Source organism: Miscanthus floridulus, chromosome 18 (genome assembly GCF_019320115.1).
Source record: "Miscanthus floridulus cultivar M001 chromosome 18, ASM1932011v1, whole genome shotgun sequence".
Taxonomy (NCBI): Eukaryota; Viridiplantae; Streptophyta; class Magnoliopsida; order Poales; family Poaceae; genus Miscanthus; species Miscanthus floridulus.
In genome coordinates, this window is record NC_089597.1 from 132,837,748 (window position 1) to 132,909,836 (window position 72,089).

General features: G+C 46.2%; 1 protein-coding gene and 2 long non-coding RNA genes across 10 annotated transcripts; 2 read left to right on the forward strand and 1 right to left on the reverse strand.

Annotated features, from left to right (window-relative positions):
• Positions 1-13,653: 13,653 nt before the first annotated feature.
• On the forward strand, positions 13,654-19,525 carry LOC136521468 (uncharacterized). Of its 4 annotated transcripts, none has more exons than XR_010775558.1 (8): positions 13,654-14,481; positions 14,580-14,735; positions 15,190-15,293; positions 15,379-15,475; positions 16,046-17,744; positions 18,249-18,292; positions 18,423-18,555; positions 19,160-19,525. It is a non-coding gene; the product is annotated as an uncharacterized lncRNA (long non-coding RNA). The 4 variants fall into 4 exon arrangements; XR_010775559.1 differs by having other exon boundaries at positions 13,654-14,191; positions 14,429-14,481; positions 16,046-18,292; XR_010775560.1 differs by having other exon boundaries at positions 13,654-14,185; positions 14,429-14,481; positions 16,046-18,292.
• Positions 19,526-20,682: 1,157 nt separating this feature from the next.
• Positions 20,683-23,651, forward strand: LOC136522307 (uncharacterized). Of its 2 annotated transcripts, XR_010775852.1 has the most exons (4): positions 20,683-21,416; positions 21,518-21,803; positions 22,378-22,498; positions 23,519-23,651. It is a non-coding gene; the product is annotated as an uncharacterized lncRNA (long non-coding RNA). The 2 variants fall into 2 exon arrangements; XR_010775851.1 differs by having other exon boundaries at positions 20,689-21,803.
• Positions 22,510-26,206, reverse strand: LOC136522306 (uncharacterized). Of its 4 annotated transcripts, XM_066516140.1 has the most exons (3): positions 25,737-26,206; positions 24,592-25,664; positions 23,850-23,976 (listed from the first exon to the last, which is right to left on the reverse strand). In XM_066516140.1, the coding sequence occupies exons 1-3, from the start codon at positions 25,910-25,912 to the stop codon at positions 23,894-23,896; spliced, it is 1,332 nt and encodes a 443-aa protein (XP_066372237.1). In that variant the 5' UTR covers positions 25,913-26,206; the 3' UTR covers positions 23,850-23,893. The 4 variants fall into 4 exon arrangements, with proteins under 4 accessions (XP_066372236.1, XP_066372235.1, XP_066372237.1 ...); XM_066516139.1 differs by lacking the exon at positions 23,850-23,976 and adding an exon at positions 22,510-23,102 and having other exon boundaries at positions 24,592-26,206; XM_066516138.1 differs by lacking the exon at positions 23,850-23,976 and adding an exon at positions 22,510-23,108 and having other exon boundaries at positions 24,592-26,206.
• Between the last annotated feature and the right edge of the window lie 45,883 nt (positions 26,207-72,089).

The following is a 72,089-nucleotide window of genomic DNA, read 5'->3' on the forward strand; positions in this document are numbered from 1 at the left end:
TGTGTAGCGCCTAGCTAGTTAACCTGGTTTGCAGAAAATAAACAGCAGCGCTAATAATCATTAGCCTCTTCGGTTGGCCGTGGCTTGTCGTAAACGATCGTAAATTTTTAGTCGGAACAATATTTTTCTCTCACACAAACTAGCCAGCAGTACTTCTTCACGAACCAGCAACGAAACAAACCAGCCAACCGAACAGGTTGCATGTCATTAGGTGGTACACCGTACTAGGGCCAGATATCGAGCCAGCTCAGCTCATTATGACTCGGCTCGTTATAGCTTGGCTCGTTATACAAACGAGCCAAAAGACTAACTCGGCTCGGCTCGTTTGGCTCACGAGCCAAAGCACAAAAACACAGTACAAAGAGATGGTAACGGCATGTTAGCAACAAACACATCACATGCATATTTAAAATGGAATAAACAAAATACATATGAATTTTGGACTGAGTCTTGCGTGAACATGATGCCGTGGGATAGGCTGGTGGGGTGACTGGGTGGGGCCATGGGATCTATTGTTCTAGGGTTTAGTGTTTAATCGTATTGGGCCATAGGCAGAGAGAGATATATGGACTGCTTAAAGTTGTATTGGGTTGGGCTGAGGGATATATGGGCCGATTGCAGTTGTTGTCATATGAATTACTTTGGTTTGTTTTGGCTCGCGAGAGGCTCGCGAGTTGGCTCGAGCTGGCTCATTAATTAACCGAGCTGGCTCGTTAATTAAAAATTCAAACGAGCCGAGCTCGAGCCGAGCCACTAACAAGCGAGTTACGAGTTTTCGTTCAGGCCTACACCGTACAGTAGTGAACATAGTACAGCGGTGTAATATCGTCTGTTTGGATTGCGGGATGAAGTGGGATATCCCAGGTTCGACCCAGATGGTGCGCTGTTTGGTTGAGGAGCTAAGTGGGATTGGGTTGGCCCTGGGACCGAATATTCCCTCAGATGCGGGTTCCCTTGGTCCATTCAAATTGGGCGGACCATCTCGACCTAGATGAACGGCGTCGTTCGCCGTCTCCTTCTCCCTCCCTTCGTCGCGAGCGCCGGTGGTTCCGTTTCTCCGGATGTGGGTGAGCAGCGACGTCGGGCTTTGGAAACCGGGGCGCTGGCGCTAGACGAGGCAGGGCCGCCATGGCCGCTGAGGCAGGTGTCGACGGGGCCTACGCGGGGAGGCAGGGCCGCCAGGCCACCGGGGCGGGGCGGGGCTGTGTGGAGAGGAGGGGTCTCCATGGCTACCAGGGCAGGGCCTGTCACACCCAATTTTAAGGATAAAATTGAATGCACTAAACTCGTGTGTGCCCAGGAATCAATCACACACACAAGCTGACAAATTACAATAGTATCATCACAGTGTCTCATACATCAGAGATATAATAGAACTTAGTCTCATACATCACAGCGGAATAATAAAAATAGAATGAACTCTCGTGGCCGTCATCACAGGGAAGGTCAACTGGTTGACCACAAGCCTAATAATCCTCCGGGAAATCCTCATACCCGTTGTCATCTGTTACCCATCCAGGATTTTTATCTAAGTAAAGAAAATAAACAAGTGTAAGTACATTCCGTACTTAGCAAGCTAACATGGGGTTATGAAGCTCAAAAGGATAGACTCTGGTTTACTGCAGTTAGCATTTTTAATAGGTCAAACTTTTATTCTCAAGTATTATCAGGTTATGCTTAAGCTCCCATTTAAACCCATAAGAACATATAACAAGGTCAGGTTTACCATATTACATCATAGAACAACTTAATTGATCATCATCAAGTATCCAGTTATTCTGTGAGTTTTCCGGGCCGCTCGTAACCGTGAGCACGGCTGTTATAACAGTTTGTTACCCTCTGCAGAGGTGGTGCACATTCACCGCGAGTCGTGATCCCCATATGCCCGGGTTAATTACTCCCATGCCACTACCAAGGTGAGCGGGCAGGGTACACTATGAAGCCATTTCATAGGTTTCCCTAACAAGTTAGGGCCGTTAGGTTTCCTTGGCAGGCAGATGTAGGGACCCCCCTTTCCTATGGCACAAATCCATCGCGGCTATACTCATAGGAACAGAGGCAGCCCTATACCCAAAGTGGCAAGCCCCATTTGCGCCAAAAAGGTAACCTCTAACCAGCTAGGAAAGGTCCTATTACTGAGCTAAAGTCAGAGCCATATGACTCTCCCGGTTGCACTGTCAGTCTCAGCTTTTGCCGACAGATAAGTCCTTATGGAGGGCCGGGAGCAACATGAACAAAGGTCATTTGCGCTTTCGCCCTATGGAACAGTTGTTATAATTCATGTTACTCACTTTGTTCCATAGTATCATTCATCTATAAGTATATCAATGTTCAGTTAGAGCACTAGCAATCTACCCATATGCATTTAACCCATAGGAGACAAGGAACAGGATAACAATCACTAGGATGTCCTTACGGGTATCAAAATTAGACACATGCAAATGAGTAATTGCTTAAAGTGAAATAGGACATCAAGGAAGGCCCATGTTATACTTGCCTTGGTTTACAAACCCGTGCTGGTCCTGCTGGTCGTCGAAGAGTTCTTGGTCTCCAACGTTTTCCTCACCGTCTGAACGCGACCAACACGGCAACATACAACATTCCAAAAGCATTCATGCAAAGCAAACATTCCTATCATTAGAACAGTACACCAACAGTATTGAAAACAAGATAAAATGTTTGTAAAACTAATCTACGTTTCTCTACGATCACATCAACGCGAAGTTCACGAAAAACGGAGCTAAAATACGAAAGTTATAATTAAAACGGGTTTTCCAATAGTCCTATATTTAATTAAATCTAATCATGAGATTAAAAAGTTCCAAACTTGACTATCAGTAGCGTCATCATGTAGCTTATGAAATTACGAAGCTAACGCGATTTGAATGGATCAATTCGGAGTTAAAACGACAATTCTATAAGCGAAACAGTTCGAATGGCATTTCTGTAAATACTGAAAGCGTACTTTTGACTTAAGCCGATGAACTTTACGCTTTCAAAACAAGAATGCGTAATAGGGGGAATGCGCTTTGGACTGCGGGTTCTATTACGCGAAAACAGGAGGGCTCTTTAGCAAAACCACCCGCGAAGGGGTATCGGCCAACGGTGGCCGTTAGATTTAAAATGAACGGATCGGATTAGATCAGAGGAGGGAGAGATGAAGGTGGCCGGCCGGAACAGTGTTTCCGGCGGCAAACACCATGGCCGGCGGCCGAGATCACGCCGGCGAGCGCGGTTAGGGGCCCACGGGCTTCGGTTCGAATAACCGAGAGCACCGGGAGAAAGCTGGGAAGAAGGTGAACCCACCCCGGCCATCACGACGGCCGGAGAGCGCGGCTGAGGCGGAGGTCGCCATGGCCGGCGGCGAGAACTTCTCGGGTGCGCACAAAACGGCCACAAGCGGCCATGAAATGAGAAATAGACAGCACGGGGAAGGAGAGGGGAACAAGGCGAAGCTCACAGCAGGGAACTCGAGGTCGGAGACGGCTCGGGGAAGGCGGTTCACGGCGGACGGCGGACGGCGGTCTTCGGTGCTTCGCCGTGTGTCGGTTGTGGCTTCCGAGTCGAGAGCAGGAGAAATTGGAGCGGGGTAGCAGGGGGCGCGCGAGAGGGGGTTCGGCTCCTATTTATCGAGGCCGAGGAGCGGAGGGGGACGCTCCCACGTCGCCAGCCGTGGGCGGCGGTTGCTGCAGCGCCGGGCGCGGACGGTTGCCGAGCCGCGCGGGGAAGGGGGCGGCTCCGACAGGTGGGCCCGGCTGGCAGCGGCTGCGGGCGCCAGGAAGGCTCGGCTGCGGTTGCTGGCGGCTGTGCTGGGCCGAGCGAGGCGGTGATGGGCTGGCGGCTGGCGCTGGGCCGAGCGAGGAAAAAGGGGAGGCGAGCTGGGCTGGGGTGGAAAGGGGAGAGGGGAGCTGGGCCGGCGGTTGCCAGGGAATAGCTCGCGGGCCGAAAACAAGGAAGGGGAGGAGGTGTTCATTTTCCTTTTTATTTTCCAAACAAATTTTCCCAAAGGCATTTTCAAATATTTTTTTGAAATCCTTTGAACTCTAATTCAAGGACAATCATCACATGAGTAAATATTGCAGCAGCATGTATGCATCAAAAGTTTCAAATCTTATAATTGATTTTAATTCCCCAAAAATTATTAATTTCCTACCATTGAATGCACACTTATTAACACAATTAAATCAACTTTACTTATTTGAAAGAATGAAAAATTTTGGGTGTTACAATTCTACCCCCCTTAAGATGAATCTCGTCCTCGAGATTCGGGTGATTGCTTACTCAAACAGTTGGGGATAAGTCTTTCTCAGATCCTCTTCTCTTTCCCAAGTAGCCTCATCCTCTGTATAACGATTCCACTGTACCTTGCACATCTTTACTGTTCGGCTTCTCGTAACTCTTTCGGCGGTTTCCAAGATCTTTATCGGATACTCTTCATAAGTAAGATCTTCCTTGACAACAAGTTCTTCCAAAGGAATTTGTTCTTCTGGTACCCTTAGACATTTTTTTAACTGGGAAACATGAAACACGTCGTGCACACCGGACAAGCTCTCAGGCAATTCCAACTGATAAGCTACTTCTCCACGTCTCTCTAGGATCTTAAAAGGTCCTATATACCTTGGTGCTAACTTTCCCTTCATATTAAATCTTCTCACACTTCTCATTGGTGACACTTTCAGGTACACATAATCACCAATCTCGAAAGTCAGCTCTCTTCTGCGGGTATCAGCGTAACTCTTCTGTCGAGACTGAGCCACTCTCAAATTGTCTCTAATCATTCTTACTTGTTCTTCCGCGTCTCTAAGGACATCGGGACCAAACACTTGGGTCTCTCCAGTCTGATTCCAGAACAAAGGCGTTCTACACTTACGTCCATACAAAGCCTCGAAAGGTGCCATCTTGAGGCTCTTTTGATAACTGTTGTTGTATGAGAACTCTGCGTAAGGCAGACTCTTATCCCAACTATCACCATACTGAAGTGCACAGGCTCTCAACATATCTTTCAAAATCTGGTTGATCCTTTCCGTCTGTCCATCAGTTTGCGGGTGGTAAGCAGAACTGAAATTCAACTTTGTTCCCAAAGATCTATGTACTTTATGCCAGAATTGCGATGTAAATTGGGTGCCTCTATCCGACACAATTTTCTTGGGAACACCATGTAAGCACACTATTCGTTCCATGTATAACTCTGCTAATCTTGCACCATTATAAGTAGTCTTGACTGGTAAAAAGTGAGCGACCTTGGTGAGTCGATCCACTATTACCCATATTGAATCATAACCTCTTTGAGTGCGGGGTAACCCTATAATAAAATCCATGCCAACTTCTTCCCATTTCCATTCAGGGATCTTCATTGGTTGTAGTAACCCTGCAGGTCTTTGATGCTCAGCTTTCACTCTTTGACAAGTGTCACACAAAGCCACATATTCTGCCACATCTCTCTTCAAACCATACCACCAATACTTTTCTTTGAGATCCAAGTACATCTTGGTACTTCCGGGATGTATAGAATAAGCAGACTCATGGGCCTCTTGCAGAATTGCATCACGGATAGCTTTCACTTCCGGTACACATATCCTTTTCCCGAACCAAAGGGTTCCATTCTCATCCATTCTGAATCCGGGTGCCTTTCCAAGCACTAGATTCTCTGCTATCTCTTTAAGTTTTTCATCCTCCAATTGACCTTTGCATATCTCCTGCTCCAGTGTAGGCTCTATCACCAATTCCATTGCATTAGTGACCAGGCTCAAGTTGAGATACTCCATTTCAGCACACAACTCTGCTGACATAGATGTTGTCTGAATTCCATTGGCATAGCTCTTTCTGCTAAGTGCATCAGCTACGATGTTTGCCTTTCCCGGGTGATAATGCACTTCTAAATCATAGTCTTTGATCAATTCCAACCAACGACGTTGTCTTAGATTCAGATCTGATTGGGTGAAGATATACTTCAAACTCTTATGATCAGTATAGATATCACTCTTATGTCCAATCAAATAATGTCTCCAGATCTTTAAGGCATGAACCACAGCTGCCAATTCCAAGTCATGAGTAGGATAATTCAACTCATGCTTCCTTAGTTGTCTGGATGCATATGCAACCACTCTTCCTTCTTGCATAAGCACACATCCCAGACTCAAACGGGATGCATCACAATATATAGAGAAGTTCTTGGTTAAATCGGGCAAAATTAATACTGGAGCTGTAGTCAATCTCTTCTTTAGCTCTTCAAAGTTTGCCTGGCATTTATCCGACCATACATACTTAGCATTCTTTTCCAACAAAGCCGTCATAGGCTTGGCTAGCTTGGAAAAGCCTTCAATGAACCTTCGGTAATAACCAGTCAATCCCAAAAAGCTACGAATCTCACTTACAGTAGTTGGTGGTTTCCAATTTAGTACATCTTGCACTTTGCCTGGATCCACTGCTATCCCACCATTAGAGACAACATGACCCAGAAAAGAGACTTCCTTTAACCAAAACTCACACTTGCTCCGCTTAGCGTACAACTTATGCTCTCTAAGCTTTTGCAAGACCATCCTTATGTGTTCCGCATGATCTTCTTCTGTCTTGGAGAATATTAGTATGTCATCTATGAATACTACCACAAATTTATCCAGAAACTCCATGAACACCTTATTCATCAAATACATGAAGTATGCAGGTGCATTGGTCAATCCAAAAGACATAACGGTGTACTCATATAATCCATACCGTGTAGTGAATGCTGTCTTGGGTATATCCGAGTTCCGAATCTTAAGCTGATGATAACCAGATCGGAGATCAATCTTGGAGAACACATGAGCTCCTCTCAACTGATCAAACAAATCATCTATCCTAGGCAAAGGGTATTTATTCTTGATGGTAACCTCATTAAGTGAGCGGTAATCCACACACATCCGTTGACTACCATCCTTCTTATCCATAAAGATCACAGGCGCCCCCCACGGGGAAGAACTGGGGCGTATGAAACCTTTTTCTTGCAATTCTTTTAGTTGTTTCTTAAGCTCTTCTAATTCATTAACTCCCATTCTATATGGACGTTTAGCTATTGGTGCAGTTTCAGGTAATAATTCAATAATGAATTCAATGTCTCGGTCAGGTGGCATACCTGGCAAGTCATCGGGGAAGACATCCGGAAATTCCTCTACGACACGATCTTGTTCATTGATTTCACCATCTAGCTGATTCACTGTGGCTGTAGGCTGAGCTTGCACTACTACTTCTACACAGATTCTATCCCCATTGAGTGATGTCACAACCACAGATTTCTTCTGACACTGTATCACTGCCCGGTGTTGTTTCATCCAATCCATTCCCAGGATAAGGTCAATTCCCGCTGTTCTCAACACAATAGGCTTCACTTTGAAGTCTACCCCCCTTAAGGAAATGTTAGTTGAGGGGCTCCAATAAGAAGCGGGCATACTACCTCCCGGAGAATTCACTAGTATTGGGTTTTTCATGGCACACAAAGGTATGCTATGCATTCTAACAAAAGCTTGAGAGATAAAAGAATGCGAAGCACCAGAATCAAAAAGTACGGTAGCAGAAATAGAGTTGACACTGAACGTACCCAACATGACCTCAGGCGTCTCCTGAGCTGCATCAGATGACACATAGTTCACCTTCGTTGTGAGAGGTGGTCGGGCGTTGAACTTCTGATTGTTGGCCTGGTTCTGAGGTGCTTGTTGGTTCTGCTTCTTAGGACACTGATGAGCATAGTGACCTACTTCTCCACATCGGTAACAGGCATTGGGATTGTTGGGTGCACCACTCTTCACAGGAGCATTGTTAGGCACTCCCTGGCATGTTGCAGGATTGCCAGTCTGTTGCGGGGGACGCTGATTTCCAAACTGTTGCTGAAACTGAGGGCGTTGCTGGAACTGGTTCCGCTGAGGATACTGACCACGGTTTCCCTGATGAGTTGGTCCTTGATTCCTCTGCTGGAAACCTTGCTGGGGATAAGCACGCGGGCGAGTGTTGCTTCCAGAAGCTTGCCCTTGGAGCCTTCTCTTCTTAGCTTCCATCTCCTTGCGCTTATCATCAATCATGATTGCGCGATTCACCAAAGACTGGAAGTTAGGATAAGTATTAGACATCAGCTGGAGCTGCAGTCCATCATAGAGTCCCTTGAGAAAACGGCGTTGCTTATCCTTGTCATCTGCCACATCATTAGGAGCGTAGCGAGATAGTTGTGCGAACTTGTCCCGATATTCCGCCACAGTCATTGATCCTTGCTTGAGAGATCTGAATTCTTCCTGCTTCAGTTCCACTAGTCCATCAGGAATATGGTATGACCGGAAACTGTCCTTAAATTCATGCCAAGTGATATCAGGATCATTGTTGGGACGTCCAAACTGGAATGATTCCCACCAATCCTGAGCAGCTCCTTGGAGTTGCCCGGAAGCATACAACACTTTCTCCAGGTCGTTGCATTGTGCTATGTTCAATTGTTTCTCCACAGCACGCAACCAATCATCGGCCTCCATAGGGTCTGTGGCATGTGTGAACACCGGTGGTCGACCTTTCATAAACTCTCCACGCTTATCTCTAACCTGGACAGGCGGTGGACCTCTTGCAGGTTCATTGTCCAAGCGCTGCATCATAGCTTGCATCAGCTGCGCTTGCATTCCCAATATCTGCTCCATGGTCACAGGTGGCGGTGGTGGTGGATTTATGAGGGCATCACGTCCACGACCACGACCTCTGCCTCTTCCTCCTCTTGCGGCCATCTGTTTTCCAACAAATGTGCAAAATTTAGGGATTTTTCCAATTATAGAGAGCTTACAAAAGATAAGAAACAATGCTGAAAATTTTCTGGGCAAGATTCAAATTCAGCAGTTCAGTAAAACTGTTATAACTCGAGTTCCAGAGATCCAACAGAGGTGCACCAAGATTCGTTAGAAAGCTTAGGACTTCAGCTACAACTTTCATTTAGACCACTTTTACAGATTCGAACTCGCACATAGTCAAAAATAGAGCTAAACCAAAACTGTTCTGAGTTCCAGACAGCGCAGGAACATCAACTTGTGATAGCTAGATCTCCCAAATATGAACAGCTATTGACGCGATTCCAAAGACACTTGAAAGATACAGAGGTCTAGTTATCTCCACAAAAATTTCAGAATTTTTATCATCCCAGATTTCGAGTTACCAGATAAAGAACACAGGCTGCTTCAGAAATCAGCACAGCAGAGATAAGATAAAATGATACTTCTGCATTAAGATTTCATCCTAAATTTAAAGTTCCAATCTAAGGAAGTTGTGGACATGCCCACAAACTTCCAGCAATCAAGCAAAATACCAACTCAACCAAGTTCACAAATCAAACATCTAATCAACCAAGTTCACAAGACCAACAAGACTAAATAAGGACACAACTAACGACGTGATAATCTAGATCAAGGCACCTAACACCTATGGAGCGGTGTCAATCATGGTGAAGGAACGGCGCTTCTTCTTATAGATGGAAGGCTGTCCCAGCTGTGCACGAAGTTCATCCACTTGTTTCTGAAGACGTCTCTGCGCTCTCTGAGATGCACGCAGTTCTCCTTTGACCTCATCATCCACTCCCTGCATAGCGTGGACATGCTGCACCGTTGCCTCCAGAGTTGGGTCATTCTCCGGTGGAGCCAAAACCTGCCAAACACCCTCATGATCATTTCGAGGAAGGAACCTGAAACGATCCTCCCTCATGACCTCGAAGCGACGACCATGGTAGTGGATGTAGGCATTCTGTGCTGCATCCTCCATGCCATCCAAAGCATGGGCTCTCCTGGCAGGGGCACTGTGGACAGTCTCCACCTCATGTCCATTGATGATATCATTCCATGCGGTGACCACCAGCTCTACCTTCCAGAAGGTAGCCTCCAGTGGGTGCTTGTACTCGGCGCAGTGGTAGCTGATGGAGGCGTGCAAGTCGGGAAAGTAGTCGTCCAGCACGCGGGTGAGGAGAGTGTGGTAGTAGGCTGTCTCTGGAGCTGGCTTGAAGTAGTACTTGCACTTCCAGCCAATCTCCTCGTCCTCCACGGGGGCAGCTGGGGAGGGTGCAGGGGTAGGGGAAGTAGCCGTCGACTCCTCAGGTGTAGCCACCACAGGGTAGACAGGCACGGCGACGGGTGTAGGAGTAGGCGTCGGTGTAGCCATCTCCTCGTCGTCGGAGATGATCACAATCTCCCTCTCCGCCGGTGGGGCACGCGGGGTGAACATGGCACGATAACCGGCGGTGCTGAGTCGAGCAGTCTTCGGATTATGAGACATCTATAGATTTAAAGTGAGATAGAAATTAGAATCAACAATTTTAAATAATAGATTAAGGTATGAAAAACATAAATGTTTTAATAAAATAACAAGAATAAGTCAGTAAGCAAGAAACCAGAGGAGCAAAGCAGCTAAAACGACCATTTTCTAACTAGGCTTGCGTCCTACAGTCAACACGGCTCTGATACCAATTTGTCACACCCAATTTTAAGAATAAAATTGAATGCACTAAACTCGTGTGTGCCCAGGAATCAATCACACACACAAGCTGACAAATTACAATAGTATCATCACAGTGTCTCATACATCAGAGATATAATAGAACTTAGTCTCATACATCACAGCGGAATAATAAAAATAGAATGAACTCTCGTGGCCGTCATCACAGGGAAGGTCAACTGGTTGACTACAAGCCTAATAATCCTCCGAGAAATCCTCATACCCGTTGTCATCTGTTACCCATCCGGGATTTTTATCCAAGTAAAGAAAATAAACAAGTGTAAGTATATTCCGTACTTAGCAAGCTAACATGGGGTTATGAAGCTCAAAAGGATAGACTCTGGTTTACTGCAGTTAGCATTTTTAATAGGTCAAACTTTTATTCTCAAGTATTATCAGGTTATGCTTAAGCTCCCATTTAAACCCATAAGAACATATAACAAGGTCAGGTTTACCATATTACATCATAGAACAACTTAATTGATCATCATCAAGTATCCAGTTATTCTGTGAGTTTTCCGGGCCGCTCGTAACCGTGAGCACGGCTGTTATAACAGTTTGTTACCCTCTGCAGAGGTGGTGCACATTCACCGCGAGTCGTGATCCCCATATGCCCGGGTTAATTACTCCCATGTCACTACCAAGGTGAGCGGGCAGGGTACACTATGAAGCCATTTCATAGGTTTCCCTAACAAGTTAGGGCCGTTAGGTTTAAAATGAACGGATCGGATTAGATCAGAGGAGGGAGAGATGAAGGTGGCCGGCCGGAACAGTGTTTCCGGCGGCAAACACCATGGCCGGCGGCCGAGATCACGCCGGCGAGCGCGGTTAGGGGCCCACGGGCTTCGGTTCGAATAACCGAGAGCACCGGGAGAAAGCTGGGAAGAAGGTGAACCCACCCCGGCCATCACGACGGCCGGAGAGCGCGGCTGAGGCGGAGGTCGCCATGGCCGGCGGCGAGAACTTCTCGGGTGCGCACAAAACGGCCACAAGCGGCCATGAAATGAGAAATAGACAGCACGGGGAGGGAGAGGGGAACAAGGCGAAGCTCACAGCAGGGAACTCGAGGTCGGAGACGGCTCGGGGAAGGCGGTTCACGGCGGACGGCGGACGGCGGTCTTCGGTGCTTCGCCGTGTGTCGGTTGCGGCTTCCGAGTCGAGAGCAGGAGAGAAATTGGAGCGGGGTAGCAGGGGGCGCGCGAGAGGGGGTTCGGCTCCTATTTATCGAGGCCGAGGAGCGGAGGGGGACGCTCCCACGTCGCCAGTCGTGGGCGGCGGTTGCTGCAGCGCCGGGCGCGGACGGTTGCCGAGCCGCGCGGGGAAGGGGGCGGCTCCGACAGGTGGGCCCGGCTGGCAGCGGCTGCGGGCGCCAGGAAGGCTCGGCTGCGGTTGCTGGCGGCTGTGTTGGGCCGAGCGAGGCGGTGATGGGCTGGCGGCTGGCGCTGGGCCGAGCGAGGAAAAAGGGGAGGCGAGCTGGGCTGGGGTGGAAAGGGGAGAGGGGAGCTGGGCCGGCGGTTGCCAGGGAATAGCTCGCGGGCCGAAAACAAGGAAGGGGAGGAGGTGTTCATTTTCCTTTTTATTTTCCAAACAAATTTTCCCAAAGGCATTTTCAAATATTTTTTTGAAATCCTTTGAACTCTAATTCAAGGACAATCATCACATGAGTAAATATTGCAGCAGCATGTATGCATCAAAAGTTTCAAATCTTATAATTGATTTTAATTCCCCAAAAATTATTAATTTCCTACCATTGAATGCACACTTATTAACACAATTAAATCAACTTTACTTATTTGAAAGAATGAAAAATTTTGGGTGTTACAGGGCCTCTATGGCTGCAGGGGCGGGGGCGGGGTTGTGCGGGGAGACGGGGCCTCCATGGCTGTCGAGGCCTACGCGGGGAAGGGTCGGGTCGGGGCGGGGCGGGGCGGGGCGGGGAGGCGGCGACCGAGGGGGTGGGGGCGAGGCTAGGAGGTGACGGCCATGGCGATGTCGGGCTAGGAGGTGATGGGCGAGCAGAAGAAGAAGATGAGGGGAAAAAGAAAATAAGGAGGATGACAGACGGGTCCCACTAATGATACTGTTAACGGTGTCAAAATGGCGTCCATTTTGTCCCTCTTGAACCTTGCAACCAAACACAGAACTGAGTTCATCCTAACCCCTTAACCAAACACGAGATGTGTTCATCCCATCTCATAAAACTAGGTTGGACCCAACCTATTTCACTTAGTCCCTAAACCAAACACACGGTACAAAAATAAGGATTCATTGTTTTTCAGCCTGGCTGGATCAACTCCAGCAGTCCAATTCAATAATAATACTAATAATACTTTCTATACGAAAATTATAGCTCTTGACAGGATCTACAACTTTCTAATTTTGAGTTTTTTATTTGAAGTCGTTAAGATGCTCAAAAAATTTAAACAAATTTTCAACAGCTATTAATAGCATACAAGCTCTTGTCGTCTTAGAAAAAATTATATCTTTTTTGTACGGTACCAAATGAAGATACTTTTTATATAAAAGTTGTAGATGAAAGTTAATATATGACATCAGGTGGTTCGAATAACATAATTTCTATTATGTATATATTACAAAGGAGAGGATGGTGTGAAAATTCCATAGCTCGAATGCTTGGACTAATCTTTGTGTAAGAATGTCAATATGATAGGTAATAATTTTAGAGCTAAAGTTTAGTTCAGCGTACAGTTTAGTCAAGTGCAGAGTGCCAGAGTACCTCTAACACATTTTGTGCTAGTGTCTTAGCTCTGAGTACACGAATTCTTTTGCTGCAATCATTTCGGATCTTGCTATCAAAGACGGCTTCTTTTGTAGCATCTGAAAGTAAACATGTAAAACGAAATCGGGAGTTATTATTTAACTCTATATTCTCCGTATGATTTTTTTATAATAATAATAATTTAACGCCCTGAATAGTTCTGGCCCTCGGATCTTTCATTGGATGGCCATGATTCCTGGAGCGGATTTTGGGCCTGCCTTTTGTTTTCCTCGTGCTTAGCTTCGGTTGTCCGGAGCCGCCCACCAAATATATACGGCGGCTTCTGATTCTCCTTTCCAGCGTCATATTTGTTTAGCTTATAATTTGTATTTTTTTTAATTGATAAATAGTATTTTTCTCGAGCAACAGATAACGGTGCTTTCAGTGCTGGCTTATCAGCTTCCTCTGTCTCTCTCACTCTCTCACCCCGTCGCTCTCTCCCTCTCCCTCTGCATCCCCGCGCTAACAGGGCGGCGACGGCTGCCGCGGGCGGACGCGGCGGCTGCGGCCGGCCTCCTCCTCCTCTTCCCCTCGCGTCGCGGCGTGCCGGCCGGGCCCGCGCCGCTGGCTCACGGTGCGGGGCGCTGGCGGGGCGCGACGACGCCCCCGGGCTCTCTCCTAAACTCTGCTCATTCCTTCCTTTCTCCCGCTCCCTCTCCCTCTCCTCGTTGTGGCACAGGCGCGGCGGCGCGAGGGCGCCCCTCCAGGCCCGGCGCGACGGCGCGGGGTGAGAGCGCCCAGGCGCGGCGGCGCGGCCCGGGCGCCCCCACGCGCGGCGCGCCCCCACACTCGGCTTGCGGGCTGGCGCGCCCCACCCGGCCGTCGGTGCGGGGCGAGCGCGCCCCTCGGCGCAGCGGTGCGGCGGCGTGGGTCGGTGGGCCCCAGGGGCGCCCCCAGCGCGCGGGGTCTTCGGCGCGAGCAGACCAGGTGAAGGTGGCATCTCTCCCTTGCTCCTATCTATTTCCCTCGCCGGTGCCCGGGTCCAGCGTCGATTTGTGCTTGTCGGCCTTGATGGGGTCGATCCAGGGCCTCCACGACCGGATCCGGGGAGCTGACACACCGGTCAGTCGAGTCGGGCTAGGCCATGGCAATGCACTGAAGCTGGACTCGCTTGTATGTCGTCGCCGCTTCTTTTCTTCCTCTCGTCGGCGTCGCATCCTCCCCTCGCAGCATCATGTCCTTGACTTCGATACACCACGGTCGCTCAAACTTTGGACGAATTGGTACGTTTCTTTTTTGTTCTTTCATTTTTATTGGTTGGCCAGTGTCGTTCTCTGTTCTTTTATATGCTGACAGCACTGACTTTTATTCTTGCCTGCAGGTTTGCATCATCTAGATCTGAGGTGTCTCATGCCAGCATGCACACCATTGACTTTGTGCTGGATTGTTGGGTCGGCCTCTTGGCACGCAGCAGTTTCCTGCCCATCCGCGTATGCCTGCTTGCCACCTGCTTGACAAAATGACTGAACCGATGCAGGTCCGTTCAGCTTATACTTGCAAAGCCTTTCGCTTCATGTTCTAACACGGAAAATGGACTAATAGAGATATAAAGACGTCTCCTTAGGCATTGTATAGCGAGTTTATTCAGTCTCCTACTTGACTTTTGTTTTCGTTGTGTTGGCTTCATTTGATTATGAAGTAAAAGGTTTGCCCTTTGTGGCCATGTACTGTGTTGGAACAGTTGTGACATGCAAGCCAATACTTGGTCCATTTCCGGCAAAAAAATAGTTTGGTCAATTCCTAATAGAATTTTTCCTGGCCATTTGTATTAGTAATGGACAAGCATAAAGCAGTATTGCATCTAAGAATGTAAGGCCATATTTTCTGAGCCATATCATACAAAAAGATTACTTTTCAGTTTCCCTTGTTTCCCTATCTTCACTGACTCAATTATCTAGGATTAAATATGGCAAGTATTGAAACAATTGCAGATTGCTGAGGTATTGGCATTTAGGATCTTGATAAGAAGTTGGTGCTATGAAAAATGCCAGCTAAGTGCACATTCAGCATTTTGGCAGGCTTTCGTTTTACATATGTATGTCACAATTCATTAACATTTTTGCTTCATATTTTCATTTGTAGCCAAGAAATCTAACATTCAATTCATGAATTGGTGTCAGCTTTTCAGGTTTGCATGTGAGAACTAAGAACAATTCATGAATTGGCGTCGACTTTACAGAACACTCCCATTTCAATTTGAAGGCTGGCTGCAATAAGGTAATAACCTGAACATTGTCAGTTTCGTGGTTGGATGACTGTAGTTACCTATGAGTTACCTAATTAGTCTGCTGGGTTGATTTTGTGCTCCTATATTTTTTCTGCTCCCACACAAAGGTTGCAAGACTAGGTTGCCTTAAAAAGCTACAATGATATATTTTTTGTTTCTGGTTCAGTAAGCTACTGTAGATTTTTGCACAAAATGTGTACCTTTTTCAGTGCCATATTGAAGCCCCTCGAACAACCCTGATCCCAACCTGTAACACCTAAACTTACAGATTATGAGCATTTCACTATGATTAAAACATTCCTGTTGGTTAACTCTGCTAGATGTCATGCATTCCCAGTTTTGCAAGTATAAGCTGGTCAAAGACTCATGTTTTTCGTATGCGGCTATCATGGCGTATTTAAAATACTAAGCTCTTTGGGTGTTTGTTCGTGGTGTTACCTATAGATCTAACCATAATTCGTTCAGATAACTCTTAATTCGTGTGGTTGGTTTGTCCCTTTGAATTTTCCATTGCTTTACAACAAACAATAAAGTGTGCCTAATCGTTCTATTTTTTTCAGCTCGTTTACCAGATGTGTCCATCCCACCTTGCTGTTGGATCTGTTCGTCCCATGTGAGGCTTTCCTTCCTTCCCCTTGTTGTGGCATGAGTGAGCTCTCTGGCTCAGAAAGACCTTTTCCTCCGGAGCGTGCTCTCCTTGCCAGCGCCAGGCCTGGATATGTGTGTGGATCTGGCTTGCCAGCCTTCATCGCTGGAGGAGCCCCACACAGGCGCATCTGGCCCGTTGCGCATGGCAGTGGTGCGCTCTATCCCCTCCTCCCCCTCCCCTTCCCTCGGCTCCCTCTTCTCACTGCGAGGATCTTGGCCCCCTTCGTCTAGGAGGCCATTGGATTTTGCTAAATCTTTGGATCATGCGCACAACTGATATCCTTCATTATACAATGATGATTAGTTGTTTCATTCTTCATGTTACCTACTGAGGTTTTGGGGTTGTGCAATGATGTATTTTTTTTAAGACTGAGACAATGGAATTGTGCAGTGTTGACTAATTATTTCATCCTTCCATGATTCTTGCTATTTGCATTAGTTCTGTGATGACAATGCCATTATATCTTAGCAATTCTCTTTTGCATGTGTTGTTTTGTTTTCGTTAGTTGCTACAATTTGTGCGTTTGTTACTGAGCATAAGTCCATTGTCAATGATGCCTTTGCTTCACATAATTTGTTGGTTGTATTACTAAGCACACCCCAGTGCCAATGATGTATTTGTTCCTATCCATATCTCTCCTCTTTCTTGCAAATCCACTTAGGTTTCAAACATCTGGAACTAAGGTTCTGGTGTCTGCTCACCCTGAGGCATAATATAAGGCTTGGTCAATGCCTCTATGTTTTCCCTGATAGCATGCAAAATATATGACAAATTCAACTATTCTTATATAGCTTTGAGTCTGATTTTTGCTGTGTAATTAACTAATGCTTAAATCTGGATAAGTTCTTAGTTAAAACATGCCTATCTGCTTTGCAGTAAAGAATTAATCCTTACATCTTACATATTAGCTTATCACCTTGCTGTAAAGGAACTGGACCTCCTTATATTCTGCTACTTTCTTTAGTTGCTGGTGTGTGTAATTTCATTCTAGAAATCTAAAAAAGGAAGACATAACTCTTCCGAGTGCCTGCTAATTCTTTTTCATGGATATGGAAAAATAGAGTTGTTTCCTAATCTAGGCTTTGTGTCTTTTAAGCTTTCCTCTGTCAGCCAGAAACTCAGGTACCACTCCCTCTTTCTTGTTTCTTTCTCATCCTCTCAGCTTGGTTGGTTCCAATTGATCATTTCCATCAGCTTGGATGTCAGTTACTATTTTAGTATTACACTTCCTCTTAAATTACTCCACTCTGGGTCATAATGGACATGTATTCGTTGCTGCTGTGCTAATTCCTGATCCTATTTGTTTGGGAAAAAGATATTTGTCCATTTGCTAGGTTGGACGCAAAATGCAGATTTAGCTTATGTTCTTTGTGCCCACAATTCTGAACTTCGTAGCTACGTCTCCTTGGGAAGATTCATTTGGTTTCAATCCAGTGTTCAAACACTAAAAATGTATGTGTTCCAGATAGATATGACAGCCATCTATATGTTAGTGCAACGACCTATGCTCCTTTTATAGGTGGATGCACAATTCCTGAGAAGGATAGAGTGTAAGCTTCTGGAGTGAATGAGATTACCATGGACATGACCAGTAGGATAGCTTCATCCAGGTTACGCCCTAGCTATTAATATGTCAGTGTCATAGCAAGGCTGCAAATTGCAATTTTGTGTGTCTATGTGGGCCTAATTGGCAGATTATTTTTTCATATACCTCTTTCTACTGTGGAGATTGAAACCATGTGTTCCTTTACAAAATAAAAATATTTAAATCAATTTTTTTTGGACGCACGAGCCTCCTTATGTGTTTACAAAATATTCTACCTTCCAGGCGAAGGGAGATAACAGATAATAGGCTTGTTTGTCTTTGTAACCCTGATGAAAGGTAGATAACCATGTGTTCCTTTGTAAGACTTAACTCTGAAGATGATCATGGCGTGCATAGTCTGTCAGTGTCTTCTCATTTTTTTCCATTCCTGAGTCGTGCCAACAGTTATGGGCTAATCTGTAGCTAATCTATTATCAAATTGTCAGTTATGTGCTACATCTAATCAACGTATATACATACAATGTACACACAGTCCTATTTTCATGATGGCAACAGTCTTGTTTTTTAGATAATGGAACGGGCTTCCAGCCTCCACATCATCGATTCCACCTGGTACGTTTTAGTTCTCTGTTAAGTTGCTTATAGTACCATGACGGCTAGATGTGGCTAATCATTTTATTAGAATAAGCTTTCATCCCGACGCCGTCAATTGTTGGCAATCCACTGTTGTCTACGTCTTCAGGTTGCGATTCCTATCCGTTGCGCTACAATGGTTGAAATTCCATTCATGCTGTTTGTTCCCTATCTACGGCTTTCTGACTTCGGGTTTGCTCATGCTATGTCGGCTAAAACAGCTGTATTACGCTCCATTAAAGGTATCTATGTTTCATCTTCACATGGTACCTAACATTTTAGAAAATAATTCCCATGTCTTGTAGCCTGTAAGTAAAATCTGCAAATGCCAATTTGAATACTTGATTTCATAATCAAACATGGATCTCTGGACCATAGAAAGCCTTCTGTTAGACACATGTTACCTGTTGGTAGATGTACTACATTATGATACTATGATAGCAATTAGCAAATTTTAATGACCATCTGATTAAGCATTTAAGCTGTATACAGTTATATTTGTCATCTTTCTCAAATCTGTATTATTTTGGTACAGACCTCATTTATGAATCTGAACTCTGCCTGTGTTTCCTTAAAATTTTCGAGTTTTTTTTCCTGGCGCAGAGAGTTTATCTCAAACTACGTTTTCTTCGGTGCAGAGAGTTTATCTCAAACTACATTCCAACGCATGTACCTTTACACTGTATTTCATTATATGAAATTGTCCCCTTTGAATTGTGCTGCTCCTTATTGCATATTTGTAGCTCATTGAGGCATATGCTATATTGATATTGCTTGATCTTACAGACATATTGGGATGACCTTTTGCCAACCTTTTGTTTCGTTAACCTTGGTTTTCCTATGCAGGGATGCCTTTATATTTGGCTCCAGAACTGGCGAGGGAACAACCATATAACAGCACAACAAATTTGTAGTCCCTTAAGGTCATCTTGTAGGTACAGCTTCCTTTTGTGTAGTTGTAATCTTAACACCACATCGGACACGGCCGTGATTTCTTTGCCATCTCAGTCCTATGTACATAGGAATCACTCCTGGGAAACATGTATGAGTCTGTTGAGAAACTTCGTCGTGTCACTCCGTGTTTACTTATTATGTCGTTACTTCAACTATGCATAAACCACTATGCCTGTATAATGTTAGTAACTATGTGCCTGTCTACTTGACTGTTAACTTGGTCCTGCATCGAAAGATTCAATATATATTTTGAAATGTGGATGTACCTGTGTCCTGTGTCTACCTGTGTACTTCCGCACAAGGGTGCGCGCCTTCCACTATGTGCAAAGCCACATTGATGTGTAAAAATCCTGTGGCACCACATGTAATGTATGCCTATGCGACATCTTCGATCTTCGATGCCTTACGGTCTTCAGCAATATACATCGTGCCTAACGTGTCGCTTGCATTACAGTCTATATATCCATGACTGTTAATCCATCGTAAAAACCTTTCCTGTAACAACCCTTTCCGCGTAGGTGGCGCGCCCTGTACTAGTATAAGATACATACATGTTGCAGGACTGAAATTATCCATTTCTTTACCAATCCCCCGCTTAAAGAAACAAACGAATACGTTCATATTAATTAGAGTACACATATGGTTTAAAAATTGGAAAGCAAATAAGGATTGGTGACCACAAGCGCCCTGCGTTGCACAGGCCCTAAAGTTGTAGATCTCATCGAAAACTACAACTTTTATATAAAAAGTATCTTCATTTGACACCGTACAAAAAAAAAGATATGATTTTTTTCTAAGGCGACAAGAGCCGGACGTCATTAATATGCTGCTGAAACTTTATATTATTTTTTTCCATTTTAATGGCCTCAAATGAAAAAAAACTAGAAACTATAAAGTTGTAGATCCCATCAAAAACTACAACTTTCGTATAGAAAGTATCTTCATTTGACGCCATATAAGAAAAATATGGTTTTTCCAAGACGACAACATTTGTACGTGATTAATATACTGCTAAAAAATTGTTTAATTTTTTTTAGCATCTTAACGACCTTAAATAAAAAAACTCAAAACTAGAAAGTTATAGATCTCGTCGAGAGTTATAATTTTCATATAAACATCATCTTCATCCAAGATCATACGAAAAAGATATGATTTTTTTAAAGTTGTGCTTACCGCGCCAGTCTAGTTGGCGCGGCGCTATAGTTTCACATGGAAATCGTTATTCGCCGTGGCAGATTTTTTCGCGCCGATGCATGTGGCGCGACAGCGTGTTTTATCTGTGCCCGGGACGAACGGGTTAGATTCGAAAATAAAAAAGTAACGTCATTAATTATATTTTTTGTTTTTAAAAAAGGTTAAAAATAAAAAAAAAATCCCCTGAGCGTGGATGCGACGCCGTCGTACCCATTGACGAGGACGACGACCCAGCAGCAAGCATTCCTCGTCGTCGGGCCGGTATTTCCCCTCTTGCAATCCATCCTCACCTTTGCTAGCTGCCCTAGCACGTGCACGCTGTAGCCGTCATGGCGGACTCCGGCGGTAAGCTACTGCTCGTCGTCGCCGTCGCCGTCGCCGTCGTGGCGTTTCTTGCTGCTGGAGAGGCGTCCGCTGCCATCATCGTCAAGTCCAACACGTACGGCGGGCGGAGCACAGCCGCCTACAAATACAAATCGATTTGCCAACGCCGCGGGAGACGCAGAGCGCGAGCCGGCCGGGGCTCCATCCTGCTCGAGGCGCTGCTCAAGCTGGACCTACATGTCAGAGGGCCTAACTGGATTAGATTAGTCCTCCGAGGAATCGGTTGGTGGATCGATTCCTTTTATGTTCCTTTATACTTTATTTATTAATTAATATAATCCTAGTACTTAGCAGTAGGAGGAGTATACTCCTATCCTACTCTACTACTCCTCTACGGCTCTACCTACTCCAACCGTATACGGAGTACTTTCTTACACGGCAAGAAAGCTTTGACGCCGGTTCATCCTCATCCGATGGGAGCTGGGCTGTGCGCACGGCACGGCGGTTCGATCGACAGATCGCCCAAGTACTACTCCGCGGTCTACCCGACACCCGGGATCTCGTCGCCGGCGCGGCCCGCAGAGGACGGCAGCAACGGCACGTACCACCTCAGCAACCTCTCGGATATCTCGTTCGTCCCGTTAAACTCTATTCTTCTTGATTTACTTCCAATTCGAAGAAGAGAAAGAAGAAAAAAAAAGCAGGCAGCTTCTCCGGCTAACTCATTTGCAGCCCCCTGTACTAGCTACGTCCACGCAGAGGTGCGTTCATGGAATCCACCGCGGTGTCCGTGTGGTGTGAGCGAAGACGGGGTCCGGAACCACCAGGAAAAGGCGATCTCGTTTTGCTTAACTTGGTGAATTATTATTGTTTGATGAGGTGCAGTCGGTCTGCGGCGTCCTCAACCTCAAGATCAACTCCATGCCGGTGGCCGGAATTTTGGGCAGGCAGTCATGAGCACCAGCTTCTCCTCCGCCTTCCTCAATCTCCACGGCTTACGCAGATGTCGGCACCCAATGTGAGTTTCCTTTCAATTGCTGTTTTGACAATTATTACAAGCATGCGTCTGCTATAATGACCCTTCTATTACTACTGCGTATTCGTGAAAAATGAAAGAGAAATAAGATAAGTGCCATGTAGGAGTACTTGTATAATAAAAGTAGTTTTGGGGCTTTCGAGCGCTGCTCAAGCAGGCCAACCACCAATTCAACTCCCCCACATTCGTGACGTAGCCACACAGGTCACAGCTGCAATTTCAGATGCTGTGGGTGTAGCCTCTGCTCATATAGGGGTTGAGGTAAATACTGAGAGACTGCTTGTTGCTTCAATGCGATTCTGTAAATGTTTGGTGTCTATTTTTGTGTAATCATCTCGCTCTAAGCTTCAATTGGATGATTGCACTTACTAGTGACAACCGAGTCCCAATGCCTCGTTATTATTCGCTAGCAAACATTGTATACGTTCGTCGATTTTCAATTATCTAATCTCATGGAACACTTAATCACGCAAACACATGAACCATTAGCGCAAACTTAATTTGATCTTGATGCATTATACACCAATAATATCATTTCATATTGCTGTTGGTGTAGTCCTTGTCAAACTGAGGTGCTCCTTCCCGACAAGAACTAAGCGAGACCTAGGGAGACCACTGTTCCAGGTTACCCTGCGGCCCTCCTCTCATCGCCTTCGCCAACAACAACAGTGGACAAGGTAAGGCACAATCTTACAATCGTTCATTATCACAACATCTCAAAATGCAGCATCGACTTCATCCAAAGCAAACACGACAAAATCAGGGATCATACAAATAGTAACTTTATCCACTCTGATCCAAGACAAAATGGGATGACAACATTGATAAACATGTTCTAGATCTGGCTTATAATAATATAGTAACTTAACAAGGCACAATACTACAGTAGAAATATATCAAACAGCAAACAACACTTTAAATAATCTCCTCAACAAGCACCAAGATACCGATTCAAAACCTTAGTAAATATAACTCGCACAAACACTGACATTCACCCATCTCCTGCAAAATGCTATTACAGTAGAGATGGTGAGACATGGGAACAGACTCCATATCAACCCCAAGTACAAATTCCACACCTGCTCCTTCACCCTCAGCATCATGGTGCTTTTGTTCATCATCCCAGGCTACCAAATCAATCGAAGGGACTCCAAACTAGCATCATAGTGCTTCTGCTATCATCACAGGATAGAAAAATGAATTCAAAGGGATTTCAGATTGCTTCTTGAGAAAGAACCCTGGCATTTGACATCTCTGATCAATTCAGGTTACCCTTTGTACCTGCACCTACCAAAATAGCCAACATTTTAGTCAAGGTGAACGCAGAAAGACAACTTAGTAACAGTATCGCATCCCTCCTACTTCTATCCAAAAACACTACTAAAATTCAGCCTGTTATTGCTATGTTACTATCAAGCAATTTTAATGTTATTTTCACATATTCTATCCACTATGTGGCTATTTTATTGCTCTAGAACACAGACAGGAAACTTTCAATCTCGAAAATCAGTGAAAATTTCTGGATGTACCAGGCTACCAGCACTAAACAAGAAAATTTTGATCTCGGTAGTCAGTGTCAAATTCTCCAACGCAAACTGTAGACACTTCACCTAATTTACTGTCGTACTTGGTTAGTTGGTTATGTACCTTCATGGTTCACTTCCTCACCCTTCCTATTCCAATTCCCAAATTCCCAGTGCAGATCTCAGGGGCCAGAAATGATAGCCCCTGGTGCCCGTGGAAAGCACCTGGTAGGGAGTGATGGCCTGGTCTTGGGGCAAGCTAGCCGCCTGACCCGTGGATCCCAGTGCATCTCCAATCTATCATCCCACAGTCCCACTAGAGAAGAAGCTGAAGCTCACCAACCTCACATGATGGAGCTCTGAATTTGATGTAAAGGGAAGCTAGTTGTATTTTATTTTTCTGTTTGGTTCACGAATGCATTGCAGAGGCTTCATTCATGTTTGGTTTAGATCTAGCTAAATTGCCTTTTCGAGCTACAGATTAATTTACTTGTTACTAATCTCAACTGCCATCAGTTAGTTGTTAGGTCTGTGGGCAGCAGGTTTCCCTCAAGTCCCCGACTCCACAGGATCACGCGAGACTGCTCCGAGCATCGACCACCAGGCGAAGTAGCGACTCCATCCCCAAGCGCCTGGGATCGATAGAATGTTAGAAACTGCCCAGCAGCGCCTGTAAACGTATGTGCGTTGTACAGGCCCTAGTAGAAAGACAACTTATTGTGTCCCTTGCATTTCTATCCAAGATCACTACTAAAGTTCAGCCTGTTCTTACTATGCTAACATCAACCAATTTTAGTTCTAGAATGCCATGACACCCATGTGATGTCCTCTTTCTGTAGAAGCATAACAATTGTATCCATTATGTGGCTATTTTATTGCTCTAGAGCAGAGACAGGAAACTTTTCATCTTGAAAGTCAGTGTCAAATTGTTACTATGCTTTCTTAAAAGCAGAGGCAAAACTCCTTTAAAAAAAAAAAAAATCAGTGTCAAATTCTGGACGCGCCATCACTGTCAGATCCAAGCTTGCCCCTTAATTTTATAATAACACCTTTGTTATACATATTGTTCTTGAACAGTTATTAAGCCCCCCAACAAAGACACAGGACAAGCATCTAAAATGATAGGACAGTAGAATCTAAATAAATTATATGATAGGATGATATAAAGATATGTAAAGAGTATATTGCCAACGGTGTCATGGAGAGGTTCTTACACAACTAAATATGTAATGGTAAAGTAAAATAACCTGAAGCAATACGCAGATGTTTGCCAATCCAACTGCACATATAGGCGAAACTCATGCCAAGGGTTCTCCGCAGAACAAACTTGGCAGCTCCTTGTAGTGTCCTGTTTCTGATGTCAACAGCAAGCACCCACGCTTTGGTGTCCCGGTAGTTGATCTTGGACATGAGGTAAACAACATTGTCATCATGCAAGCTAAGCGTAGGATGGCCTGTGTGGAGTCTCTCCAAAGTTGGCAGAGGTGTCCCCTGATCATCAAAAAACTTAGGCAGCAATTCAAAACCCATTGGGCTGTTTTTGGCAGCGATCTGCGAAGCATGAACCTTGCAGTCCTGCTGCCAATGGTCCTCCTCAAAAGGATCAGTAGTAGCCTTCCTGCTCCATGTAGAGACTGTCCAGCCACTTGCGATGTAGTTCCCGTTAACGACCGAACCCGGTAAAATATGGTGTTGGAACTCAACATACCTGATGAGACCTTTGATGACAGCGATGTCCCGGGCTGTCCTTGGGCAACCCTGCATACTTATGTCAGGATTGAGGGGCGCTGGCAATGAGACGTAGCGGATCACAGGCCCTTTGTCGAGGACATCACAGAAGAGTATACCCTGCCAAAGGTCAACCCAGCCCATGGTGCCCGCTTCTCCTCCAATGACAATGACCTTGCTGTTCACATGGGATGAATGTTCGCCCCTTTCTTGCTGTCCACGCAGCAAGGCCGTCTTGGTGTCCCAAACTTCGGTCCGGGAATCGAAGGTGTGGAGGTCATAACATCCAGGTACCATTGAGTAACCGAGTGCAGCGATAATGTAGAAGTGACCGTCATCGTCACTTCGTTTCCAGCGGTGGCGGGATTTTCCATCACTATCGTCGAGTTTGGGACGGCAACGCAGGAGGCCAACATGATAATCACCAAAGGAGCGGGAGGGGCCAGGGTGTTTGATCAAATGGAGCGACGGCACCCCGCCGGCCTGGTAGATGAAGTATTCAAACCTATCAGGCTCCAAAATGGCGGATCGAGGGCCCAGGACCATGCGGAGGAGGACAAGGTCTTCCTCCGTGGCCACGACGACGGGCTCCCTGGGGAAGGCGGCGGGCTCCAGATCAGGGGAGTAGATAGAGAAACAGGAGACGAGCGGTGGGAGGGCAGACCAGAAGGTGGCCTGTATCCTGTGGCCGTCCCTCGTCCTGGAGTAGGCGGTGGTGTCGTTCCGCCGCTCGTCGATGCAGGTCGTGAAATCGAGGAGGACCGAGCCTGGCATTTGGGCGGCTTCAGAGCCTTCGCCATTGCCGCCGTGGTGGGGCTGATCCCAATCGTAAGAATGCATCCCCTACTCCTCAAATCTCAACTGATGGACGATTGGAGTTCTCAACTGGTGGAGGATTAGAGTTCCGCCGGCCTTTAGGGCTTCGGAGATTGGAACCGGAGACGGCGATGAGGTCGAATTGGAGAATGAGCAGGTATCTATCCCCCAATATCAATACATCATCATCACCAATTTTGTGTGTGTATGTATAGGTGGGGAGCGGCGACAGTTGCGGGGAGAAAGAGGAAACCAACTTGGGAACGCCAGAACACGATGCTTCGAGGATAGCGGCGGCCGCCTCACCTGGAAACCCGATTTTACCCCATGTGTCTCCGTCTAGGGTTTGCCAATTTTTTTTTTTTTTTGAAAAGAAAACAACCATTAAACACTTGGTCCAGTTAAGAGAATATGAGGTGAGATCTGGGCGGACTAAAGGTGCTGAAAAGCCCAACAACTAAAGGTGCTGAAAAGCCCAACAACGCTGCTTATAGTTCACGAAACGAAAAATTTTGGATGTCACATTTCAGGACGTCGGATAGGGTTTTTGATACTAATAAAAAAACTAATTATATAGCTCGCTTGAAAACTGCGAGACGAATTTATTAAGCCTAATTAATCCGTCATTAGCACATGGTGGTTACTGTAGCACTTATGGCTAATTAGGCTTAAAGCATTCTGTCTCGCGATTTTCAACCAAACTATATAATTAGTTTTTTCGTCTACATTTAAGGCCATTCTCAATGGAGTTTCATGAGGTGTGTCAACGCCGTGAAACGGGCACGAAACCCGCACTGAGAGCCTCGATTCGTTTCATCGCGTCTGCGATCTTCTTCCTCCTTCGAACACCACCATCACCGAGCACGGCTCCGCCGCCCGTGGGCGCAGGCATCGCCGGGCGCAGCGCCGCCGGCCGAGGGCGGACGCGAGCACCGCCGAGCGTGGTTCCTGCCGTTGCGGGTTTCGCGGGCGCCGCCGGCCATGGGCGTGAGCTCCGCCACGTGCGACTCCTCCGGTCTTGGGCGCGGGCGCAGCCGACCGCGGGCTCCGCTGCACGCCGCGCGCTCGCGTCCGCGCCGCCGTCTTCCGTGGTCGCCGCTACGCAGCCCGTGCATCTCCTGTTCGCACCGTCGTCTTCCGTGGCTGCTGCTCGCGTCCGCGCCGTCGTCGTCCGTTCCGTGTTCGCAAGCGCGCGACCCTGGTGGGCAGAGTAGAGGGAGAAGCCGGTGGGACCCAAAAAGCTAAAATAACACATGAAACTGTGCGATGAAACTCTGCACTGAGAATGAGACATGTTTCATGCTTTGTTTCATGATCTTGGTAACTGTGAGGTGAAATTGTGCATTGAGACTGGCCTAATGCTCCATGCACGTGTTGTAAGATTTCACAAATTGCTGGCCCACCCTACATGTCTTTATTCTAGGGAAGATTGTCCCCACCTCATTTCATTGATGGTGGCTTTGGCAACCACAAAACACTGACGGTTCACAAGGTTTTACAAAACAGGGGCACATTGCAAAACCTCCTCATCACTTTTTGACAGGATACAGTGGTTGGTTCTACTACTAGGTTCACACTGCCTTCCAACTGAACTTACCACAAATACAGTTGTCATAGATTTTCTGGTTCAAGGGCGAGATTATTGAAGATTTTGATGATCCTTTTGCGGCTACAGTTGGGGAGCTGCTTGCATAAAAAAGAACTTTCCTGCAGCATGGTCACGACTATAGCAAGCTCAAGAACAACAGAGTTTAGAGCAAATTGTGCAAAACTTTTCCCCTGGCGCTCTACCGAACATCCTACGGAGGCTATCGAGGGACTACAGAATGCACGTGGCTGCTCCTTTTCTGTTCCTTGTAAACATTCATGTTTTTTCCTTATACGCATTCGTAATCTTACGGTGCACTGGGAAGCTTATTTCGCCTCAAGAGTTGGCAGTGATGGTAACGCTGAAGGGAGAACTGGCATGCGTATTCTATTTTGTGAAGAGGGTAGGTACAAATCTCTCGCTCATAAGGCCTGTTTGGTATGTTTTCATTCGGCTCTGGCTCCTTCCTGTTAGCATATTGTATATATAGGAGGTCCCTTAATTGTGGATGTAATCATGCGCCTGTACGGTAGGCTTGCATGCCACCCCGGCAGCCCTATATGTACTCTTGTACACGTATGGAATACAATCAATCATTCCCACACTTTCATGGTATCAATCGCGGTTCCGATCCGCTACCCTTCCGCAACCCAAACTAGCGCCGCCGCCGATCCGATCGCCACCCCCGTCGCTGACTACATGTCGCCGGGTGTGTCGCCGGTCTCATCGCCCGCGCTGCCGATCCGATCGCCCGCCCCGTAGCTTCCCTCATCACCGGGTGTGGCCGCCGATCCGATCCTGCCTCTGCTCCTGATCTTCTATTGTACGTGTTGTACGTCTCCCGCCCGCCGCCGTCGTCGTCAACGTGCTGTACGTGCTGTACGTGGCTGTACATCCTGTACGTGCTTGGAGCTGCACACATCGCCGGGTGTGCTGCGTGCTATACGGGCTGTGCACGTGCTGTACGCTTGCCTGCTACACACATCGCCGGGTGTGCTGTTGATCGCGCCACCAGGTGCGGCCGTCGGTCCTGCCCCTCATGGCGGACGACGATGATGCTGCGGCCAAGGCCGCCGAAGAGGCCCGTGCTGAGAAAGCACGCCGCGCCGAGGAAGAGCGCCTCCGTTCCGTCGCGTTGGACGAGTACGAGGCCGCCCACGAAGCTATCTGGGCGCAGGCCACCGCCGTCGTCAACGTCAAGGCCCTCATCCCCGTCATTCTCGACCAGGCCACCAACACCTACACCAAGTGGCGCGGCATGTTCCTCACCGTCCTCGGCAAGTACGCGCTGACTCGCCACGTCCTTGAGGATGAGGCGTTCCCCACGCGCTCGGTGTGGGTGCAGGCCGACTGTGTCGTGTTGACATAGATATACGGCACGGTCTCCGGCGATCTACAACAGTCGCTCATGATGCGGCAGCGACCTGCACGCGAAGCTTGGTGCTACCTCGAGGATGAGTTCCTCGGTCAGCGGGAATCCCGCGCCCTCCTCCTCGAGACGCAATTCCGCAACTTCCGCCAAGACTCCCTGACGATCACAGATTATTGCCGTCGTCTCGAGTCCATGGCTGCGTCACTTGCAGAGTTCGGCGACCCCATCGGTGATCGGCAAATGGTGCTCACCCTCCTCCGTGGCTTGAGCGGCAAGTTCCGCCACATGGTGTCCATTCTCAAGATGCATCGCCCGTTCCCGACCTTCGCGGAGGCTCGGACGCACCTCCTCCCGGAGGAGATGGAGATCAACGCGAGGCCGCCCTCGCCTCCCGCCGCACTCGTCGTCGCGCCACGCCCGACGACAAACACTGGTGGCCCTACCACGCCGCGCTATGGGGCGCCCACTCCTCCTGCGCGCCCCCACGGTGCGCCCTCTGGTGGACAGCAGGGAGCACCCACTGGTGGCCAGCGTTCCAGCCGACGTCGCGGCCACGGCGGACGTGGCGGCCAGCAGCAGCAGCAGCAACCTGCTGCTGGCGCCCCTCCTGGTTTCAGCCATGCATCCCCGGGTGTGCACCCGTCATTTGCACACCCCTGGGCCGACACCCTCCAGATGTGGCCCTACGGGCGTCCTCCACCGGCGCCACTAGCGTTCACCGCCATCCCGCAGTACGGCTACGGCGGCTCCTTCAGCGGCGTCCCGAGCGGTGGCGCCTATGGCTCCGGCTACACCGCTCCGCCTTCACCGTACGTCTACGGGGGAGCAGCGCCAGCGTTCCAGGGGCCCTCGCCGGCATACCAGGTGTCACAGCCGGCACCCTAGAACCCCGTCCATGGTGGCGCTTGGACTCAAGACTCCCTGGCGCAGTCGTTCAACACCATGACGCCCACTCTGCCGGCACCATCCGAGTGGTACGCTGACTCCGGTGCTGGTTCTACATGACCGCGGACGCTGGTAACCTCTCCACCATTTCCCCACCATCATCTTTTACACCTTCATCTATCATTGTGGGCAATGGAGCACTCCTTCCTGTCACTGCCACCGGATCACATATTTTTTCATCTCCACATAGTAATCTTGTTCTTAACAATGTTCTGGTGTCCCCCAACATTATTAAGAATTTGATTTCCATTCGTCGTTTTACCACCGATAATAATTGTTCTATTGAATTTGATCCGTTTGGTCTTTCTGTGAAGGATTTGCAAACCAGGAACGTGATCGCCAGGTGCAATAGCTCTGGCGACCTCTACCCATTCTTTCCACCCGCCACCAGCACCTCCGCACTTATCGCTGCACGCACCTCACTTTGGCATCGTTGTCTCGGGCATCTTGGGCGTGAAGCTCTGTCCAAGCTTATTTGTTCCAGTGTTATCTCATGTAATAAAGATGATCTCCACCATATATGCCATGCGTGCCAACTTGGTCATCACACACGGCTTCCTTTTGGATCATCTAGCTCTAGGGCTAGTCATAATTTTGATTTGATACACTGTGATCTTTGGACATCTCCTATTGTTAGTGTGTCAGGGTACAAATAATATCTTGTTATTCTTGATGATTGCTCACACTACATTTGGACGTTTCCACTTCGCCTAAAATCTAAGACGTTTTCCACTCTCTCAAATTTTTTTGCCTTTATTCACACGCAATTTGGCACCACCATCAAGAGCGTTCAGTGCGACAATGGCCGTGAATTTGATAATTCCACCGCCCGCACGTTCTTTCTCTCCCATGGTGTTGCACTCCGCATGTCGTGTCCATATACTTCTCAGCAAAATGGCAGAGCCGAGCGCTCCCTTCGCACCATTAATAATATTATGTGTTCTCTGCTATTTCAAGCGAGTCTTCCTTCGGTTTACTGAGTTGAGGCCCTCCACACTGCCACCTATCTTGTGAACCGCCTCCCCACCAAAACCCTCGCCTCCTCGACACCTTACACCCACCTTCATTCCACCCAACCCTCCTATGACCATCTCAAAGTTTTTGGGTGTGCTTGTTACCCCAACTTGTCCTCCACAGCACCCCACAAACTTGCACCTCGTTCTTCCCTATGCGTCTTCCTCAGCTACTCCTAGGAACACAAAGGCTATCGGTGTCTCGAGCTCCAGTCGAATCGCATTATTCTCTCCCGACATGTCGTTTTTGATGAATCTTTTTTCCCTTTCGCCGACATGTCGACCATGCCCATGGCTTCCTCCACCTTGGACTTCCTCATTGATGAGCATGATCTCACCGCTCCACTTCCTGGAGTTCGCGTTGTGCATGCAGGTACCCCAGCTCCTCCGACGTCGCCCGCCGTGCATGGCCCTGTGCCTGTGCATGCGCCTGTTGCCGCGTCCCAGTCCACTCCTGCACCGCCGAGCCCTAGAACGCGGTCGCCCAGCTCGCCCCTGACCGGCGCTACTGCCCCTGTGCATCCCGCACAGGCTGCTGCCAGTAGCGCCCCGGTCGCCTTGCCGACTGCACCATCCGGTGCTGCTGCCCCTGTGCCATTAGCACGGGTTGCTGCCAGCAGCACCACGGCGCCAGGTGCTGCTGCCCCTGTGCCATCCGCATGGGCTGCTGCCAGCAGCTCCACGACAACCGGCCGCACCATCACCACTCGCCCAGTCTCCATCACCCCGGTCACCAATGCGCACTTAATGCGCACACGCGGCAAGGCTGGCATCACCCAACCTATGGATCACCTCAACCTCCACACTGTGCCCATGTCGCCTTTGCCGTGCTCTGTTCGGGACACTCTGTCAGACCCCAATTGGCGCTCCGCTATGCAGGCTAAGTATGATGCTCTTCTCGCCAATGACACTTGGAGCCTTGTTCCTCGGTCGCCTGGTGTCAATCTTGTGACTGGCAAATGGATTTATCGTCACAAGTTGCGGGCCGATGGTTCCCTTGATTGCTACAAGGCTCGCTGGGTATTGCGGGGTTTCACACAGCGCCCTGGTGTTGATTATGATGAGACTTTCAGCCCAGTGGTCAAGCCTGCGACTGTCCGGGTGGTTCTATCTCTAGCGTTGTCTCAGCAGTGGCCCATTCATCAACTGGATGTCAAGAATGCATTCTTACACGGCACCCTCACTGAGATAGTATACTGTGTTCAGCCCAGTGGTTTTGTTGACTCCTCACGTTCGGATTATGTCTGCTGCCTCAATAAGTCTCTTTATGGCCTAAAGCAAGCGCCCCATGCCTGGCGCCACAAGTTCGCCTCACACCTTGTGTCCCTCGGCTTTGTTGAGACTCAGTCTGATACTTCATTATTCTCATACCATCGGGGTTCAGACACTGCCTATCTGCTACTGTATGTGGATGATATTGTTCTTACCGCCTCCTCCGCCAGATTTCTCCAGCAGATTATTGCAGCTCTCTAGTGTGAGTTCGCCATGACCGATATGGGACAACTACACCATTTTTTGGGCATCTCTATGACACATTGTGCTGGTGGTCTTTTTCTCTCTCAGCGGCAGTACACTCTGGATATTTTGGAGTGCGCCGGGATGAGTGCTTGCAAACCTTGCAGCACCCCTGTTGACCTTCACTCCAAATTATCTGCAGATGGGGCTCCGGTTGCCGACGCCACATAGTACCACAGTTTGGCTGGTGCTTTACAGTATCTGACTTTCACCCGACCAGATATCGCCTTTGCAGTTCAGCAGATTTGCTTATATATGCATGATCCTCGTGAGCCCCACCTTGCTACACTCAAGAGGATTTTGCGCTACCTGCAGGGTTCTCTCTCACTTGGGCTGACCATGCGTCGGTCACCACCTGCGGAGCTGGTCGTCTACACTGATGCTGACTAGGCCGGCTGTCCCGACACTCGACGTTCCACCTCCGGTTACGCAGTGTTCCTTGGGGACAATCTGGTGTCCTGGTCCTCCAAGCGTCAGCAAACAGTCTCCCGGTCTAGTGCAGAGGCCGAGTATCATGCTGTGGCAAATGGTGTTGCTGAAGCTACTTGGCTCCACCAGCTGCTTACCGAGCTTTGCCACCTGCCTCGCCATGCCACCCTGGTCTATTGTGATAACATCAGTGCTGTTTACCTCTCTAGTAATCCGGTGCAGCATCAGCAGACAAAGCATGTTGAGATTGATCTTCACTTTGTCAGAGAGAAGGTCACCCTCGGTCACATTCGGGTACTTCATGTTCCGACGGCATCACAGTACGCCGACATCTTCACCAAGGGCCTTCCTACCTCGTTGTTTCAGGAGTTTCAATCCAGCCTGAACGTTCGCCATGCTCCTGATCAGACTGCGGGGGAGTGTTAGCATATTGTATATATAGTAGGTCCCTTAATTATGGATGTAATCATGAGCCTGTGTGGTAGGCTTGCATGCCACCCCGGCTTCCCTATATGTACTCTTGTACACGTATGGAATACAATCAATCATTCCCACACTTTCACTTCCTACAATACATGGAGCAACCAGAGGTGATGAAGAAAAAAAAGGGGGCTTGGTCAGTTTTTAGTTTACTTTGAATGAGTGATACTCACAAAACAGTATCATCTGTTACAAAATAGTGCATATCTTATTTATCGAGGAGTCAACAATTTTAAATTCTAGCTAGATTAATTTACATAAATAGTATCAACCAACGTATGTATCTAACTAGGCTTACTATTCAAAAATATATTGCATGATTTATCTAATGACATTTATTCTACATCATAAATATTAGTACCTTTTTATATATTTGATCAAACATAAGATAGTTTGACTCCTTGAAAAACAAAGTGTGTAGCATTTTTGTGGGAGTGAGGGATGTTGTTGCTTTTAGATGTGTACTTTCTGTTCATCAATCAGCTGCTTGAATTTTTTCGCGATTGGACAATATAGCCCGTGTTTTATTAAGAGAAGAAAATTACACATCACAGCTATGAGAGAGTCCTCATAACACAGATTACAAACCACCGAGCTAGTGGTGAGTGACCTGGAACAAACATAAGAAAAGAAAAGAAAAGAGAGAGCGACTGCCCTCACCACCCTAAACCTACCAGCTGAGCCTACAGGAAAAGGATACATCAACGCAATGGTTGCTTACAAAATATACAATGCCGTGGTGGCAAAGTATCCACCCAGAGAAGACAGACGAGCATCCAGCATCAATGATGACAAAGCATCCGCCAGCGAAGACCAAGCAACCACGGCAACCAAGTATCCACCAAGAAGTGGGCCAACACGCTCTCGGCAGCAAAGCATCTACCAAAGAGCCAATGGCGGCAAAGCACCCACCAGGGATTCCACCAAGGGCCAAGCATCCGTCGGGTAAGGATCGAAGACGCCCACTACGGCAAAGTATCCACAGAGGGGAGCGGCCATGACACTCTCGGTAGCAAAGCATCTGCTAGAAAGGTGGCGACAAAGTATCTCCTAGAGAATCCAATGACGGCCAAGCATCCGCCATGGGAGAAAGAGATTTGTGACAAAGCATCTGTTACGAAAACCAAAAGATGACAACAAGGTCAAGTGCTACAGGACAGACCATTGCGAGTAGAACATAAGCACACACAGGCGCATCGAGGAACTCCACCAAGAGCTGACGACACAGTAGAAACCATGGATGACGACGACCACACGGGGGACAAGCGACGAGCCGTAGGTGATTCTTCAACGACGCCATCAGGAAGAGGGTGACGTTCAAGGGTACCACCCTAGACGCCAGCGCCGCTGGCCTTTGAGGCTTCTGAGGCGGGGCTTACGCCTAGAATCTGGCGCAGTCAGCATAGAAGCATGGGGTTCATCAACGATGCCTCCAAGGAAGTATATGGCACCCAAGACGTCACTGTCGTCCGCCTGACCAAAACCGAGCTGAGCTTTCACCCAGAACTCCATGCATCCAACGACGTTCCCTATGGTGGGCCACCGACCCCATGAAGAGGCTAGAGCCGGTGTAGGCACAACCGCCCGCACCCACTCCGGCCACGACGCTACGTAGGACGGCGTGGGGACACAGACCCCGCCGCCTACCAAGACCGCCAGCTAGTGTTCGCCTAAACGGCCTAAACAGTCGATTAAACGGTCGCTAAACAGTAAATGGTGATAAACTATTTTGTTTAGGGGGTAAACGGAAATTAAACGGTTGACCGTTTAAACGGTCAAAAAATAGGAAAAATGGTCTAAACAGCGTAATCGGAACAAAAATAAACGGTATTAAACGGGCTAAGCAGTTGTTTAAACAGCTATTTAGGCGAACACGAGGTAAATCTAGTTGAGTTTTATGTGTATAAATTTATATACTTAAGTTTATTATATTCATAAATATGTACACTTGATTTCTTACATGTATAAATATGTATATTTGATTCTTTTCACATGCATAAATTTATATACATACTAAAAATAATTGATTTTTACTTAGATAAATATGTATAAATGCTAGAATAATTGATTTTACATAAAAATGCATATTTTGGTAATATTGTGTAAATCCGTTTAGACCGTTTTAATCCGTTTAAACACCTCTAAACTGTTTAAACGCTAAATAAATCGTGACCAACTGTTTACCGTTTAGCGTTTAGGATAATATTGCCACCAGCTGCATGGTGAAACGCCCTGGGTCATACGGGAACTCAAACATGATACAAATACTAGTCCCAAGAGGCTAGTAACATATTTATTACATCAGATAGGTCTCAGTGTAGTAGTCTCGATAGGCGCGGGCAATGAAGCCACACTGAAAGGTCCTTGTTTGATTTTGGTAATTGAATGACAATCTAGGTGGACTAATATGTGTTTATGTGAGATACATAGGAAATTAGTCCACAGGTACACTAGTGTGAGCAACCTATGCCATGGAGGTGGAAATGACTTGGATATGTTGTAATGCTCACATATGTGATGAAGGAGCTCATTGCATATGAGACATGACATGGAGTCATGTGGCTAGGTGGAGAAGATCAAGACAAAGCTTGGCGTCGATGGGCCAGTTGCAAGTGTGAAGGGCAAGTCGGAGGCTTTGGAGCGATGCACCACATATGGCGGAGAAGCTTGAGCAAGGACTTGATACCATCGGGGGTTATCACCTCCGCCCAGGAGCAGGAGGCGGGATCGAAACGGCCTCGCTACGATGAGGCAGAGCAAGGGTCAGGGGGGCTGAAAGGTCCTAATGGCTAGAGGGGGGTGAATAGCCTAATAAAAATTTCTACAACAACACTTAGCAAACGGGTTAGATAATTATGAGGTGAAGCAAGTGTTGTGCTAGCCTACTAAAATTGCAAGCCACCTACCACAATTCTAGTTTATATAGTTACTATCCACACAAAAGCTAAGCCACTACACTAAGTTAGTGTGCTCTCAAAGACTAACTAAAGAGCCACACTAACCAAACTAACAAGCTCTCACAACTAGCTACACTAAAGAGCTTGATAACTAGTTTGCGGTAATGTAAATAGAGTGAGCAAGAAGGTTATACCGCCGTGTTAAGGAGTGAACCAATCAATCACAAGAATCAATATCAATGAATACCAATCACCTCAGAATCAAATGATGAACACAATGATTTTTTACCGAGGTTCACTTGCTTGCCGGCAAGCTACTCCTCGTTGTGGTGATTCACTCACTTGGAGGTTCACGCGCTAATTGGCATCACACGCCAAACCCTCAATAGGGTGCCGCACAATCAAAACAAGAAGAGGATCACATAAGCTACGAGCAATCCACTAGAGTACCTTTTGGCTCTCCACCGGGGAAAGGTCAAGAACCCCTCACAATCGCCATGATTAGAGCCGGAGAAAATCACCAACCTCTGCTCGACGATCCTTGCTGCTCCAAGCCGTCTAGGTGGCGGCAACCACCAAGAGTAACAAGCGAATCCCATAGCGAAACACAAACACCAAGTGCCTCTAGATGCAAACACTCAAGCGATGCACTTGGATTCTCTCCCAATCTCACAAAGATGATGAATCAATGATGGAGATGAGTGGGAGGGCTTTGGCTAAGCTCACAAGATTGTTATGTCAATGAAAATGGCCAAGAGAGTGATCTTGAGCCATCCATGGGGCTTAAATAGAAGCCCCCATAAAATAGAGTCGTTGTACCCCTTCACTGGGCACAGCGCGGGGTGACTGGATGCTCCGGTCCGATCGACCGGACGCTGGCCCTCAGCGTCCGGTCACGTGATACACGCCACGTGTCCCCTACTTCAAATACTGTTTGTCAGATTTCAATGGTCATCTATTGATCAGACACAACGCACAAATTGACCGGACACTCAGCCTCCAGCGTTCGATCGTTTCTAGAAATGAATTTCTTCGACCGGACGCGTCCGATCATGCTTGACCGGACCCTGCCAGCATCCGGTCACACAATGAATTTCTTCTGTGCTGCCCGACAATAGGACCGGACACTGGACCTCAGCGTCCGGTCAGTCCAAGACCCAGCATTCGGTCGATGACCGACACTAGCGTCTACGCTGCCACACTTGACCAGACGCGCTAGTTTCTCTGAGACCAACGTCCGGTCACTCAGTGACCAGAAAGACCGACTCCTTTTCACCTCTAACTTCTTCACCCTTGCTCAAATATGCCAACCATCAAATGTATCACCTTGTGCACATGTGTTAGCATATTTTCACATTTTCAAGGGTGTTAGCACTCCACTAGATCCTAAATGCATATGCAATGAGTTAGAGCATCTAGTGGCACTTTGATAACCGCATTCCAATACGAGTTTCACTCCTCTTAATAGTACGACTATCAATCCTAAATGTGATCACACTCTCTAAGTGTCTCGATCACTAAAACAAAATGGCTCCTATCATTTATACCTTTGCCTTGAGCCTTTTATTTTTCTCTTTCTTCTTTTCAAGTCCAAGCACTTGATCATCACCATGGCATCGCCATCTTCATGGCATGATCTTCATTTGCTTCACCACTTGGAATGTGCTACCTATCTCATGATCACTTGATAAACTAGGTTAACACTTAGGGTTTCATCAATTCACTAAAATCAAACTAGAGCTTTCAATCTCCCTCTTTTTGGTAATTGATGACAACCCTTTCACAAATATATGAATTAAAATTCAATTGAATCCATGTTGCTTGTCCAAGCATATTTACCATGTGTAAAGGATATGAACAAGTTTCATGAACCCCAAATGGTAGCAATTGCTTCCCCTACATATGTGCTATGAGTTTGGATTAAAGCTTGCACATATGCTTAGATAGGAAATATAGGAGACAATGTCTACTAAATGATGCTAAGGTATAAAAGATGGACCTTTGGAGCGTGATACCAATCGGAGTGCACCATTATACCATCATTAGCACCATGGTTAGCTTGATACCACTTGGAAACACTTGGAAATGAAATCACTAGATAACCTATGCATGATAGATTTTTATTTCATCATTCAAACCTATAACTAGCATACACCAAACATGTCCTTAGCAAGGATGTATGCTATGCCAATCAACTTTTTACCTTGGATTGCTCGAAGGAGAGGCATGTCATATAAGTGAGGGTGCATCAACACATATTTGAGAAATCCAATATGTTCAACTCATTCCTTAGCTTGTAAAACCTTTTCTCATCCAATGGCTTGGTGAATATATCGGCAAGTTGATCACTCTCAATGCAAATGTCCCCTTTTTGTTGGTGATCTCTTATAAAATGGTAGCGGACATCAATGTGCTTTGTTCTTGCATGTTGAACCGGATTGTTAGTTAACTTGATTGCACTCTCATTGTCACATAGCAATGGCACTTTCTTGAACTTGATTCCAAAATCTCTCAAAGTGGCCTTCATCCACAGTATTTGTGCACAACAACTACCGGCGGATATGTATTCGGCTTCGGCGGTTGATAATACAACACTATTTTGTTTCTTTGATGACCATGAAACAAGTGATCTTCCCAACAATTGACATGTGCCCGAGGCGCTCTTCCTTTCAACCTTGCATCCCGCATAATCCGAGTCAGAGTAACCAACTAGCTCAAACTTTGCTCCTTTGGGATACCACAAACCAACATTTTGTGTATGCTTCAAGTACCTCAATATTTTCTTTGTAGCCTTCAAATGACTTTCTCTATGTGAGGCTTAAAATCTTGCACACATGCATACACTAAATATGACATCCGGCCTTGATGCGATCACATAGAGTAGGCTTCCAATCATAGACCGATACAATTTTTGATCCATCATATTGCCACTTGCATCACTATCCAAGTTGCCATTTGTTCACATTGGTGTGCTAACGACTTTGCTATCACTCATGCCAAACTTCTTGATCATGTCCTTGATATACTTGCCTTGACTCACAAATGTACCATTCTTTAATTGCTTGATTTGAAGACCAAGGAGGTAACTCAACTCTCCAATCATGAACATCTCAAACTCATTAGCCATCAACTTTCCAAACTCATCACAAAAATCTTGATTTGTTGATCCAAATATGATATCATCAACATAGATTTGCAACATAAATAAATATTTTCCAATCTTCTTGATGAAAAGAGTGGTGTCAACCTTGCCCATCATGAACCCTTTAGAGAGTAGGAAGTCCCTCAATCTCTCATACATGGTCTAGGTGCTTGCTTCAAGCCATACAATGCCTTCTTCAACTTGTACACATGGTCGAGCTTCTTGTCATCTTCAAAACTGGGAGGTTGCTCAACATATACTTCTTCATTGATATAACCATTGAGAAATGCACTCTTGACATCCATTTGATAGAGTTTGATGTTGTGGGCACAAGCGTAGGCTAGCAAGATTCTAATTGCTTTTAATCTAGCAACTGGGGCATATGTTTCTCCAAAGTCAAGACCTTCAACTTGTGTATAGCCTTGTGCTACCAATCTTGCTTTGTTCCTTACTACTATCCCATCTTGATCTTGCTTGTTTCTAAAGACCTATTTGGTTCCAATCACATTGTGTCCCTTTGGTTTCTCTACTAATTCCCATACTTGATTTCTTGTGAACTTATTCAATTCTTCATGCATAGCATTCACCCAATCAACATTCTTCAATGCTTCATCTATCTTCTTTGATTCAATGGATGACACAAATGAGAAATGCTCACAAAATGAGGCTAATCTTGATCTAGTTTGCACACCTCTTGAAATATCACCAATGATAGTGTTCAATGGATGATCCCTTATAATATTTGTTGGTTGGAGCATTGGAACTAGATTACTTGTACTTGCTTGATCATTGGGTAGAGATGATGTACTAGCCACTTGATCTTGTTCATTATCATGAGAGCCACTTGTACTAACTTGATTTGTATCATCTTGCACATTTGAGTTAGAGAGCACTTGCACTTGATCATCTTCATCATCATTCACTTGCCTAGGCCTCAATTCACCAACATCCATGTTCTTCATGGCATTTGAAAGTTGAATGCCTCTAGCATCTTCTAAGTTCTCATTCTCTACTTGTGAACCCTTGGTTTCATCAAATTCAACATCATGAACTTTCTCAAGAGTACCACTATCCAAATTCCAAACTCTATATGCTTTGCTTGTAGTGGAATAACCAAGTAGGAATCATTCATCACATTTCTTGTCAAACTTGCCCAATCTAGTGCCTTTCTTCAAGATATAGCATTTGCAATTAAATACCCAAAAATATGCAATGTTGGGCTTTCTATCATTCAAGAGCTCATATGGTGTCTTCTCTTTCAATGGATGACAATAGAGGCGGTTGCTACAATAGCAAGCCGTGTTGACAGCTTCGGCCCAAAAAGATTGACTCACATTGTACTCACTAAGTATAGACCTTGCCATATCAATAAGTGTTCTATTCTTTCTCTCAACAAGGCCATTTGATTGTGGAGTGTACTTGGCCGAGAATTGATGTCTAATTCCAAATTCATCACACAACTCATCAATTCTAGTGTTCTTGAACTCGCTACCATTATCACTTCTAACTCTCTTGATTTTTTTTCAAACTCATTGTGAATGCCCTTGACAAAAGATTTGAATATTGCAAACACATAACTTTTGTCCACTAGAAAGAATACCCAAGTGTATCTAGTATGATCATCCACTATCACAAAGCCATATTTGTTACCACCAATGCTAGTGTATTAAGTTGGCCCAAACAAGTCCATGTGCAATAACTCAAATGCTTTACTAGTGCTCATCATGCTTTTCTTAGGATGGGTGTTTCCAACTTGTTTTTTGGCTTGACAAGAGCTACAAAGCTTATCCTTCTCAAATACAACATCTTTTAAGCCTCTAACCAAGTCATGCTTAACCAATCTATTCAATTGTTTCATTCCAACATGACCAAGCCTTCTATGCCATAACCAACCCATGCTAGATTTAGTGAACAAGCATGTAGATAATTTAGCTTCACTAGCATTGAAATCAACCAAGTATAGATTCTCATATCTAAAGCCTTTGAAGATCAAATTAGGGCCATCTACACTTATGATCTCTACATCATCTACCCCAAATATGCATTTGAATCCAAGATCACACAATTGAGCCACGGATAGCAAGTTGAAATTCAAGCTCTCTACTAGCAATACATTGGATATGCTCATGTCATTGGATATTGCAATCTTACCAAGCCCTTTAACCTTGCCTTTGCCATTGTCACAAAATGTGATACTATCATAACCATTATTGCCATTGGTGTTGATTGAGTTGAACATTCTTGCATCACCGGTCATGTATTGAGTGCACCCACTATCAAGAACCCAATGCCTTCCTCCGGCTTTATAATTGACCTACAAAAGAAGATCAATTCTTTTTAGGTACCTAAACTTGCTTGGGTCCTTGAAGGTTAGTCACTAAGCTCTTTGGTACCCAAATGACTTTCTTCTTTGAGCCCATCCATGGTTTACCAATGAACTTAGCCTTTACACCATTTGCACCCTTGGTAAGCATATAGAAAGAATAAGCTTAATAGAGGATACATTAGTATTTTTGCTCTTGTTGCTGCATTCATGCTCCTTATGACCAACTTACTTGCAACTAGTGCAAAACCGACCATTGTTCTTCACAAAACTAGTCTTATGAGGAGTAAAAGCCGCCTTGCCTTTCTTGGAGGTATAGTCCAATCCCTCTTTGTAGAGAGAAGCTCTTTGGCTACCCAAGCACATAAGCAAGCAGTCCTCACCACCATAGGCCTTAGCCAAAGTGTGAGTGAGCTTGTTGACCGCCTTCTTAAGGTTCTCATTCTCAACCATAAGTGAGGCATCACAAGTGAAACCATCACTACTAGATGAGGTGGAAGTAGAAGTACTACAAGAAGGGTTAGTGGGAGCAACAATGATAGGCATAGATAATGATTCATGAATTATATCATAAGTTAAGCCTATATTGCAAGTTTCAACATGCTTCTTTTTATTTTGCTCATCAAGCAAAGAGGAATGAGCCTTTTCAAGCTTCTCATGGGCTTCCTCTAGCCTCTCATGAGATGCATTGAGCTCATCAAAGGCTTGCTTAAGGGCTTTTAGTTCCTTACGCAAGCTTTTGCATTCCCTTCTCTTGATATCAAAGTGTTCTCTAGCATCTTCTAGCATGTCAAATAGTTCATCCTTAGTAGGTTCATCATCATCACTATCACTTTCATTTTCATTTTCATTTTCATTTTCATTATTATGTTCCTTATCACTTCCATCATCACAAATTTGTACCTTAGTGGCCTTGGCCATGAAGAGAAGGCTTCTCATTGATTGCAATGCTTGCAAGTGCCTTCTTCTTGGTGGTCTTGTCATCTTCACTATCATCATCATCACTTGAGGAAGCATCACTATCCCAAGTGACCACATATGAACCACCCTTCTTCTTTTTGAAGGTCATCTTGTCCTTCTTCTCTTTCTTTTCCTTCTTGTCCTTTTTCTTGTTCTTCTTATTATCATCATCATTGTCGCTATTGTATAGACATTGAGCAACAAGATGATCTTTGCTTCCACGCTTAAAGCACCTTCTTGACTCTTCTTTGTTCTTGGATGAAGACTTCTTTCTTCTAGCATGGTACCCTTTCTTCATCATGAACTTGCCAAACTTCTTGACAAAGAGAGCCATCTTCTCATCATCATCATCATCCCATGAGCCATCATCTTCACTTGATGTTTCTTACTTAGCCTTGCCCTTAGATGATGTGGCCTTGAATGCCACGCTCTTCTTCTTCTCATCTTTCTTCTCCTTCTTTTCTTCCTTCTCATCATCATCTCTATATGTATCATCGGTCATTATATCTCCCAACACTTGGTTTAGTGTCATGGTGTCCAAACCACTCCTCAATAGAATATTGACCAATGTGCCAAATCTTGAAGGCAAGCATCTTAAGAACTTGTGGGAGAAGTCCTTGTCCTTCACTTCTTCTCCAAGTGCTTTAAGATCATTGACAAGCACTTGAAGCCTATGAAACATCTCTAGCACACTCTCATCCTCCTTTATCTTGAAGCTTGCAAACTTTTCTTTAAGAATATATGCCTTTGCACCATTCACGGCTTGAGTGCCCTCAAATAATTCTTCCAACTTCTTCCATGCCTCATGAGCTCTCTCAATGTTCTTGATTTGCTCAAAAGTTCTCTCATCCAAAGCATCATGGATGGCACTAAGAGCAATGTCATTATTTTGGAGTAGCAATTCTTCGACGGCGGTGGGAGCCTCTTCATCTTCAATCTTAATCTTTGTCTCTACCACCTTCCAAACCTTCCTAGTGATTGACTTGATATAAGTTGCCATCTTAGCTTTCCAATAGGGATAGTTGGAGCCATCAAATTGGGGTGGCTTCTTGGTGTTGTTAATTTGAGCTATTTTTACACCGAAGGTTGTTAAGCCTCAAATCATGGTGATATCGGCTTCGATACCACTTGAAAGGTCCTAATGGCTAGAGGGGGGTGAATAGCCTAATAAAAATTTCTACAACAATACTTAGCAAATGGGTTAGACAATTATGAGGCGAAGCAAGTATTGTGCTAGCCTACTAAAATTGCAATCCACCTTCCACAATTCTAGTTTATATAGTTACTATCCATAGAAAAGCTAAGCCACTACACTAAGTTAGTGTGCTCTCAAAGATTAACTAAAGAGCCACACTAACCAAACTAACAAGCTCTCACAACTATCTACACTAAAGAGCTTGATAACTAGTTTGCGGTAATGTAAAGAGAGTGAGTAAGAAGGTTATATCGCCGTGTTAAGGAGTGAACCAATCAATCACAAGAATCAATATCAATGAATACCACTCATCTTGGAATCAAATGATGAACACAATGATTTTTTACCGAGGTTCACTTGCTTGCCGACAAGCTACTCCTCATTGTGGCGATTCACTCACTTGGAGGTTCACACGCTAATTGGCATCACACGCCAAACCCTCAATAGGGTGCCACACAACCAACACAAGAAGAGGATCACACAAGCCATGAGCAATCCACTAGAGTATCTTTTAGCTCTACGTCGGGGAAAGGTCAAGAACCCCTCACAATCACCACTATCAGAGCTGAAGACAATCACCAACCTCCACTCGATGATCCTTGCTGCTCCAAGCCATCTAGGTGGCGGCAACCACCAAGAGTAACAAGTGAATCCTGCAGCAAAACACGAACACCAAGTGTCTCTAGATGCAAACACTCAAGCAATGCACTTGGATTCTCTCTCAATCTCACAAAGATAATGAATCAATGATGGAGATGAGTGGGAGGGCTTTGGCTAATCTCATAAGGTTGCTATGTCAATGAAAATGGCTAAGAGAGTAAGCTTGAGCCAGCCATGGGGCTTAAATAGAAGCCCCCATGAAATAGAGCCGCTGTACCCCTTCACTGGACACAGCACGGGGTGACTGGATGCCCTGGTCCGATTGACCGGATGCTGGCCCTCAGCGTCCGGTTACGTGATACACACCACGTGTCCCCTGCTTTAAATATTGTTCATCAGATTTCAATAGTCATCTGTTGACCAGACATAGAGCGCAAATTGACCGGACACTCAGCCTCCAGCGTCTGGTCGTTTCTAGTAAGGTTCCAGAAACGAATTTCTTCGACCGAACGTGTCCGGTCATGCTTGACCGAACCCTGCCAGCGTCCGGTCACACAGTGACTTTCTTCTACGCTACCCGACAATAGGACCGAACACTGGACCTCAGCGTCCGGTCAGTCCAAGACCCAGCATCCGGTCGATGACCGACACTGGCGTCTACGCTGCCACACTTGACCTGATGTGCTGGTTCCTCTAAGACCAGCGTCTGGTCACTCAGTGACTAGAAAGACTGACTCCTTTTCACCTCTAACTTCTTCACCCTTGCTCAAATGTGCCAACCACCAAATGTATCACCTTGTGCACATGTGTTAGCATATTTTCACAAACATTTTCAAGGGTGTTAGCACTCCACTAGATCCTAAATGCATATGCAATGAGTTAGAGCATCTAGTGGCACTTTGATAACCGCATTCCGATATGAGTTTCACTCCTCTTAATAGTATGGCTATCAATCCTAAATGTGATCACACTCTCTAAGTATCTCGATCACCAAAACAAAATGGCTCCTATCATTTATACCTTTGCATTGAGCCTTTTGTTTTTCTCTTTCTTCTTTTCAAGTCCGAGCAGTTGATCATCACCATGGCATCGCCATCATCATGTCATGATCTTTATTTGCTTCACCACTTGGAATGTGCTACCTATCTCATGATCACTTGATAAACTAGGTTAGCACTTAGGGTTTCATCAATTCACCAAAACCAAACTAGAGCTTTCAGGGGCATCCCCCAAATGCATCTACCGCCCGACGTCACTGAGGTAAGCTTTCAATCCCTCCATTTTTTTTGTCTTGGTCGGATTTCACTGTGACTCTTGTTATTTGTCTCTCACAGAGTCGGCAGGTAGCAGAACCCTCTATCCCTAGCGCTGAAGAAGAGCCTCGCCCTCCAGTTGGGGTAGGGGTCGTCGGCTAGTGTCGTGCCCAGAGCAGGCGAGAGCAGCATCGTTGGCCGATCAGATGCCGCCCACGGCGCCACCAGTGTCATCGGTAGGACAGGCCGACGTGGGCGTGCAAGGGGCGCCTCCGACAGCCGTGGTGCCACTACCGACGATGGGGCGGACGGAGCTACCGACCGCACTCGTTGCGCCGATCATGGCAAAGGTGATGTAGGCGGTCATGACTTCGCCGACGCAGGTGGAGGTGGTGGTGCTCGGGACGGATGGCTCACGACCGGGCGTGACCGCAGTGTTGCCCCCTGTGTCGACCCTCCTCACGCCATTGGTAGTCCAGGCTGTGGCGCCTAACGCGGGTGTCCCGGCTGAGGCACCACACCGAGAGGGGTTGACAGCACTTGGGGCTAACGAGGAGTAGTCCCTAGCCCTAACCTCGGTGGGCAGTACTTCACCGGCATGGGGCGTACCCCTATTCTAGTGGATGGATCCGTAGGACCCAGCATCGATGCTCTTCACTCTCGACGATGCCGTAGAGAGCATGGAGCAAGAGAGCCTCGACCTGGGGGTCACAACCATGCTTGAGGCCCTAGAGAATGCCAGGGGTGCACTTTGTGACATCATCATTCCCTCTAGCCGGGTATTGATTGGTCTTGCTTGTTATCTTCTTTCTCCTTTATGTGCTTTTTGTCTTCTGACCATCTCCTCCCCGTAGTCCCTCATAGCTCATAGCCGGGGGAAGTCTGGGTTCTTCCGTCACCAGAGGGAAACCTAGGACCACCTCATCGAGGAGGCACGGCTATGCGGGGAGGTGACCACGCAGCTTACCGCCGCCCAACAAAAGGTGGCTGAGCTAACCCCTCTAGTCGAGGAGGCGGCCAATCTTTGGACACGGGTGGCCGAGGCCCATCAGGACACTGAGGATGTCGAGAAGGCGTTCGAGGCCCTATCGGCGAGGATCCATCGGGACAATGAAGAGGCTGCCAAGGTAAAGAAGGAGCGAGATGAGCTACTTCAGAAGGACGCCTCGAACCACCAGCGCATCCTCGACCTCTTGGGTGAGGTTGAGGTGGAAAGGGACCTAAAGCTAAGAGCTAAGGGGAAGCTCATGGCCTTGGAGAAGAAGGCGAGCGAAGATGCTTCAACGGTCGAACGGCTAAGTAAGGAGTGGGACGAGCTGATCCAGACCATGGAGAGGCTCCACTCTGAGCACAGCGCCGTGCAATAGAAAGTCAGCTCCCTCCAGGCTGAGCTCAAAAGGGAGATGACCTAGAAGCTGGAGGCCGAGAGCGTCTCTGCCGTGCTAGCTGTGGACCTCGCCGAGGTGCGAAGGAACCTCCAGGCGGAGAGCGACGAGCTCGAGATCCTTAAGGCTGCCCTCGGAGTGGTCTACGATGACCTTGAAGTGGTGCAGTCGGAGGGGACCAGCTCACTCATAGCTCACGCCATGGATATCATGGCCCATGTGCGCCAGCTCGAGAAGAATGCCCTTTTTGCTGGCATCAATCGGTACTTCGCGATTGATCATTCTCACTATGAGGACAGCATCGATCTAGAGGCGATGATCCATGGCTACATGCTCGGCTACAAAGCCTAGGAGCTAGAGGAGATGGAGACGACGGTGGCTCCCCTTGCGTAGGACCTATCGGACAGGATTGAGAGTATAGTTCTCCCCTAGAGGGGTTAGTTAGTTTGGTAAATTCAGGCCGTAGGGCCATCAGTCTTGTAATTGAACAAGTACTTTTTGTTTTAATCGTTCGTTTTTTCATGATATGCACTTGTGATGAATCATGTGTGCACGAAAAGTAAGTTGAAGTGATCCGATCCCTTCCAACGTTGAGTTCATTCGGCTCGAGCTGTTGGTGAAAAAACGTTGATTACACCAGGGAGCAAAAGGCACCATAGCCGCTAGGGCGTAGGTGTTTTGGTGGTCTGCCCGGCTTTACTTAAAGTTAGTTTCCATGACTTTTTGCTTCTCCATCCTTAACATGGGAAAGGGTCAGATGTGTTAGGTGTTTCTAAGTAAGAGTATCCCCCTATCAGCCCCCAAGTGAGGTTCGACCCCTAGCCGTTGCGGGGGTCAGGTGTTACTAAGAATCGAGGAAGTGATAACAAAACTGATAAGGGAAAGTACTTTGCTATTTTAGAAACGTGATCTTACATGAACATGCCAATGATTCGAAAGAAAAAAGCTAAGGGTAAAAGCGACATAGCTGTTCAATGTTCTATGCATTAGTGAATACTTGACCGTCGATGGTCTTGAGCTTATATGTAACAGAATCGACCAAATTATAAGAACGTAAGTACAAAAACAATCACCGAAGTGATCAAATTCCTGTACTTAAGCTCCCATAATCCCGGTAGTCCAGAAATCACGAAGGATTTCAACTAACTCTCGATATACAAACCAAGACCGTAGTGATTCAACACAACACATCATTCATTACAACATTTCACAAGTAGCATTCGGATTACATCCATCAGAGTTCAAATAAAATAATACAAACCAAGTTTAAGTTCACGGAAGCAACATAGTTTAGTACATAACTTCATAGTTTCAAATACATTGCCAGATCTGAGTCATGTCCCACAAAAGCATCATTAGGTACGAGAACTATGAGAGACCGCGCCCAATAGTCTAGTCTTCATCCCCAGCTGGGAGAAGGCAGTACTTGCAGCAACCAAAGTAGAACTGGTCATCTGCAACAGGTGGGAGATAAACCCTGAGTACGAGAAGGTACTCAGCTAGACTTACCCGTTAAAACCAAAAATAAATGACACCAAGGGTCATGCAAGACTTATGAGGTGGGCTAGCTGGACACAGTTGCATAAAAGAGCTTATGAATATAGTAACCAATTTAAACTTAGCATCAAGTTATCATCATTTACCTGTCCACTAGATTAGCACCTGTACTAGAGCACTCACTTATTAGGAGCAAACAATATTAACCATAGCAAGTATAATAAGGCTGTCATCGTCATATCATCATTTCTAAACCATTGGGTTATTTAGTGTATCTACTTTGGAGATAAGCCTGTCAAGTTCTTACTAACCGGGAGAGACGGCGACTCGAATCGAATTACAACTCAGCTGAGGGGGTATTCCTAACTCTCACCCTGGCATACTTTGCAAGGGTAGCCGTGGGTCACCTTTGGGACAACTCAGGAACCAAATTCATGGGTTCGATCAGCGCCAGCGCTCTCAGGGATTACCCTTCTGCCAGGATGATCAGGACTTTTAAATCACCTGCCCTTGGACTCACACCTACGGCTCCCTTTCGAGGCGTACTTTATACTTATCGACTCCCAGCCTGAGTTGAGCTACTTGGCTTCGCGGTCGGTCTTCGGACACGGCCAACTAAGAGAGAGGCATGCGTTCAACATGAATAGGAAAGGCTCCAAGATTCAGTCCTTAATCAACACAGACGGAGTCACTGCAAACCAGCAAGCCTCCGTCCGGTCTTCATTTCAAATTAAGACTGGTTCTTTTCTACGATAGCAAATATAGCCAACCGTGCCATATGTATCTTCCTATCTCTCGTAGGTGACAGGAAATCGCCTGACTTCTACCGTATTTAAGCAGGGCTAAGCACTACACGAACCTGAGCTACATAGGATTCCAGGTATCAATATCTAGACAAGGATTGGATAACCAATGCAATAAGTGTTTGCATCCAACACCTAAACTTAATGCAACAATATATATATGTAACAATAATACTTTAACTGCATTTCGGAAATTAGGAGGCTTAATATGCTCTGAGGCTTGCCTTTCACAAAGTTGCACGGACGGTGATCTGGGCACTCAACGGCGACCTCGTCTGGCACTTCTCCTGAAGGCTGCACCTCATGTACCTCTAGTGTCGGCTGCTGCTGCTCGCTCGGTTCCTCGAATTCCAGTAGGGTCACACCTTCCGGTACACCTATTTGCATGCCAATGCATAAGATAAATATCATGGATGCATAAGGAATGACATGATGCTCATGATGAATGAATCACAGTAAATGTTTAACGAAAACATCACTGGACACTCGTTTACCGATTTAGAATAGCTCTATTCAAATCACTTTAAAACATATATCTAACTTAATTTGAAGAACAAGATCAACTTACCTAACTTACATAACCTAAGATAAAGATGTTCATCTTCAGTTAAAGGCCTAACACCTAGGAACATTACCACAAACTTAGAAATAGTAAAGGCATACTTAAATTAACATTTAAAGTTTCATATGCACACAAGTAGTCCCTTAATTCAATCACAACAAGAGTTCTACAATTCCAAATGACTTGCATGAGGACATTCTGGAAAGCTTATGAAATTCTCTACAAATCCTTTGTAAACATCAAAGCATGATTCTTACGTTAACCAAATCGAATTCCAGTAAACCTAGAATCTATCTAGAAATGACAGGGTTACTAAATTAAATATTTAGTGATGATGCAAAAGCATAATTGGACCAAACCAAATTTACCAACTTGTTGTGCCTACTAGAGGAACGTTAGAAAGTATAGTGCCAACTTCTAAATAAATTATTTAATATCATTTTCTAATTTATTTGGTTAATTAGGTGATTAAAGCAATATATAGTAAAACTATTCAGAAAAATCTACAAAACTTACAGTAGCTATCTCATGCTTCACATAGACTACTATAAAAATTTCAAAGCCATTGGACAAGCAAAACTTGCTGTACCCAAAATAACAGGTGGCATGTCTATTTTTAGCATAATTAGGAAACCCTATTGAAAAGTGTCAAGCAATAGATTTCACATTTTTCCTAGCATCATTCTAGCATAAGAATAGCACTCACCAAATTTTACCCTTACTGGATCTATAGAAAAATTATGAAAATTCACACAAGATCCATCCATGCAAATAAGAGAATTTTTTATCTCCTACATATAGTGTCCAAAATATATGAAAATTTAACTACAACCTATTCATGACATGAGCAGTACCCCATAAAAATTTCATGCCAATTGGAACTACATAGAAAAAGATATAATTACCCCTATTTCCTTCGTGATTAAAAGAGATAATTAGTAACTCCATTTTTCATAACAGAACATGGCATAAGTTATATTTTTAATAAAAACTAGGCATTATCATGAACTCAACAAAATTGGAACCACATCATTTGAATCTACCAACTAGGAGATACATATTTTTGAATATATACACAAATCTGTGAAAAGAATAAAACAAAAACGAATTTGAATCCTAACTCTACTGCTGGGCCGGCCCGATGGACACGGCGGCCCACCACGCATGCGCAAGTGAACACCAACGCGGCCCAGCACTCGGTGCAGCCCACGCTGGCTCCCGCCTTGGCATCAGCGACTGACGACGGGGCCCCACACGACAGAGAGACAGGCAGGGGAGGAGGAAGAGACGGCGACGCAACTCATCGCTGGTGGCATCTCCGGCGAGCCCAGCGGTACTACGGTGCTCACCTCATCAATGTGCATCTAGCGGTGCCATCAATTTTGGCTATTATCGTGGCCAGAGGGGGTGGTGACGGCCATGGCGGCGCTCGGCCACGGCATGGCCAGCTCCGGTGAGACGACGGCGCCACTGCCCTAGTGGGTGACCTTATGAGCTTTAGTAGCATTCACAGTAGCTAGCGCAAGGGAGAGAAGGGATGGGAAGGTTGCAGTGACAATTGGCCATGTGGAGCGCCAACTCCGGTGAGGTCCCGCCATGGTAGCGGTGGAAGAAATGGCAATTTTGCCCTTACCAAGCTTCAAATGACCTGATTGAAAGGTGGAGGTGGTAGAGGGGATCACGGTGAAGCTAGGAGCAAGATGACCGACGTGTTTTTGTAGTGGTGAGGGCGCAAGGCAACGGCGATGCTCGATCAGAACTAGAGGAGCTGCGGTGGCTCAGCGCTGCGCGCGGTGGAGACAAAAGAGAAGCAAATGGAGCAGGCGAGTGCATCGGGCAGGCGTGCGGGGTGCTCATGTCACGGCCAACAGCGCTAGGATGCCCATGGCGCGTGGCAGCATGTGCAAAAGTTCGGCGACGGGTGGCAAACACGCGGCGTTCGTTGTCTGATGGCTGTCAGTCACTGTAGCACTCATTCAGACAACAGAAACTGACTGATAGCGTGACTTCAACGTCTTAATACGGCTAAACCGTTGATCCATTGCAAAAACAGTGTACATGAAAATTGTAGGTCTACCATCCATCTACATTTTCCTTTCAAGGACCATCATCTAATTTGCCATGGATCAGAAGTTACATCAAGCCAAAGTTGGCTTGATCCAACTAAAAATGCAGTTAGGACTTAGAATTATTTTTCAGTGTTGAATCCACCATCAATAATGACTTGTGGGCCATGTTTGAGGTTGTTCCACACATTTTCATGAGTTGATCATAAAACAACTTTTGTTCCTTGATAAATTAGCTACAACTTTGGTAAAGAGTGCAAAGCCATGCAAAGTCTCTAAGTTGGTCTTTTGACTCAGTCAAATAGTGGCACTCTAAGGGTCAATTCAAGTCAAACCTCTCCTAAAGGGCAATTTGGTCATTTTGGTCCACATGAACAATGTCCAAACAATTACCCTAAGTGTAGTTAAGGTGTATTAGACCATAATCAACCACTTTACACAAGTGCTATACCAATTTCTAATGATCACATGTGATGAAGCACAAAACAAGCAATTCACTCAAATGTTGCAATTTCATGTTTCACATGTTTCATGACCTTGTTGTTATTTTATACTTGTCATATTACTACCATGTTGCCATGTTTCAAGGTATGAGAAACTCATGTTGCATTCACATGTTTCACTACTACCATTCATAAGCAATCAAGTATGAAACAATCAGAATTTGCGAATGTTGCATATGTATGTTTCAGTGATAATGGCATGATGACATGGATGATGCATATGTTTATGAAATGAAATGCACTTTTGTAGAAGCCAAACACCTAGGGTGTTACATTATAGGTGCCTAGTCGGAGCACCTCTACGACGACGTACGGCCCTTTTCATGGCAGAGATAGCTTGTGGCAGTCCTTGTTACTCTAGATGAGACAGAGTACCAAGTCTCCTATGTTGAAGGCCCGACCGCGTACTCAACGGCTGTGATACCGGCGTAATGCTTGCTGGTACTTAGCCGAGTGAAGGAGGGCCACGTCGCGTGCTTCATCGAGCTAGTCCATGGTGTCTTCGAGGGACGTCTTGGATCCCTGCTCGTTGTATGCCCTGACCCTCGGTGCCCCATACTCGAGGTCGGTCAGGAGGACGGCCTTAGAGCCGTAGACCATGAAGAAGGGGGTGTAGCCGGTGGCTAGACTGGGGGTTGTCCGTAGACTCCAGAGCACTGCGAGGAGCTTGGTGACCCATCGGCCGGTGAATTTGTTCAGCTGGTTGAAGATCCTAGGCTTGAAACCTTGTAGTACCATGTCATTCTCGCACTCAACTTGCCCATTCATACGAGGGTGTCCTACGGTAGACTAATCGATGTGGATGTGATAGTCATCGGTGAACTAGAGGAACTTCTTCCTGGTGAACTACGTGCTATTGTCCGTGATGATGGAGTTAGGGACCCCAAAGCGATGGATGATATCGAGGAAGAATAGCACGGCCTTCTCGAATTTGATCACGGAGATTAGTCGAGCCTCTATCCATTTTGTGAACTTGTCTATGGAGACAAGTAGGTGTGTGTAGCCCCCGGGTGCCTTTTTGAAAGGCCTAACCATATCGAGCCCCCAAACCACGAATGGCCAAGTGATGGGGATCGTCTAGAGTACCTGGGCAGGCAGGTGGGTCTACCGAGTGTAGTATTGATACCCTTTGTAGGTGCGAACAACTTGCTCGGCGTCCGCTATAGCAGTCGGCCAGTAGAAACCTTGCCAGAATGCATTTCCATCCAAGGCTCTCGTCATGGCGTGGTGCCCACAAACACCGCCATGGATGTCATCTGGCAGCCGCTTCCCTTGTTCGGTCGAGATACATCATTGTAGGATCCCAGTGTGGCTACGCTTGTAGAGCGCTTCTTCGATGATGACAAATGACTTAGCGTGGCGTGATGTGTGAGCCGCTGAGCCTCCGTCTTATCTATTGGAAAGACTTTCCAGAGGAGGTAGTCGAGGTAGGGCGTTCTCTAGTCAGTAGGAGGGTCTGCTGGGCTAGCATTGAGCTCCATCACCGAGCCTTCACAGATCTCCATGGCCTCGAGGCTGGACGGGGCCAGTGGAGAGTTGACTCCCAAGCCTCGATCGAGCGACGTGCTTTCGGTTCTAGCTCTTGAGCCTGGGCCGAGGGGATCGGAAGGGGTCAATGGGTCCTTGTGACCCAACTTGTGGATCAGGGACTCATAGGTGGTCCTTGACAAGAAGGCCCCGATGACATCGATGTCGGTGATGTCGGGCAGCTCGTTGCACTACCGGGAGAAGCACCGGATGTACTCACGAAGAGTCTCTCTAGACTTCTATCGATAGTTCTTGAGGTCCCATGGGTTTCCAGGGCGTGCGTAGGTGCCCTGGAAGTTGCCCACGAAGATCTCTTTTAGCTCCACCCAACTATGGATGTGGTTGGGCAGGAGATGCTCCAGCCATGTTCGTGTCGAGTCGGTGAGGAATAAGGGAAGGTTGTGGATAATGAAGCTATCACTATCCGCGCCACTGGCCTAGCAAGCGAGCCGATAGTCCTCGAACCACAGCTCAGGGTTTGTTTCCCCGGAGTACTTTGGGACGTTGGTCGGTGGCCGGTACCATGGTGAGAAAGGCGCATTGAGGATGTGCCATCCAAAAGCTTGAGGCCCTAGTCCAGTAGGTCAGGGCTTGGACTCTGGTCCTCAGCGCTGTCGTAGCGCCCACCACGACGAGGGTGGTAACCACGACTGGTTCCATCCCTCTCGCCGCCATGGGCACGCCTACGGGCGTTCAGGGTGTTGTGGGCATCGTGGTTGTGGTTGAGGCGCTCGCACACCGAGACCGTAACCCACCTCCCGTCGTTGTGTGGTGCTTGGTGGACCTTGCCATGCAGTCCCAAGGGTGTGCGCTGGCTGGCGTCAAGCTCATGTCGTCGGGACAGTGAGCTCTCCACCTACTATACCACAGCACGCTCGAGTAGTGTGCGGATCTCTCAGTGAGTCCGGTGCTCTTCTAGCGTTGCAGGCTTAGGGAGCCCTCGGAGCAAGGCTGCGGTGCCCGCTATGTTCTGGCTCGCCCAGGCGAAGTGTGGGAGGCCCCCATCGTCCTCGATGATCTTCTAGTTTACCTCGTGGGCCCTGGCACACGCATGTCCGCCGTCTCCTCGTTGTGCGATCTCCCGCTCGAGCTCTACATGTTCTTGCTCGAGTAGGAGTCGTGCCTCCACGAGCTCTTGATGCCGTGCTCGCAGCTGCTCCTCCTACCTGTGCGGTAGAGCCTCTGTGCCTTTGTCGTCGTCATCATCATCATGTGCTAGATCGGCCACCTCATGGATGCTTTCGGCGTGCCCTTCTGGGGTCTCCGCCATGAAGCATTCCTGTGAGAGGTGATGGCTACCCCTACTGGAGTTGGAATCATAAAATGTTTCTGAGTCCCCTACGAGAAGATCATGGAGTGACTCCATGATGTACTCTGCCGCTCCCACGAACATGTCATTCATAGGGGGTGGGCGGCAGTGCTATGTCATGGAGTGGCCCATGGCCTGAAAGGTCCTAATATGGCTAGAGGGGGGGGTGAATAGCCTATTTAAAATTCTACAAATCAAATAGAGTAATTTGATTAGTAAAATTCGAGGCCGTGAAGCTACGGAAGTCGTGCAGTGCCGTGCCAAACCACGTCGGTGATGTAGACGATGACGTCACTCCTGGCTCCAGCGATCTCCCCTCCTACAGCGGCTTCGGCGTTTGCCACTCTTCCTTCCCTTCTCCCTCCTCTCTCTTGGTTCGGGTGCGCAGTGGATGGCCACCGAGGTGGTGGCGGCAACGGGACAAGTGCTAGGGCAACCGAGGCCGTGGCTTTATAGCCGGAGCTCTAAGCTCCATCTTTGGTGGATGGGCGGACGGTTGGTGATGCACCGTGGGCATCGAACGGCATTGCGGCGTGGGGTGGTTGGCGCGGAGGTCACATGGGCGATGCGCCAAGGGGGAGACAGGACCATGCCCCGGGCATGACCCCTGGCTCGCCCCTGCCACCGCTGTCGGCTCTTGGTCACACGGCGGTTGAGCACGGCGTGGAGAAGAAGAACAGGAGGACTGACATGCAGGGTCCAGCGGCAGCGGCTGCAAGTGAGACGGGGCAACGCGTGGGCGTGGGCAACGTGTGGCTGACACGTGGGGCCAAGTGGCAGCGACAGCTGGCAAAGGCAGCAGGGCGCGCGGGCGTGGGCGACGCGCTAGGCCATGAGCTAGGCTGTTGCACGCGAGTTGGGGCCGGCCTGCTACTGCGCGCGCGGGCCAATGGAGGGGGAGAAGTGGAGGGCTGGGCCGATAGTTGGTCGCACGGGTTGGGCCGAGCAGCTGGCTAGGAGGCCTTCTTCTCCTTTTCTTTTTCCTGTTTTTCATTTCTTTTCCATTGTTTGAATTCAAATTTGGTTTAGAATTTGAATTTAAAACTGAGGTAACTTGTTCATTGGAGTTTAGGGAATTTTGTTTAATAATAACTTTATGGAATTGTTAAGCATAACATAAAGCAATGAGAATCCAAATCACAATTTAAGTTAACATTGTATGCAACATTTTATTTTGTTAGAAAATCAAATAATCATAATCAACAAATGACATGCCATGCTTATGTGTTGTCTTGGGTTGGGGTTATGCCTAATGCAACTCCTGGGTTGGGTTACTTTACATGACACTCATCATCACATGGGAGTTTTAAGAAGAATTTTGTAGTTGTGATTTTTGGTGTGTGGATTTCTGTGTTGTTACAATCATCACTAGAGCTATCACTATCCGAAGAGCCATCACTATCCCATGTGACCACATAGCCTCCACCTTTCTTCTTCTTTTGGAAGGTCATTCTTTTCTTCTTCTTCTCTTTCTTATCCTTTTTTAGCTTCTTCTTCTCATCCTCCTCATTGTCACTATTGTAGGGACAATTTGCTACAACGTGATTGGGGCTCTTGTAATTGTAGCATCTTCTCACATATTCTTTACTTTTGGTGTGATCTCTTCTCTTTCTTGCACCATAGCCCTTCTTCTTCATGAATTTTCCCATCTTGCGGACAAAGAGGGCCATAGCTTCATCATCAATATCACTAAGATCATTATCATCACTTGATTCTTTCTTGGACTTGCCCTTGTTCTTAGATGATGATGAGCTAGCCTTGAATGCTATACTCTTCTTCTTCTTGTCTTCGTCTTCCTTCTTGTCATCCTTGTCAACCCCTTCCCTTTCCACATGGTATGTCTCTTGTGTCATGACATCACCTAGTACTTGGTTAGGGGTAATCTCCTTCAATCCTCCTCTTATGATAAGCAATCTCAATATCTCAAATCTTGTAGGTAGGCACATCAAGAACCGATGAGAGACATCATCATCCTTGATTTTTTCTCCCAATGCCTTCAAATCATTGACAATCACTTGCAAACAATAGAAAATCTCTAGAATGCTCTCATCTTCCTTCATCTTAAAGCTTGTCAATTTATCCTTGAGGATATACAACTTGGCACTCTTCACCGCCGGTGTGCCCTCATATATTTCCTCCAATCTCTTCCACACCTCATTTGCTCTTTCACAATACTTGATTTGCTCAAACACCTTGGAATCAATGGCATTGTATATGGTGTTGAGAGCCATTGTATTGCATTGCTTGTTGATCTTATCTTGGTTGGTGGGATCATCGGGGTCAATGATAGCATAGTCATTCTCAGTTACTTCCCATACTTATCATTGATTGAACCAAGATACATCCTCATCTTTCTCTTCCAACAATCATAGCATGTGCCATCAAAGAACGGTGGTTTGCCCCCCACATGGTTGAACACAATTTGAGCCATAATTTGACACTGAGGTTGTTAAGCCTTCAATCAAACGGTGACTACGGCTCTGATACCACTTGAAAGATCCTAATATGGCTAGAGGGTGGTGAATAGCCTATTTAAAATTCTACAAATCAACTAGAGCAATTTGATTAGTAAGATAAATAGCGAAATGCAAACTTACTCTAGCTCTATGAGGGTTGCAAGCCACCAATCCAACAATTCTAGTTGCAATGATTACTAGACACATAACTTGCTATGATACTACTCACTAAGAGCTCTCAATCTTGCTACACTAAAGAGCTCCACTAGATGAACTTAAATAACAAAACAAGCTCTCAATTCTAATTATACTAAAGAGCTTGCCACAACTAGTTTGCAATAATATAGAAGAGTGAGTAGGGTGATTATACTGCCGTGTAGAGGGATAAACCAATCACAAGATAAAGATGAAATCAATCACCGAGAGAATGCCAAATGGCAAGAGACAACTGATTTTCTCCCGAGGTTCACGTGCTTGCCAACACGCTACATCTCCGTTGTGTCGACCAACACTTAGTGGTTCGGCGGCTAAGAGGTGTTGCACAAACCTCGTCCACATGATTAGACACTGCAAGAACCTACCCACAAGTGAGGTAACTCAATGACACGAGCAATCCACTAGAGTTACCTTTCGGTGCTCCGCCGGGGAAGATACAAATCCCCTCACAATCACTGGAGATGGCCACGAATAATCACCAACTCATACCAATCCTCCACCGCTACATCAAGCCGTCTAGGTGGTGGCAACCACCAAGAGCAACAAGCGAATCCCGCAGCAAAACATGAACACCAAGTGCCTCTAGATGCAATCCCTCAAGCAATGCACTTGGATTCTCTCCCAATCTCACAAAGATGATGAATCAATGATGGAGATGAGTGGGAGGGCTTTGGCTAAGCTCACAAGGTTGCTAAGTCAATGCAAATGGCCAAGAGAGTAAGCTTGAGCCGGCCATGGGGCTTAAATAGAAGCCCCCATGAAATAGAGCCATCGGGCTCCTTATTGCACTGAACACGAGCCGACCGGACACTCTGGTCATATTGACTGGATGCTGGACCTTAGTGTTCGGTCGTGCGATGTGCGCCATGTGTCATCGGCTTCAAACGCCGATCGCCCGATTTCAACGGTCGAGTGATGACCGGACGCGTCAGTTGGAAAGTGACCGGACGCTGGATCTCAGCATCTGGTCATTTCCAGTAAGGTCCCAAACACGAAATTTCATGACCGAACGCGTCCGGTCATGCTCGACCGGACTCACCCAGCGTCCGGTTACTCAAAGTCTCCACTGTGCGTCCTACGTCAGCGCACGTTAGCACTGACCGGACGCACCCTGCCAGCGTCCGATCACTTTTAGCACCAGCATCCAGTCGAAGACTGAGACCACGTGCTCACTGCTGCTACTGACCAGACGCGCCGGTCCAACTGAGACCAGTGTCCGGTCACTTACAGTGACCTTTGTCTTTTCTATCTAGGGCACTGGTGGCACCGTTGGACTGTCACTCCACCGGTGAAGTTTCCTACCCTTGCTCAAATGTGCTAACCACCAAGTGTATCACCTTGTGCACATGTGTTAGCTTATTTTCACAAATATTTTCAAGGGTGTTGGCACTCCACTAGATCCTAAATGCATATGCAATGAGTTAGAGCATCTAGTGGCACTTTGATAACCATATTTCAATACGAGTTTCACCCCTCTTAATAGTATGGCTATCTAACCTAAATGTGATCACACTCGCTAAGTGTCTTGATCACTGAAATAAAATGGCTCCTACTATTTATACCTTTGCCTTGAGCCTTTTGTTTTTCTCTTTCTTCTTTTCCAAGTTTAAGCATTTGATCATCACCATGCCATCACCATCGTCATGATCTTCGCCATTGCTTCATCACTTGGAGTAGTGCTACATATCTCATAATCACTTTGATAAACTAGGTTAGCACTTAGGGTTTCATCAATTAACCAAAACCAAGCTAGAGCTTTCAATCTCCCCCTTTTTGGTAATTGATGACAACCCTTTCACAAAGATATGAATTGAGATTTAATTGAATCCATGTTGCTTGCCCAAGCATATTTACCATGTGTAAAAGAATATGAACAAGTTTCATGAACTCCAAATGGTAGCAATTGCTCCCCCTACATATGTGCTTAGAGTTTAGATTGTAGCTTACACATATGCTTAGATAGGAAATATAGGAGTCAATTTCTACCAAATGATGCTAAGGTATAAGAGATGGACCTTTGAAGTGTGATACCAATCGGAGTGCACCAATATACCATCCTTAGCACTATTAGTAACTAGACATACACAAAAACTAGAATACCCCATGAGATCAATATTACAAGCAAGGGTCTAGTTTCCATAGAATGAACATAGGTCTAGTTACTTTAGCCTATGCATGCTAGTTTTTTATTTCAACATTCAAACCTACAACTAGCATACATCACACAAGCATGGATATTGAAATTAAGAACTTGTACCATGCAAGCAAATATATGAAATGCACATTCAAATACATCATACAAGTTTATGAGCTTGCTCCCCCTACTTGTGTGCATTTTTTATTGATCCCCTTACAATGTCATTTTATTTGTTTGCTCCTCCTATCTTACTATCTTTGTGAATTTCTTCTTGTACCATACAAGCAAATATATGAAATACACATTCAAATGCATCATACAAGTTTATAAGCTTGCTCCCCCTACTTGTGTGCATTTTTTATTGATCCCCTTACAATGTCATTTTATTTGTTTGCTCCTCCTATCTTACTATCTTTGTGAATTTCTCTCCCCCTTTGTCAACAATTAGCACAAAAGGTGAGCTCAAATTATAGATAGGTTGGGGTGAAACCATGTGAAATGAGGATCATTTTCTCAATTTAGTTCAATCTAGATTACTTGCAAAAGAGATTTTACTCGGTTTGATCCAAGGACAAGCTTCTTCACACCTCTAAATAAGGGTTATCTTGTACCATGTTGAGTTAAACACTTATAGCTTATTTTCTAGATCAAGCACTAGGTTTACAAGCCCACAAATATGTCATACGCTACCACTAGATCATTTCAAACATACAAGTAATAGTGGTACCATACAAGCATCAAATTCATTTGATTTTCATGAATGAGCCTATTCAAATGTGAAATATGTCTAGATGCACTAATCATGTCCTTAGCAAGGATGTATGCCATGCCAATCAACTTTTACCTTGGATTGCTCGAAGGAGAGGCATGTCATATAATTGGGGGTGCATCAACACATATTGGAGAAGTCAAGTATGTTCAATTCATTCCTTAGCTTACAAAACCTCTTCTCATCAAGTGGCTTGGTGAAGATATCGACAAGTTGATCTTCAGTGTCCACACTCTCAATGCAAATGTCCCCTTTTTGTTGGTGATCTCTTATGAAATGATGGCAGACATCAATATGCTTTGTTCTTAAATGTTGAACCGGGTTATTAGTGAGCTTTATGGCACTCTCATTATCACATAGCAATGGCACTTACTTGAATTTAATTCCAAAGTCACTCAAAGTAGCCTTCATCCAAAGTAATTGAGCACAACAACTACCGGTCGAAATGTACTCCGCTTCGGCGGTTGAAAGTGCTACACTATTTTGCTTCTTTGATGACCAAGACACAAGAGATCTTCTCAATAGTTGACATGTGCCCGATGTGCTCTTTCTCTCAACTTTGCATCCCGCATAATCAGAGTTCAAATATCCAATCAACTCAAATCTTGCTCTTTTGGGATACCACAATCCAATATTTTGTGTATGCTTCAAGTACCTCAATATTATCTTTGTTGCCTTCAAATGACTTCCTCTTGGTGAGGCTTGAAATCTAGCACACATACATACACTAAACATCACATCTGGCCTTGATGCGGTCACATAGAGTAGGCTTCCAATCATAGACCGATACATCTTTTAATCCACCATGTTGCCACTAGCATCACTATCCAAGCTTCCACTTGTCCCCATTGGTGTACTAATAGCTTTAGCATCATCCATTCCAAACTTCTTGAGCATGTCCTTAATATACTTGCCTTGACTCACAAATGTGCCATTCATTATTTTCTTGATTTAAAGACCAAGGAAGTAGCTAAGCTCTCCAATCATAGACATCTCAAACTCATTTGCCATCATCTTGCCAAACTACTCACAAAAATCTTGATTTGTTGACCTAAAAATGATATCATCAACATAGATTTGCATTACAAACAAGTCATTTCCAAGCTTCTTGGTGAAGAGAGTGGTGTCAACCTTTCCCATCTTGAATCCCTTAGAGAGTAGGAAATCCCTCAATCTCTTATACCATGCTCTAGGTGCTTGTTTTAATCCATACAAAGCCTTTCTTAACTTATAGACATTGTTGTGTTTCTTTTCATCTTCAAAACCAGGAGGTTGCTCAACATACACAAGCTCATTGATATACCCATTGAGAAATGCACTTTTCACATCCATTTGGTACAACTTGATGTTGTGGGCACAAGCATAGGCTAACAAGAACCTAATTGCTTCCAATCTTGCAACCGAGGCATATATTTTTCCAAAGTCAAGACCTTCAACTTGAGTGGAACCTTGAACCACTAATCTTGCTTTGTTTCTTATTACCATCCCATCTTGATCTTGCTTATTCCAAAAGACCCACTTGATTCCTATCACATTATGATCCTTAGGCCTCTCAACTAACTCCCATACTTAGTTTCTTGTGAAGTTGTTTAGCTCTTCATGCATAGCATTGACCCAATCAACATCCTTCAAAGCTTCATCTATCTTCTTCGGTTTAATGGATGACACAAATGAGAAATGCTCACAAAATGAAGCTAATCTTGATCTAGTTTGCACACCTTTTGAAATATCACCAATGATTGTGTCCAATGGATGATCTCTTGCAACATTGGTTGGTTGAAGCACTTGCACTTGATTGCTAGCATTTGATTGATCGCTTAGTTGAGATGATGAACTAGCCATTTGTTGTTGATCTTGCACTTTGTCATGACTAGTACTTGCTCAAACTTGATCATTAGAACCACTAGCTTATACATTTGAGTTAGAGAGCACTTGATTCTTGTCATCTTCAACATCAATCACCTCTCTAGGCCTTATATCACCAATGTCCATGTTCTTCATTGCATTGACCAATTGAGTGCCTCTTACATCATCTAGATTCTTATCTTTCTCTTGGGAACCATTTGTTTCATCAAACTCCACATCATGAACCTCCTCAAGAGTATCATTAGTCAAATTCCACACTCTATAAGCCTTGATAGTAGTGGAGTAACCAAGCAAGAAACCTTCACCATATTTCTTTTCAAACTTGCTCAATCTAGTGCCTTTCTTCAATATGTAGCATTTACAACAAAAAAACCTGAAAGTATGCTATGTTGGTCTTTCTTCCATTCAATAGCTCATAAGGTGTCTTCTCCATCATAGGGTGACAATAGAGTCAGTTGCTATAATAGCAAGCCGCTTCGGCCCAAAATGAATGACTCACATTGTACTTACTCAATATTGATCTTGCCATGTCAATGAGTGTTCTATTCTTTCTCTCAACAAGACCATTTGATTGTGGAGTGTACTTGGCCAAAAATTAATGTCTGATTCTAAATTCATCACACAACTCATCAATTCTTGTGTTCTTGAACTCACTTCTATTGTCACTTCTCACTTTCTTGATGGTTATTTTAAATTCATTGTGAATGCCCTTGACAAATGATTTGAATATTACAAACACATCACTTTTGTTCACTAGAAAGAATACACATGTGTATCTAGTGAAATCATCCACAATCATAAACCCATATTTGTTTCCACCAATGCTAGTGTATGTGGTTGGTCCAAATAAGTCCATGTGCATCAACTCAAATGCCTTAGATGTGCTCATCATGCTCTTCTTAGGATGTGTGTTACCAACTTGCTTTTCGGCTTGACATGCACTACATAGCTTATCTTTCTCAAAAGTGACATCTTTCAAGCCTCTAACTAAGTCATGCTTGATCAACTTGTTTAATTGTTTCATTCCAATATGACCAAGCCTTCTATGCCATAACAACCCATGCTAGACTTAGTGATCAAACATATTGATAATTAAGCTTCTCTAGCATTGAAATCCACTAAGTATAGATTCTCATATCTAAATCCTTTGAATATCAAGTTAGAGCCATCAACACTTATGATCTCTATATCATCCACACAAAATATGCACTTAAAACCAAGATCACATAATTGAACTACCAACAATAGGTTGAAATTCAAGCTCTCTACTAGTAGCACATTGAAAATGCTCAAGTCATTGGATATTGCAATCTTACCAAGCCCTTTGACCTTGCCTTTGCCATTGTCACCAAATGGAATACTATCAATCCTATTACTCTTGTTTTCATTGACTGAATTGAACATTCTTGGATTACCGGTCATGTGTTGTGTGCACCCACTATCAAGCACCTAATACCTTCCTCCGGTTTTATAATTGACCTACAAAAGAAGATTAATTCTTTTAGGTACCCAAACTTGCTTGGGTCCTTGTAGGTTAGTTACCAAGGTCTTTGGTACCCAAATGGCCTTCTTCTTTGGGCCCACAATTGGTGTACCAATAAACTTAGCCTTCACACCATTGGCACCCTTAAAAAGCATATAACAAGAATCAAATTTAATTGATGATACATTAGGTAGCTTGTTCTTGTTAATCTTGCAATATTGCTCTATATGCTCAACTTGCTTGCATCTATTGTAAAACCGACCATTACCCTTCATAAAGCTAACTTTGGGAGTGACAAAGACCACCTTACCTTTCTTGGGGGTATAGCCTAATCCCTCTTTGTTGAGAGAAAACCTTTGGCTACCCAAGTACTTTAGCAAGCGGGCAGCTCCACCATAGGCATTGCCTAAGGCATGAGTGTACCTCCTTCTTAAGGGTCTCATTTCCCACATTAGTGAGGTATCACAAGAGAGACCATCACTCAAAGGTGAAGTAGAAGTGGTAGTGCTACAAGAAGAGTTAGTGGGAGCAACTACGATGGGCTTATAAAAAGATGCATCAATAAGATCACAAGTTAGTCCCACATCACATGATACGATCACTTGCTCCTTCTTGGCTTCCTCCACTTTGACTTGCTCAATGAGAGAGGAGTGAGCCTTTTCAAGCTTAGAGTGAGCTTTGCCAAGCTTCTCATGGGCTTCCATTAGCCTCTCATGAGTGGCATTGAGCTCATCAAAGGATTGCTCAAGAAATTTTACCTTCTTGCGTAATTCTTTGCACTCCTTTCTCTTCATCTCATTGCAAGCGTGCACTTGCTCACATATGTCTAAGAGTTCTTCATTGGTGTACTCCTCATCCTCATCATCATCATTATCATCATTCCTACAAGTATCACTTTCACATTCATCATCATCACTCACATCATATTTTTCCTTGGTAGGCTTTGCCATGAGGCATGTCGATGGAGTGTCGAAGATGGAGAGCTTGTCGTTGATGGCGATGCTTGCTAGTGCTCTCTTGATAGATTTTTTATCATCATTGGAACGACCCAATTTCCGTGAAGGGAAATCCACAACGTCGAAGTGTAATAAGATCGTTGTAGATCATATTACCCAAATTCCAGTCGAATATCTCATCCATACGACGATAATATCAGAGTACAAATAGTGTGGAATTACATAATTTATTACATCGCCGCATTGGTGGAATCAAAAAGTAGCATTCATTCAGAACAGCTTGAAGATAAGATCGCCAAACTCGAGCATAGGCACGAACCCCTCATCCGTCAAACTCCTCGGAGCTATACTCCTCAGCAGAACCTATGTGCCAAAATTTATCAGTACGATTTGTACTGGCCACTCCCATCCCTATGAGCATTGCTTTGTGGAATTTGGATGCAAGTTGGGTATAAGCAAAGTGAACCTATAAGGCTGGGGTTTTCTATGCAATAGCATATCAAGTAAATAGTAATAGTTTGTCCAGTTTTAACACTATTCCCACACCTATTCCACCCATTCCCATCCTAGAGCTAGGTTTCGATCCTAGGATCGATATACCACCATCTCCACACCATCACCATACCATAACCATACCATCGCTCAGTCAACAGGCCAACTCCCTCTCGACACTGTCTCAAGGCCCGTAGCCCCTGGCTACGACTGACACTCTCTCACGGGGAAAGAAGAGAAAGACTCATCTCACTATCTAGTTTAAGCGAAACCCAGGAAAGGTCCATAGCCAACAAGTCGGCACATGTATCGATCGATCAACCATAGACTCTGCAGAGGTTTTACATAACCACAAGATCCGCCTTCCTCGCTGACCGTCGTCAACTAGGCTGATTCTGGCTGCTTGCTAGCCTAGGATAATGCCACTCTACCATTCAGCCCTGGTTCACCCCAAGTCAAATCTGGGGTGGCTAAAACTATGAGTCATGAGTCGGGTCCACAAGGTCTCCATGAAGTCTCGAAAGGGTGTGGGGGAAATCCTCCACGCCCCGTACCTCCTTACACTGTCCGCTATCAACCTAGCAGTAGTGGCAATATCCTACCAAGTAGTCCAGCCGTCCCGCACCATATAGGGCGAGTGGTACGTAAGGCTTCTCGGTGAATCTGAGTACTAGTAAGTCCTTAGGGATGACCAAGCCAGAATGTCTCCATCAGGGTTTCCATTTACTGTGCCACCACAGCACCTCCATCCCGAGCTCCACCCGTTATAGGTTCACACCCAGGTCCACCTCATATACCATTTTACCCACCATAGGTATCCATTCTAGGGGTACCCAGGTAGCACCCCATGGCAAGACTTGCCCCAGGCTCGTCGTATACTCCAACTTGGTCGACACAACCCTCACCCTCCACACACCCAAGTCACACACGTAGCACTCTCCCCATAGTCCAGGTAACTCTAGTTTCCACCACGCACGTAGTATAAGCGTAGTAGAAGTATAAGCAATGAAATATATATAGCAAGCGTGTGTCTAGCCTAATAGCAGGGTATGCAGGGGTAAGGTTGCGTCAAGGTGAAGGCTTTCAAGCAAGCATACTACCATGCAAGTCCTAGCATAATATATTTGCGATAGCAGTTCTATATTAGCTATGCATAATAGGTGCTACAAGATTGGGTGGGATGTGGCACCTTCAGTGTAGTCGTCTCTGTTCTCCTCACGGTACTCACGGTCCTCGTCTGTCAGATTCTCTCCCGAGTCTACAAACGACCGCATTATAGTCGCGTTAGCGACGTCTATAGAATAGCACAAAGAAGCAATGAAAATTCAAAAGAACCAAATGCACTCAAACATGGGTCCATTGTGTAGAGCTTGATTTTAGATGAATTTTGGTCCTAGTTTCGTATTTTTCCGAGGTCGTATGAATTAGTTATGAATTTCTGAAGATTAATTCTATTTCTGAAAATGCAAAAAGGCTGAATTAATCCTGGGCTGACATGTGTCATGCTGTGGTTGGTCCACATGGCTTGCTGACGTCAGCATGACGTCATCAACGTCGTCCACACCGACAGGTGGGGCCAAAGTCTATTGGGGTCACTGACAGGTGGGTCCGGTCAAAGTCAACGCCAGTCAACGTCAGTCAATGGTCAACAGTCACGGTCACTGACATGTGGGCCTGGTCTACTGACGTCAGTAGCTGATGTCAGCGTGACGTCAGCATGACGTCACCTCGGCTGTGCTGGCTTCTGACATGTGGGTCCCACGTGACGTCATCATGTCATCAGCATCTGACGTGTGGGTCCAGGGTGTCCGTGTCACTGACAGGTGGGGCCAGGTCAACGGTCAGCGTTGACCAGTCAACGGTCAATACAAGCCAGGTCCGAACTGGGCCGGTTAGGCTTCGGGTTGGGCCGGTCTGGGCCGGGCCAGGCCGAACATGTGGCACGCTGTGACGCTGCCACGTCACGGCCGTGGGCTCTTATTGGGCTGTGTCCACAGCGTGGCTCACACCATGTGGTTCACGGTGGACCAGCACTCATGGTCCATAGACCTATGGCAGGGCGCATGGTGGACCGAGTCCACCGCCTCTTCTCCTTGGCTTGGCTCATGTGCACCAAGCTCACGCTCGGGTGCCAGCGAGAGGGGGGGTGTTCCCCTGTTTTTCCTGCGGCGGCGCTCCTACCGGCGGCGAGCTCGCTGTGAGTCCCTACGGTGGCGCTGGTGTCCAATTAGGGAGGGGAAAAACTTCCTCAGGCCACGGTGACTGCGTCTATGGGGTCAAGGTGGCGACCAGAGCTCCCCAAGGTGCTGGCCATGGCGAGCGGCGGCTTGAGCTCCACCGGCGTGCGGGAATGGCGTGGGGCTGTGGCATAGGCTGGTTCTATGGCACGCGTGGGTGACACAATGCACCAGCGGGCATGTTGGGCAGGTCGAGGGGTCCTCTAGGGCCTCCGGTGGCTTTGGCCACGGCAACGCCCTTTCGAGCACGACGGCGGTGTCGGTGAGGTGGCTACGGTCATGGTGAAACGTCTCGGCAGGGCATGTATGCTTCTACGGATGCGTGGGGACGCAGCAGGGATGTCCAGGCTCAAGGCGAGGCTTCGAGTTCTCCTGTGGCCGGTAGGGCTTCCGGTGGCCACAGCGAACGATGACGACGGCGAGGCGCGCGGGTCGCTACGGGGCTCCAGCGAGGTGGTCACGGCATGGTCACAGACATGTGCGTGGGTGCAGGTGTTCCAAGTGGCTGAGGCAAGGCACTGGCCTACGCGCTCCAGGCGTGGAGCGCCATGGCCGAACAGCAGGGTCCGACAGTGAGAGAGACCGGAAGGCTCACCTTAGTGGCGTGGGAGAATGGATGGCGGTGCCGTGATGATTCGAGGCCGTGAAGCTACGGAAGTCGTGCAGTGCCGTGCCAAACCGCGTCGGTGATGTAGACGATGACGTCACTCCTGGCTCCAGCGATCTCCCCTCCTACAGGCGGCTTCGGCGTTTGCCACTCTTCCTTCCCTTCTCCCTCCTCTCTCTTGGTTCGGGTGCGTAGTGGATGGCCACCGAGGTGGTGGCGGCAACGGGACAAGTGCTAGGGCAACCGAGGCCGTGGCTTTATAGCCGGAGCTCTAAGCTCCATCTTTGGTGGATGGGCGGACGGTTGGTGATGCACCGTGGGCATCGAACGGCATTGCGGCGTGGGGTGGTTGGCGCGGAGGTCACATGGGCGATGCGCCAAGGGGGAGACAGGACCATGCCCCGGGCATGACCCCTGGCTCGCCCCTACCACCGCTGTCAGCTCTTGGTCACACGGCGGTTGAGCACGGCGTGGAGAAGAAGAACAGGAGGACTGACATGCGGGGTCCAGCGGCAGCGGCTGCAAGTGAGACGGGGCAACGCATGGGCGTGGGCAACGTGTGGCTGACACGTGGGGCCAAGTGGCAGCGACAGCTGGCAAAGGCAGCAGGGCGCGCGGGCGTGGGCGACGCGCTATTCCACGAGCTAGGCTGTTGCACGCGAGTTGGGGCCGGCCTGCTACTGCGCGCGCGGGCCAATGGAGGGGGAGAAGTGGAGGGCTGGGCCGATAGTTGGTCGCACGGGTTGGGCCGAGCAGCTGGCTAGGAGGCCTTCTTCTCCTTTTCTTTTCCTGTTTTTCATTTCTTTTCCATTGTTTGAATTCAAATTTGGTTTAGAATTTGAATTTAAAACTGAGGTAACTTGTTCATTGGAGTTTAGGGAATTTTGTTTAATAATAACTTTATGGAATTGTTAAGCATAACATAAAGCAATGAGAATCCAAATCACAATTTAAGTTAACATTGTATGCAACATTTTATTTTGTTAGAAAATCAAATAATCATAATCAACAAATGACATGCCATGCTTATGTGTTGTCTTGGGTTGGGGTTATGCCTAATGCAACTCCTGGGTTGGGTTACTTTACATGACACTCATCATCACATGGGAGTTTTAAGAAGAATTTTGTAGTTGTGATTTTTGGTGTGTGGATTTCTGTGTTGTTACAATCATCACTAGAGCTATCACTATCCGAAGAGCCATCACTATCCCATGTGACCACATAGCCTCCACCTTTCTTCTTCTTTTGGAAGGTCATTCTTTTCTTCTTCTTCTCTTTCTTATCCTTTTTAGCTTCTTCTTCTCATCCTCCTCATTGTCACTATTGTAGGGACAATTTGCTACAAACGTGATCGGGGCTCTTGTAATTGTAGCATCTTCTCACATATTCTTTGCTTTTGGTGTGATCTCTTCTCTTTCTTGCACCATAGCCCTTCTTCTTCATGAATTTTCCCATCTTGCGGACAAGAGGGCCATAGCTTCATCATCAATATCACTAAGATCATTATCATCACTTGATCTTTCTTGGACTTGCCCTTGTTCTTAGATGATGATGAGCTAGCCTTGAATGCTATACTCTTCTTCTTCTTGTCTTCGTCTTCCTTCTTGTCATCCTTGTCACCCCTTCCCTTTTCACATGGTATGTCTCTTGTGTCATGACATCACCTAGTACTTGGTTAGGGGTAATCTCCTTCAATCCTCCTCTTATGATAAGCAATCTCAATATCTCAAATCTTGTAGGTAGGCACATCAAGAACCGATGAGAGACATCATCATCCTTGATTTTTTCTCCCAATGCCTTCAAATCATTGACAATCACTTGCAAACAATAGAAAATCTCTAGAATGCTCTCATCTTCCTTCATCTTAAAGCCTTGTCAATTTATCCTTGAGGATATACAACTTGGCACTCTTCACCGCCGGTGTGCCCTCATATATTTCCTCCAATCTCTTCCACACCTCATTTGCTCTTTCACAATACTTGATTTGCTCAAACACCTTGGAATCAATGGCATTGTATATGGTGTTGAGAGCCATTGTATTGCATTGCTTGTTGATCTTATCTTGGTTGGTGGGATCATCGGGGTCAATGATAGCATAGTCATTCTCAGTTACTTCCCATACTTATCATTGATTGAACCAAGATACATCCTCATCTTTCTCTTCCAACAATCATAGCATGTGCCATCAAAGAACGGTGGTTTGCCCCCCACATGGTTGAACACAATTTGAGCCATAATTTGACACTGAGGTTGTTAAGCCTTCAATCAAACGGTGACTACGGCTCTGATACCACTTGAAAGATCCTAATATGGCTAGAGGGTGGTGAATAGCCTATTTAAAATTCTACAAATCAAACTAGAGCAATTTGATTAGTAAGATAAATAGCGAAATGCAAACTTACTCTAGCTCTATGAGGGTTGCAAGCCACCAATCCAACAATTCTAGTTGCAATGATTACTAGACACATAACTTGCTATGATACTACTCACTAAGAGCTCTCAATCTTGCTACACTAAAGAGCTCCACTAGATGAACTTAAATAACAAAACAAGCTCTCAATTCTAATTATACTAAAGAGCTTGCCACAACTAGTTTGCAATAATATAGAAGAGTGAGTAGGGTGATTATACTGCCGTGTAGAGGGATAAACCAATCACAAGATAAAGATGAAATCAATCACCGAGAGAATGCCAAATGGCAAGAGACAACCGATTTTCTCCCGAGGTTCACGTGCTTGCCAACACGCTACATCTCCGTTGTGTCGACCAACACTTAGTGGTTCGGCGGCTAAGAGGTGTTGCACAAACCTCGTCCACATGATTAGGACACTGCAAGAACCTACCCACAAGTGAGGTAACTCAATGACACGAGCAATCCACTAGAGTTACCTTTCGGTGCTCCGCCGGGGAAGATACAAATCCCCTCACAATCACTGGAGATGGCCACGAATAATCACCAACTCATACCAATCCTCCACCGCTACATCAAGCCGTCTAGGTGGTGGCAACCACCAAGAGCAACAAGCGAATCCCGCAGCAAAACATGAACACCAAGTGCCTCTAGATGCAATCCCTCAAGCAATGCACTTGGATTCTCTCCTCCCAATCTCACAAAGATGATGAATCAATGATGGAGATGAGTGGGAGGGCTTTGGCTAAGCTCACAAGGTTGCTAAGTCAATGCAAAATGGCCAAGAGAGTAAGCTTGAGCCGGCCATGGGGCTTAAATAGAAGCCCCATGAAATAGAGCCATCGGGCTCCTATTGCACTGAAATGGGCCGACCGAACGCTCCGGTCATATTGACCGAACGCTGACCTCAGCGTCCGGTCGTGCGATGTGCGCCACGTGTCATCGGCTTCAAACGCCGATCGCCCGATTTCAACGGTCGAGTGATGACCGGACGCGTCAGTTGGAAAGTGACCGGACGCTGGATCTCAGCATCTGGTCATTTCCAGTAAGGTCCCAAACACGAAATTTCATGACCGAACGCGTCCGGTCATGCTCGACCGGACTCACCCAGCGTCCGGTTACTCAAAGTCTCCACTGTGCGTCCTACGTCAGCGCACGTTAGCACTGACCGGACGCACCCTGCCAGCGTCCGATCACTTTTAGCACCA

Excerpts from the sequence above, each read along its gene's own strand:
- LOC136522306 (XM_066516136.1), bottom strand. The coding sequence starts at position 25,912 with ATGCATTCTTACGATTGGGATCAGCCCCACCACGGCGGCAATGGCGAA. Across the intron at positions 23,977-24,591 it reads ACATCTGCGTATTGCTTCAG|GCGCTTGGGGATGGAGTCGC; the intron begins GTTATTTTACTT and ends TATCGATCCCAG.